The following is a 72,089-nucleotide window of genomic DNA, read 5'->3' as shown; positions in this document are numbered from 1 at the left end:
AAGTACTGAGTCTTTCAGGATCCATGGGTCGGGGTTTGGAACTGTTGACACTGATAACCCTTTACCAGGATGGCTTGGACCACCTCTTGACGCGCTCACTGGATTGAGACTCCAAGGCCACCTGGGAGCCCTGCAGAAGACGCTATCAAGCCAGGCGCTGTAGATCTGGACAGAGAATTCAATACTGTCAGCCTGACAGAAAAATCTATATATGAGTTCTATATGCTCATTACACATATCTCCGGTTAAGTTACCTTCTCACAGGATGTGCTTCAGTCCTAGTCAATCGCTGACATTTTATCATTCACAAATCCAGGAAGTCTTATCCAATCTGAACCATACGAATTGCCACTTCTGTTTTTTGGACAAGACTGAGCAGGGATTCACAAAGCAGGAGACACAATTCTTGGCTGTTTGATTTACTCTGCACAGCGATAAGATCTACACACCAAGGCTGCCTCCAACTTTAGCCATGTAAGTAAAAAACATCTCTGTTTTTTCATGTTTAATTTAAGGGATTACAAAAGAAGTTAGACACATAAACTGAACTATTAAGGCATATGTCCTTATGTATGTAAAGGTAGAAATATAACCTTTTCGTGGATGAATTTACCATTTCGCTAATGACAAGGTTCCACGATTGGCCATCGTTAATATAAACATCATTTTGATAGTGTGATAAAAATGGAGCTGACGGTTGATGTCATTTATCTGTTGTCTGTTTCCTAGAAAGCTTTGCAGATTAGAGAAGGTCTCAGTTTGTTTAGCTGTTATCTGGAGAGCAAAAAAAAAATCCGTAAATTTTCTCCGTTTACTCAAGGATTTTTCGTGACCCTTTCATCGATTTTACAATCCCCTTAAGCACAATCTTCTTCATGTCACAATAAAAATAAGAGAAGAAATTGGGAAGTGCCCTGTTGCACAGTGTAGCTGCTCTTTTTCTTTTATTCTTAGTATTTATGTGAGGATGTAAAATTTCGTCCACTGCAGTTAACACAGAGCTTGCCATGAAAACAGATCAGCTAAATCCCACCATTAAATATTCATGTGATTGGCATGAGCGTCGTTCCCTTGGAAACATGAGGATAAAAGCTGAACATGAATGAAATATGGGCATTAAATAGGACAAGACTGGAGGACTATCAGACGGTATTTATTTCATTATTTTCCGATCAATTTATCGATAAATCTGCCTGGAGTCTGTTACAAGATGGGCGTATTCTGCAGGTCTTCACGGACGGCTTTACAAACGTCCTCACAATCGGTGGTAATATAAACCTCTCAATCTCTGTATAATATCAGAATTCTTCACGGAAGATCTGTCTGTATGGTGACGCAAAGCTAAGAGCTACAATCTTTTGCATGTTTTGTTATTTAATATACCGGTAGAGTTGTGTTGACAAAACCTTTGCAGATTATGATGAAACACTTAAGATTCATTGACATGAGCTGGGAAATAAATTAAGACATTTTAATAAATTACTTGTCTCTTAAAAGAAAAAATATCAATGTTTTGACCCAGATTTCTGAGTAAGCAAAGTTTCTGTCCTTGCTACATAACATACTTCACAAATACACTGGCTCGCACAACAATTTTTTTTTTCATGAATTTGTTCGATTGATGATTAACATCTTACTCATAATTTTTTTCACTACTATTTGACGGCGGTGAGGTGTATGGGTGCGATAAGTAAACCACCACCCTTCTCTAGGAGCACGACAGACCTAATGCCTGAAAGAAAGAACCAGATTTGAGCCTGTAACCTGTTGGTCAGATGGAAACAAGTAAACATATCGCGTCCTAATATCAATAAATTTAAAAAGTGGTTTAGGACATGCGGTTATCCCGCCTGAATTTTTCTGTCTTAAATAAATCATTACCAACCAGCAAATGACCTTGTGTTGGGCCAGAAAAAAACTTTTATTCAACATTTTACTTTAAAAATCATGATGATACCGACAAAGTTGTGAAGAGCGATGTAAAGTGGCGTAAACCTGACAATTTATCAAATGTTTATCATTTGTTACTTGTACGATATTTGGTTGTTTAATTTTTGTCAACACTGGTATTTCCTTCTGTCCCCAAGAAACAACCCTAATTAACTTTGTCCTATAAATGGCTGTTTGGCTCAGGTTGGACGTAAAGGGTCAGTTTATTTTGTGAAAATGTAGTAATTTTATGCTGCATATGTTCACTTGGGATTTTTGAGACACACCTCCTTTGCATTTCGTATACACCACTTTCATTTGAAGGAATAAGGTAAGTACTTACAGAGAAGTACACTTTTAACCTACAACTCCTTCATGTTTTGAAAAGTGCAGCAGGGTTCGTTACTTAACTATCAACTACTTATCCGATATCAAATGTCTTGTGCAACAGCTGTAAACATTCAATAGGTATGATAGTGGCGTGGAGCTTGGATAGTCTCCTCACGATACGCCCAGCTCTACGCTTTATGGACTGGTTGTCGTCCGTCATTTAAAACGACGCGCACATACCAATGTGAATGGTTTAACTTGACCTGGGGTGAGATCTATTTGTATATTATTTAAAGCCAAATTCAAAAATTTTCCACTTGAACGATGGCGATCAGTTCCACATGTGATGCAAAACGTTTTCCCACTTGTGTCATACACACTTGCTTGCCATAGTTGTGGTCTTCAACGAACGTTAGATTGCGCAAGCGACCCAACGACCGCCATCTGCTTACTGTCACCTCGTCAACAGGAACAATAGTCCACGTGGACAATGCACTGCCGAATGCCAGGGGGAGCAGGCGTCCATATACCACCCACCTGTAATTAAATGTCACAGACATCTCGATCACAATATCATGTACAGCTTCACCAACACACTAAAACTTAGAAAAAAACTTTTTTATTGCTCTTATTGGCAAGTGCTCAGAAGCTTTAGTCATGTGATCAAAAACACCGTGATTATTTTACACGGTGCAACGAACTAGCAGACATAGTCAACTCTCATCTGTGTTTCTCACCAAGAGCGTAAAATTTTGAAAAAGTTAAGATGAAGGCGGACATAACAGCGTATGAGTGAAATAATCATGAATATGGCAATCATGAAAATAACAATAAAAAAAGATATAGGATGTGAACAGAATTTTACCCCTTAAAGATGATTCATTTCTTTCAAGGTGTTTAAAATAGATGGGTTGTCTTTGTAAGTATCGACATAAAAAACGAATGGTAACTTCTGCATGGATATAAAGGTGTGCCAAAAGTCTGCCAGAATCAATGTATAGAATGTTCTCTTTTGTATCCCTGCGCACTGATAAAACATGGTGTCACTGAATTTTATATAAATATATTTCGCAGGAAAACGGCATAAAACTGTAATGTTTTATTTATGGAAATAATTCTCATTATTATCCTGTTGTTTTGGGTTTTCTTTTTTCAAAAATATAATTAGGTTAAAAACATCAAACCTAGCTATTCCATAAGATTTCTGCATGAGACCATGATTATATTCAATAATTGTGCTTAGGGGAAAATAAAATTAACTAGAAAACGAATGCAGTAAATTACATGCTTGGATGCTTGTCGTGCGCGTATAAGTTTGCGATGGTGTGTTTGGTCGTACGTGTATCTGACAGGGCTCTAAGAGTACCTTGATGAAAGCTGAAGCGCCTTAGTTCTTGCAGTGGAAATTGCCGTAGGGTACAGTATCTAGCCCTGGCACATTCGGAGGAAATGGGTTTTTCTGACTAGTTAAGAGAAGCAAATATTTCGATTAACCACATAAGATAAATGTCTAATGGCGTACACTAGCAGCTCGGCACAACTCAATATAGCCGATGGTCATATTCAGAGGGAATTTGGCTAAAATCTGTGGATTCCACGAATTGCCCTAGAAACAAAGTAAAATTCTTTAAATGGGCAGGTCGATTTAGAGCTCCAAATTTAGGATTAACATCTGCGCGGTATATTTCTGATTATTTTCTTCTATAGAATCGTGTTTCTGGCCTGAGCTCTCTCGGTCGGTATTATAAGGGCAGTGATAATAGATGTGAATTACGACTACATGTGATCATGCGCATGCCTATGGATAAGAAGACGCGTGTAATACTGAGGCTTTGAGCATTCATGTCTGTGCAATGGCGGCCGAGTAGAATCAGCACCGAGTCGATAATCAATGCGGCTGTCTTGTACCGCCGACGATAATTGGTGCCGCATCCTACTACCCCGTCACGTTTCTTTAGTATGTTTATACAACTAGACAAACATTTCTTCCTTTTCCCCCACATTAGGAGAAAGTCCTTGAACGGTTTTGCAGGAGGTCTTTGGAGTACTCCAGAGCTAATCTCTTCCTGCTCGAATATCAGCTCTAGGAGAGCAAGCTCACAATAAAGTGTCAGTGATGGCAAACAATTTCCTCCACAGATCATCTCTTGGCAACTTGTCACAGTGAAAGTCCGGGAAGAACCTGCGTGGAGAATAGGTTCATCCACGGTCACAGACACGACTACCGCCTGCATGGTCTTCAGGACAACAGTACTGTAATAGTGTTATCGGCCATCTGAGCGCGATAGCTCCGGATCGAATAGTTCTCTACTGCTTTTCCGCTCCACTCCCCCTCCCCCCACGCAATCCCTTATCCCTTGTCCGCAGATTGAAATAAAGGACAAAAACCTAAACTATAAGCCACGTGCTAAAAAGAATAACCAAAAGGGTATCAATTAATGCAAGAAACAATTATCCCCTAAAGAAGACAAAAATGGGGGTGGGGTAGGGAGAGGAGAGAGAAGAAAAGAGGCCTGTGGCTTAATTTGTTCCGAAGAAATTTTCAACAAAGACGATGTAAAATCTGTATACGCCGGGTTTGAGGGTTGGGGGTAGAGTGGGGTGTCTGATAATGAGACGATTAGCTGAGTAGAGCTATGGTTATATTATAAATACTGAAAATGCTACAAGGAATACCCTGTAAAACGAATCACGTGTAATGAATGGTTGACTGGGGAGAATATCACTTTATACAACGCTGAAAATGATCAGAAAAACTGAAGACATCCGACAACAAAGAGATGAAATTTTTATAGTTATCACTACCTAAAAGAGGTGACAGGGGAGTGAGTTTAATCGAGTATGGTTTGAATTCTAGTGGGAAGATTTGAGTAGCGCAAAACCTTCCCATCTACAAAAAGACGGGAGAAATTACTTAAGTTAAAAACTTATCTATTTATTTATTTGATCGGTATTTAATAAAAAAAGACAATGTGTGGCACAGAGGAGAAATTCAGAGTAGCGACTACAGTTGATATTTGGCAAATGGTCACACGTTACCTCGATGGAAACAGGCCTCTTGTCAAATTTACCTTTGTTAGAGTTTTCTAACCGTTCATGTAAATGGATAGATAGTAGCAACTAACACGGTACCCATAAAGCGGCATGAGCACCTTAAGCAGGTTTAGCTGCAAAGAAATGCTTTGATATTAAAATACAGTTTACTGGACGTCACCGGTCTAGAATCACTCGCATGCTGTGTTGCCATTACATCTAATAAGCAGTAACATAAAAACAATATAAAGGGGAAAGGCAGTTGTCACAATTAAACCCACAGAACCAAAAAATACGTTTAATTATCACAGAGTAGAGGACTGGAAAATGGTGACGAATGAATTCTTAGAAATGACAGTATTAAAAAAAATGTATAGAATTGTCATATTTAACTGAGAGCGAAAGACATGCGAAATGTGAATAGCTTCTGCCAATTTTTTGTGGGTGTAGAGAAGTCGATATAAAAGACGTAATGACGTGAAAATAGACAGTATTATATTAGACAAAAAACACTTACATGGAGTGAATGTGGTTATATTTTGTGATTAATAGATGAGAAATGGCGAAATTCAGTGAAACTTAATTGTTCAGTTCTGAGAACCAGTTGATTGATAAGACCATTAGATATTGTCTTAGGAGAAAGCGGATAAAAACGTCTGCTATCGGACAGATCCACGAACGGCTGAAAGCAGAAATTACAGGAATTGATTGAATCTGAGCATGTGAACATTTTCCAGGTTTCCATGCTCCCTGTTTAGTGTGCTAAAACACCATTTGCGCTCAGCGAAACGATTGGCTGTAAAAGACGGATAGTTTTTATATTCCTATCAGTTTGAGTTTTCTTGGTTGGTATGGTTTGGGGAAATGTGTTACATATAACAGTGATGTTAAGTTGAGAGGCTATTTGTGAAGCTTGGTAGAGCCTAACGACCCCAGGCTCTCGTTAAACGCCGTGTAAATCAAGAAGACTCTTTTGATTGCCGATTGCCAGCTATTCCTGTGCTTTCTGTAAGGTCTCATTCCTGTAAGGACTCCCACTCCGCCAAAAGCCCGGTAACCATTCGCCAAAACACTCCGCACCCAACTTTAATACACTTGGCATTGTTCAAGCGCTGTTTGAAAGGCGGTTTGATATACAAAGGCAATGCGATGTATTGCGTAATTTGCAATCGGGAAAAAAACGGGGCAAGAGAACAGTGGAGGGTTTGAATTATTCTCTTGTCGGTAATGGACGTCTGATGAATTGTTGAAAGATCTTTTATTTTTCCTCACTGTCAGATTGTATAGTCTGTCCGTCGTTGCCGAAATCAGTTTTATGATCACTTGGGGAGACGATATCAACGGGCGCATTGTAAACCCGGATCTTTAAAAATTAGTTGACATATTCCAAAATTATCATAATTATCCTTGAGAAAAAAGCTATCATTTCATTTGATTCTTGTTTTGCTCTATTTTTATCTTGTGAAAATTAAACAGCGAAAAGCAAACATTCTCGTTTGAGTGAACTGCAAATACGGATGGGTTATAAAGTGTCAGATGAGTGACTGTGTCGCGTTAATACCGTAAAGCATTAATTGAGACACTACAATGTATGCTTATCCACAAACAGATCCAACTGTGTAAGGCTCATTAAAGCCTCAAGTACTTTAACTGCCATGACTGTTACAGAGACACGTAGTAGAGAAAAATGTAATGTGCTATGCACGGCATAATGTGATAATAACACAGCATTTTGTGTAATTCTTAGACTAGTCCCGTCTAATAAATTACAATTAGCATGAGTGCATTTGTAGGACAATTCTGTGTCAGCCATGGTGCTAGGGGACGTGTAAGTTCAATAAAATAATAATAATGCAATGAAACCCTAAATGAGGTAAGCTGACAAGAGGCTTTCGCCACTGTTCAGGTTTTACTTCCTATGCTGTAGTGTTTTGTTTATTGTTTTACATCAGTGTTTCCTGATATAATGGAGAGTGCGCATTTTCAGTCGTCTGGATATGTTGTATTGTTGCGGTACTCCCTTAAGACTAACATGTAAGGTATGCCTCGAATAATGTTAAATCTAGCATTTATAAAATTAGGGGAGAGAGGGGGGGATGCCTCCGTGGCTCAGTTGGTTAGCGCGCTAGCGCAGCGTAATGACCCAGGAGTCTCTCACCAATGCGGTAGCTGTGAGCTCAAGTCCAGCTCATGCTGGCTTCCTATTCAGCCGTACGTGGGAAGGTCTGCCAGCAACCTGCGGATGGTCGTGGGTTTCCCCCGGGCTGTGCCCGGTTTCCACCCACCATAATGCTGGCCGCCGTCGTATAAGCGAAATATTCTTGAGTACGGCGTAAAACACTAGTCATTATTTTATTTAAATAAATAAATATGATATTAGGTTAACACTTTCTACAGTGTTGGAAATCTGACACTTTAACAAAGTCCTTAAAGCAACTTTGCAGTTTGACACTGTCTCACGACAGAACGAACATACAGATGGGCTCATGTTAGAACGGTCATTGATAACAAGTTTAGATGATCTGGCGGAAATATAAGTGGAATACAAGATAATTACCAATTGTTTGGAGCCGCTGTAGATGGTTTGCAAACTACTTATTTTCAACTGTAGAATATAGTTAAAGTGAAGTTTTAATAAATAACCTAGCCTATTGTACAATGTAAAACTTGAAACACTTTAATATTTTCAAAAAATTGATGTATAGGAATATAAAATGAAACAAGATCACATTTTGAAATTATAAAGCGTAGCAGTACAACTTTTTGAAATGTAATATTTGTTACAGTAGAAGGCTGCATTATTGGTGCTTGATTGCCAGTCATGAAATAAATAATACGTTCCTGAATATAATACCATACAATATTGAAGTAACGTGACACGTTGAGAACACAACTGAAGTAAACTGACACGTTGAGAAGAATACTGAGTTAAGTGACACGTTGAGAACAATACTGAAGTAACTTGACAAGTTGAGAACAATAGTGACGTAACGTAGCACGTTGAGAACAATACTGAAGTAACGTGACAAGTTGAGAACAATAGTGACTTAACGTAGCACGTTGAGAACAATACTGAAGTAACGTGACACGTTGAGAGCAATATTGAAGTAATATTTCCGGTGAAGTGAAGTCCAGAAACTATAGCCTGTGTATTCTTATGTTCTGGTTTATTTCACTGTACATTTTTTTGCCTTACGTTCCCTGTTTCATATTATCATTCAAGTGCTCCATTATAAATATAAAATAAATCTTAACATGATACTTAGGTGTTGTGTCGTTTATTCAGGAGCTGAATAAGCTTGCTAACAATATTAGAGCTAGAAATATGTGAGTCACACCTAATTATAGGTCAAAATATGCTCTTTTCGTGCTGGAACCATTTTAAGCTACCAGTTTTCTCGTTACAAATGTTTAAATGACATCACCCTATTTCAGAAATTTAAGCCCATTCATTTAACTTAGAATTATACGGTAATTAGGGTAGTTATGTGCTGTTTAACTGTCTAGATAACTCCGTGATTTTCCAAAGCTTGGCTGTGTATGTTAAAATATGAGCATGGTCGTGTTGCTGAGCGACTGAAGTAAAGCTGAAAAATGCCGCTTGAAAGCCGTGAAAATGCTAGCAGATCTATTTTTTTTCTACGCGCTTTGACCCAAGATTTTGAGTAGGGGTAATAGCAATTGATCCCATCGTTAGCTGTGATGTCCACCTTTTATGGTTAAAATTTTTACCTCTTTTGTCAAATTTCGAATCGGATAAAACATGGGGGCTACTTCTAGCGCCATTCCCCATTCTAATTGTGAATGTTTATCTTCCTCATTACTTCAGTTTTGTCATTTTACCTCATTCCAGATCTTATGTTTTGTTGTACCATTAAACATAGTCTCCGGTCATGTCTGTAGTATCTTATATACACAAATATCAACATGTTGCTCTTGTGTATTCAGGAACGTAAGGGTCTTAACTCGATTGTTAGCTCCATCACTGGACCTGAAAATCATGACAACCAGACCAAATCATACAAAACGTATTCAGCTGCTTTCGAAAAAATTGAAATAATCACGTGTCTGACCGTGACGAATTCACCGTGACGCCAAATTAAAAGGTGGAGATGGAATGCAGATAAAAGATAATTAAACGATGTCCCTTTCAGGCAAAAAACCCAGAGAAACCGATGCTAAATTTCTGTTTTCAGCGTTATCTTGTCATCATCAATATATGTATACTTTTTGTCCTGCCTTTTTAACCTCCACTCAATGGCTCATCCGTGAAGTAGGATGAGATTTTATGTTATTCTTTAGGTACTGGTTTTTGATTGGCTCACTTTAACTTCCAAGATCACCACATTAATTGTAGCGCGTTTCTTGAGGCTGATCTAGCAGTTTTAAATGTTGCTATTCTTGCTACAAGCAGATGATATTTTTTGACCAAAACCAATTTACATTAGCCTTATATACCTATATGAAATCGTTTAAGGCTTAACTCGTACTTTTGAATGTCTTTAAGCTTAGACAATGAAGTGTTCCACCTGAGCGAGACACATGACCATAAACAAGGTTTATTTGTTTATGCACTTAGTGAAACACACATCTCTGATGCTTAACTGTTCTCATTTCACTGATCTTATTTAAGGTGAGTCCGTGACAGATTGAACCGACCGCGTTGCCAAAGTGATTGGTTCATATCATGATGCCGTGCTCCGATTGATCCTTCCTGATGCGTGGCAACACTTCCTTCAAGTCCTTGGCCCTGTTACTTACTCTATATCAAACTAGACATCCACTATTGCTCAACTTTCCTTTCAATTAATATTTGTCTTCAGCCTTCCAGAAGAAACCTTAATGGCGAAGATTTCTCTTCGCGTGACCATAGTCACGTGACAGCGAGACTCTCCGAAGTGATCCATTGACCGCGCCACTTTCTTTCACATCCGACGATGTTTGAGATAGAGCTGAGATCAAAACATCCATAGCCTAGGAGAGTCGATAGCGATTTCTAGATCCTGTATCAAGTTCTGTTTATGACCGTGAATCGTACAGCGGAGAAAAGAGCGCCCATTGATCAGGCCGCCATGCTCCCAAGCCACAGGGATACAATATCTACAATATATGATCATTAAATCAAAGTGCAAACCCATTCGCTTCTATCCTGGCGGAGTTGTGCTGAAAATCAATACTCTGGCTGCTTAATACTAATTCAAATTCAGTAACTCCTTCTACAGAAAAACGTCTTAGCATATATCTTCAGCAGAGTTGATTGGCTGCCAGACTCATGTCTAGGAATGAGAGATAGCTCGTGTAATTATATCTTACTGCGGATAGTTCACTGTAGTCTGACGAAGCATGTCTATATGGCTCAAAACGATATGGTATGGCAGGGTACTTCGTTTAATTGTATCACCGGTCGCACAGAGATAAGTTATACCGATAGGCAAAGGTTCCTTATCGGATGTTCCTTACAAAGGAACTCTGAAGCAAAGGTCATGATTTTCAGAATGAAAGAAGAAACAAAATGACTCTATATAAAAAAACTGTTTTGGCACCTATCAAAATGTTTTGTGTATCATTTAAAAGGAATACGAGTATTAAAATACATAATATTTTATTTTAGTTATAATTTCAGAAGTTTGCAAGATAACAATAATACAAGTGTGGGGGTGGCATTATGTGGTGAAAAACCCTAATAACAGGAATGCGACCATAATCAAGCTACGTGTAGTCGTCTACGTAACAGAAAAACGGATTCCAGGCTGGTGCTCGACGACATTGTAGCATATATGATAATACATAACAGATGACGACGTTAGACCTCTAGCCTACGTACATACGTAACTGGTGACGACTTTAGACCCCTAGCATACATACATACGTGAAAGATAACGACGCGCTGGGAGTTCAAGTTCAGCTCACGCTGGCATCCTCTCCGATCGTACGTGGGAAGGTCTTCCAGCAACCTGCGGATGGTCGTGGGTTTCCACCAAGCTATGTCCGGTTTCCTCCCACCATAATGCTGGCCGCCGTGAAATATTCTTGAGTACGGCGTAAAACACCAATCAAATAAATAAATAAGATGACGACGTTAAACCCCAAGCCTACGTTCATACACAACCGGTAACGACGTTAGACCCCTAGCATACATAAATACCTGATAGATGACGACGTTAAACCCCAAGTCTATGTACATACATACATACATACATACATACATACATACATACATACATACATACATACATACATACATACATACATACATACATACATACATACATACATACACCTACATAATACGTCACGTTTAACCGTCTGACGGATCACCGCGTGGCATATCAGTAACAGTTGCATACCCAGTAACAGTTGCATATATGGTAACATTTTTATAAGGTTAGACAGACTCTTGGGGGTTGGGGGAGGACTTCGTGGCCTAGTGGTTAAGGTGTTAGCGCAGCACAGTGATCCAGGAGCCTCTCTCTAATCATGCTGGTCTGCCAGGACCTTCTGCCGGGTTTCCTCACACCGTAATACTTACAACCGACATATAGGTGAAAAATTCTTGAGTATAGCATGTATATGTCGCATTGTATTTACCATGTATTCTATGTATTGGAGGAAAACCTGTATTCATAGTTTGTGGTCAAGCATGGTTATGTATATGTATGACTCCAGAACTACATCGTGTATGTCTGTGTACAGACACTATAAGGTGTCCAGCTACGATCGATCAATTATCATCAAGTGTCCTTGCACACTCTCAGCATGTGGAGAGAACTTACTGCGGTCTGTGGCCCTCACATTTTCGCTTGTTACAAGACCAAATGATCAGCTGCTGAGATGGTTCAAGCTATATATGTGTATATGCTTGAGAAATCTATTCCATCACAAACAAGCGGTCTCTGTTATAGCAACACCACACTGTGAAACAGATTTCATTGATACAAAGAATATAGGCGAATTTGAGACACACAGTTTCCGGATAGAGACAGATAAACTCAATGAGGGCAGGGTGGCTGATGGGTGTGTTTTTGGAGCATGCGAGCCAAAGAACCACGCGCCTGTCAAACGTGTAAAGTTGCTGTTGCTAGAGCTATACGGCTTTCAATTCACTTTTACTGATCATGTGTCTCCAAAGTGTCTTAAGCGTTTAATATTTTGGTCAGATTATGAGAACGGTAAATACTAGCAGTGAAACCAAAAAGGTTTCAAATGGAACTCGGTTGTAGGCTATCGGACCACGATAGATGGATCAAGAGGGTTCATATCGTTATGACTCTCTCACATCGTGAAAACATGACCGGCTCCCCGATAGCACAGATGGTAGAGCGTCCTTCGGGAGCGTTAGATTCTGGGTCAATCCTGGGTTGAATCACATCTGGGTAAGACCTTAAAAGAGGAAGTTGTGACTTCCTCGCTTGGCGTTCAGCATGAAGGGGATAGTGCAACGACTGGTTGACCCGTGTCAGTATAATGGCTCGGGCGGGGCCGCTTACTTGCCTTCTGTTAGGCGTCTCAGTAAAGCAGCACTAGATAATAAAGCGGTGGAAAGCCGTACTTTAAGTCGTAATATGACTGAAAAATTGTAAAGTACGACGTTAAACCCAAAGCGCTCACTCACTCAGGAGAATATGGCTGTATGTTGGTAACTCTCTGGTATCATGAGAACGTGATTGTATCGTGAGAACTCTCATGCATCGTTTAAATGGTGGTTGTCTCATGAGAACTCTAGAATCATGTGAACATTGTTCTGTTCAGGACGTGGTTGTATCGTGAGTTTTCTCTTTTTAGTTATTCACTGCATTGGCATGTGCTTATTAATTCAATGTTTCAATGTGCTGTCTTATTCATGTGACCGCTGTGTTTGTGTTGGGGGTAATTGGGCACATGTAGTGTTAAAAAATGCAACTTTAACCTGTTTACTCTGTTACCTAATTTGTAATGCAATTCGACACACAGTTGGTGTTTGTTGCAGTACAAAAATTATGGCTTCTGGGTAACAATCACCTGTGCCGGTAGATATGTTTATTTCTGGTTTATGAGCGATCAGTTCAGGTCAGATTGGTAAATTCCAGGTGTAATGTAGAGGAATACGTGATACATGAGATAGTGTACACTGTATTGGCAATATATCCTGAAGTGATACTTGCACGTTTTTAAGTATTGTTTGACTTCATTATTACTTCAGTTGTTCCTATTGTTCTTTACGTATTGTTCTTATGTGATGAAAGGCTGTTAACACCATTCCGAAGGTTCAAACTCTATCCTATGTGACGTGAGATGTGTATTTGTGTTACAAGGAGTGTAGTTACAAGGAGTGTAGTGGTACACCTTGTAACAGCGGCAATGCGTTGTGTAGTAGTCTAAAACTAAAGAAAAATATAATTTTCACAACTAAAAGCTTTTGCTTATTCCACTCTAGTGCTTCGTCTTAATCTAATGGCCTTATTCCTTTCTTACATTTTACCCGTTTTGAATACACATTATATATGTAAGCATACTGACGATGGGAGAAAAAAGAGTTTAGCCGAAAATATTTCAGCAATCGGCTCCATTCAAGTTCACCCAGGAAACTCCATTACACCATACAGCAAACAGAGCCTGACACATTAGAGTAGAGCACAAAATAAGGATACACGTAGACAATTTTACGATGATTGATTTTTATAACGGACAGTTGCATGTAAGCTGTGGGATGATATAAGATATATTGTCTTATTAAGAGCAATCAGATGGCTTGGAGAACTTTGAGACCAGGCGTAGGCTAATAAAGACAGTGGTTTGTTTTTCATTCAGGAGGGGCAGCTGCGTATTTGCTGAGCAGTCTTAAAAATCACTTTATGGAGGTAATATATCACACGTGACAGCCCGGTAATCTCGTCTACCCACGTGATCTTGGTCCGCCAGGAATAACTCGGCGAAAGTTGAGAAGCAAAGACAAATCGATTTGACTTTTGTTACTATGAATAAACTGAAGAAGTGATTCCCCCAGATTGGGTGATTCTTCTTGGCAGACCTCAGTCCCTCTCCCAAATTTGGGCAAAGGTTAAATCAATATGTCGCTCATCAAGAAGACCAGTGACGTCAGAGGCATATAACTGGCACTGCTGCACCCAGTAGTTTCGATGAGAAGGGAGCAAGTTTTTAGTCCAGCTGACCCAAGCCGGGACAGTCCTCATATATAACTTCGGACAGATATATATATATATATATATATATATATATATATATATACACCTCTAACTGCGACATTTCCGGCAAGCGTCACAATAAAACTTTGTCCCAAGGGGTTTATGGAATAAGATTGTTTGATAAACCCTAGTTTACTGGGGGTATGAATACTCCGGAAGCGCCCCCCCCCCCCCCACCCCCCGACACGTCCGATCGTCTATAGGCCCGGAACAGGGATGACTGGATCAACGCCTTTTGCTTTAGGGCTTTTTAGTTCATACGCCACACAGGCCCAAAAAATAACAGAGTATATTCAAGTCATTGTCTATATTTCAGAAAGCTATATGTACTACTGCTGTGCACGTTCTCAATCAAAACAGTGATGAATACAATTATGTGCGTTTTGTCGTATCGACATCTTAAATTCGGTAAGTCGAACGAAAACAGGACAAACCTTACTTCATGCAATTCGTAGAATTCGACAAATCACACCGTGTGAAGGAGACTTATATGAAATAGCATTTGTCCTAGTCGAATTCCACGAGTTAATACGACAAACTGAACTGTGGGATTCGACTCAATTCCATTATTGTACTAACCCTATACACATACATGTGCAGCTTATCAGAGACTCTCTAGGTACATGCATACCCAATGTTTATGTTTACCTCACTTGGCTAATGAGATCAGCGCATGTAACATTTATTGGTCATATTTAATCTTCTGTGTTTATCGCTTCACTACGCTGGATTGAGAAAACAGTGTCATCTTGGCTATCTCGTAAGATATTACATGTCTAGAAGTGTACAAATATACAACAGTACTCAGGTAGTCTGCGAAATCATCAGGTTCACCCTGCCGCACGTGGTCAGTAAGCAGTATAACGGTGTGGCAGCGTGGCAGATGGGGGCGGGACGTCCACCCATTGTCTCCTGTCCAGGCTAGAACACGTGTTCAGAACATACGGCAGTTCGCACTCTATAAGGGCCACTGTGTCCAATTCACACATCACTGTGAGCCTCCGTCAAAGCAGCGATAGATCGCTGATATGCTGGCTTAGATTAGAACTACATTTGCTGCTACTTCACCAGGTGTCACGCCACACTCACTGTAAGGAGAAGCACTTGGACATGGTATTTGTTAACTAAAGTCAAACACCAAATTTCTGTTTTCAGACGAACATTCTGACTCCGGACTAAATCTGACATGGCGGTCCACGTTGCTGGGGTGATTGCTATTATATTTTTCTACGTGTTAATTCTTATCGTTGGGATATGGGCAGCCCGTAAGAACAAGGCATCCGGAGTGAACCCCGAGAGTGAAGATGTGATGCTTGCAGGCAGGAACATTGGACTCTTGGTCGGCGTCTTTACCATGACAGGTTAGTGGGTACACTGCTTGTAATGCTTATGGTCTTCTAGTTGTCAGAGCTGTCTTTATTCTGTAGCTCAAGGCGATTTCCCCTTAGATTGCTTGGCACTCCGATTAGCGGATTGATGGTGCAATTCATGGTGGTATGGAGGACGGGTGCACCGTGGCAGGCGCCCGTGTGAGGTACCGACGTGCACCGTGGCTGGCGCCCGTGTGAGGTACCGACGTACACAGTGGCAGGCGCCCGTGTGAGGTACCGACGTGTTCTCCCCCCAAACCCCCACCCCATCCTCACCGAGTGCACCCTTTGAAAAAATTGATCTTCCTCACATTTTTGGTTCATTTGGAAAAGAAAATGGAATATTTGGTATTAAAAAAATAATTTAGCAGATATATTTATTGTCTATTTGCTATAAATCGTGGCCATGGATATATGACTCGTATCATAGGTGTAACACCGTTTTATGACAGCTCGTCATCATATGACTGAAAAATTGTAGAGCACGACGTTAAACCCCAAGAACTCACTCACTCTTATGACAGCGGACAGAGTAACAGATATGTAAATGTAACAGATATATAGAAAACTGCATGGGCGTGTCAACCCTCATACACAGTCCAATAGTGGTACTGCATCCTGACATACAAAATCACTGGTCAAGTTTTGGTAGTCTGAACAGAAGCTGGGGCGACCGCTGGGTCAGCTATGGTGTTACGGTATTGAAAACAGCAACAGAAAACAGACTCAGTGACTCAATATTACAATGTAAACAATGGCTTTATATATACTAAATGAGACGTATAGTTTTACAGACAGTTCAACAACAACAACATAAAAAACATACACATCAGTATTACCGGTCTTTAAAAGTTTCCAGTTCACCTTTGCATCCCAAGGAACGTGTTGTTCCAGGAGCTCCAACGTAAAGACCATGGGATAAACACACAATTCACACAAGTCACAAATTGTCCTAGTCAGGTACTTCGCTAGGATAGCGAACGCGAACACAGTACACAGGTTACACAGAACTGGAACAGTCAAGCCTTTGAATGACGTCGCACCCGCAGAGCACAACACAGGGTAAATACAGGCATGGAGGTATAATCCACTTTAGAACAGTTTCCCGCAGAAACTCACAAACGAGCCGTTCAGAGACGTAGAGTAATGTCACCTTGTGGCAGAACGAACGTCCTTTACAAAACTGAAAACTTCAGTTTAGAGTCCTTGACGACCTTGTCGGTCAGGTGAGGTCAGCGTGTTAAACAAATTACACAGTCAACACTGTATAATCATAATAAAGATCCGAACACCAATAAACGTGACTTCCGCAGAAATTCACATAAACCAGACATCAGTACTACTGTGGTACAAAAACCGTGCCGGCATAAAAATCTGACCTCCCAAACGAAACTGGCATCACCAGCTCATATAAATATAATGGACTCGATACGAGAGCGTCGCACACTCTCCAGGCTCCCAGTGGATGCAGCAAAAATACCCCCTCTCTGCACAGAAAACACGGCTTATATACGCTCCAGGTGGATTCAACTATTCTTAGACACAGAATTAACAGCCAATGAACAGTCAGTTAAATAAACAGAGCATTGAACAAGGTGCTTTCGGCCAGGTTCGCGCTGTACATATATAACAGGGCCTGTTATGCTTTCACAAAGGTCCGCAGACTAACAGTACATGAAAACGTTAAATAGTCATACATAACAATGGTGTATTGAAAATAATGTTTCAGTACTGATGAAATGATTATTTAGTGTAAGCAAAAAAGGCTTTTAAAGAAAAAAGTAGACAGAAAATGAATTGTACTGATAAGGCTTTAATTATACATATATATGTATACCGAAGCCAAACGTCAAACGCCCACACAAGCTTTGTTCGATATATTTAAAAGCAGTCTACATGGATTCACTACACCATTGAAAATGTTTTTCAAGGTAAGTTATTTTTTATGTATATAAGCGATTGGCATATCTATATTTATGACCCCTCAGAGTATATATGTATGGAAATTATTACCCGCATCCTTTTATTAGCATCAGTAGAATACATACGAAGACTCACGTTTCCATTAGTTCAGGAGAGTATTTATCTTCAGGAAATCGTTAACTGTGAAACTGTGCATACGCCAGAGGCAATGTACACACGGTATATAGGTGCGGGGGCATGTGTAAGCGCCCAGCTTTCAACTTCCGGTCCATGCCAGATCGAGGTTTCGCTAACCTTGTGATGTTTCAATTTGGCCATCTTGATCAGATTTTCCGCACATGCTGGTGGGAGCAACTTTCAAGCCCTTAAATCTACGCAGGTAGATTTCTTCTGATTTCCCTCACACAAAACTGTTACAATTGTTTTACCCCCGTAGAAGGAGTGAAGGACATGAAATAAAATGAAAAAATAAAGTGCCTTTGAATATGCCGTCTGTACGTTTACACTAACTGGTCAAACTGGAGAACGTCCACTTTGAATATGAAAATAGGAAGTTTCTCATGAAGCCCTTCATAAGCATTCCTTCCATGGGAAACCAGAGAGTCAGGTAAAATATTAGGATTTCCGCCTGAACGAAGACAGGACGGTCCGTCATTGGACGTTGGTGGTCTTATTGGTCCAAATTTAATGATCAAAGTCCAGGAGTCGTGTTGCTGCCACAATGTATTTATTCATTTGAGTGGTGTTTTACAACGTTCTCAAGAATATTATTGTTGCCCAACACTATAAACGTTGAAGTTCTCATTTATAAACATAAAACCAATAACAAAAGAAAAGAACTTACAGTTCCTGTATGACTGAAACAATTGATGCTGATGACCTTATATTCCACTAACCATGCTAAACAGTAGTTCTATGATCATTGATTTAACCTGCTGGTGACACTGGAAACAGTGTCGCGTGACAACACTGCTTAATTTAAGCCAAGTGTTTTGGCAGACAAGCTTAAGGCCCGCGGGAGTTGTAATGGTTGGTATGAAGATACCCTTTGTTCTAGTTTTATCTATAAATAACTTATTCTGCAAAGCGAGCCTAAAGACGCGTGCGATTAGGGAACAGCGAGAATAAGGTACTTGCGTGTCGGTAACATGGCGGCTGCGTGAGACGGAGGTGCGTGACTGTCTCATGCGCAGACCGCATTCTCTCCCTTCAGACTAATAGTGGCTAATCATAGCTATTCCATGATCCATACACTCAGGCTTCCTCCCTCATCGCCGATATATCAACCCCCACAACAACCTGCTCTCACCTTCATCCACGGGATTTGCATGACGAGGAGGACCTATTTGGGGTAACCTTTTATACTGAAGCTTGTTAATAAGCCAAACCAAGAGAGGACAAGTCTAGGATTATAACAATCTCGTCGTTGGCAACTGTGAAGTGGCGAGCATCGGATTGCCACCATTAAACTACCGTATCAAATGTCAAGGTTACCTGTGAAAACGAACACAAGACATTCGATACTGAATATATGGCATGTTTCCAGAGAGCAGAATATAGTCGAGGTGCCAAACATATAATGGCATGACAAACATATAAAAATAGCTTTATGAAGTGTTTGCAGTTTGCAGAGAATACTTCGATATTCAAAGCTCATATTTACCCGGCAACCGTTTCCCAAACCATAAATCACCACAGAAATTAGACAAATTAATTCAAAATTATATGAAATCTATTATATTTTGTTGTAGACTGTTTGCATTCCGTCATCATGAGGTAGACACTCTAAAACTCAAAACACTAGAGTTTCTGTGAATGGTGCGACATATCCAGTCTCTTTCAAATATGATATGTAACCAAGTTAAATATGGCTAAAATATAGCTAAAATCTGAACACTGTGAACTGTCTTTTCTTCCATTACTGTGTAAATGCACAGCTTCAGTTGACTTTTCATCTCCAGCGCTTTTAAACCTATCTGCTACTGCTACCATCTCTGTAAATGGATCTAATACAGAATGAAAAGAGGCATTTTACAAGATGGGGACACTTTTACTTCCAGAAAAATTGCGAAATTTCCGGTAAAAAATATAAGCCTGCAAAACTGTATCAGAGAAAACTAGGAAACCCGTGAAAGTATACAATCATATAAATGGCAGACGTTTTCGGTCACATGACATTCTCAATCAACAGCGAGTTTTTACTTGAGGGTAAATTTCAGCTCTGTCACACCTGCCTTTCTGTAGAAGATTTTTGCACAAAATGTAATACAACATGAAAATCACATAACATCTAGGTGTAATATTAAATAACCAGGGAACATGGAACGATCACATCGACCAGTTACTTACCACTTCACAAAAGAAGTTTTCTCTTAAGAATATATTGGAGAGAAACTGTCCTGATATTATGTGGAAAAGTTTCATATGTCCGACAGAATAAGTCAGTTCATAATTTCATAAGTCAGTATATAGTTTTCTTCTCATTAGTTAAGTTTATGTCATTGTAAACCAGTTGCCCCCACATATGTAAACGGAGCAATACTTGTCGTTTATATTATAATATTTGTCGCTTCGCTAAAAATGCAAGGCAAATTGCCGAGAATGATACTAATCTGGACAGATACTAATATATTAAAGTTTACAGAACGTCACAGAAGAGGTCGATGATGTCGGTGAAGAATAGGTTATGAGGGATATGTATATACTACGTCCTGACACCCAACACCCAGGAGACACGGCTTAGCCCATCAGACGGGATTTGCTTAATCGACCACGTGCCATCGCCGACCACTCGCTAATGCCAGGTCACGCAGTAGGAATTAACCCGGGAAACTTCTTCTCCCTCGCAGAACTGTTTCCTCCACGTCACGATGATCCAAAAAGATTGACCCCGATGTCTCAGTGTGGACATGTTATTGACATGTTCCTTCTGTTCTATTTACACTTGTTATATAGCGTATCACGTGATCTCTTCTTCCCCCGCCATTCTCTCTCGACTGGATCCGATCCGCTCTGAACGAGATCAATAACGGTACAAGTAACAGCCTAATCGAGTGGGACAAGCGGTCGTGCTGGCCGAATGTTTCATAATATGATGAGGTAGTATTACACAAAACCATTATTGTGGCACAAGCTGATCTGGTGTTTATCAGGTCGATGATTCTCTTCCACCATCGTAGTAAGGAAAAAATAGATCTTGAAACCAAACCGGTCTTATGTACGAGAAAAAAAATGATTTAATTTCAGATGTTTAGTATGGCGTAAGACGAAACGTATTTGTGCACAATTATATTGTTGCTCAAGTCTGACGAAAGGGCATCGTGTCACAGAACATCTTTTATCTGATTTTAAACTTAAAATTATGATCGATGAAAATATTTACTTTTCTAATACTCGATTTTGTGTTGGAAGAAATCCATAATAAAATCTGATAAGCCATCAGAGCAATTGGCGTGTTACAACTGGCATCGCACAACGTTTTATTTTCTTCGGGCTTCGTTCCGAGTACCCAGTAGAAGGTGCAATTTGTGCTAAAACGACTCAAACAAAAACATGTGTGTTACCCTGTGACTCTTAAATACAACCAGCGTTATTGCTGTTAATTTGCCGTTTGAAACACAAGTTAAACATGTGTTTGCCCGCTAGACCCGCACTCCTATTTCACTTGCACAACTGATGTTGATTGTTTATTCTGTACACAGCTACCTGGGTGGGTGGGGCGTACATCAACGGCACTGCAGAGGTTATCGCCGCCTCAGGACTCGTGTATTGCCAAGCACCATTTGGATATGCCTTGAGTCTAGTTATAGGTAAGTCTGAAATCCATCTGAATTTTCGCCAAAACTATGTTAAAAATGCTGAATTTTTCTTCAAACAAATCAAATTAAAAAAACTAATGTAAGGTTGCTTCATATATGTCAAACGTGTGTTACAGGAGGCAGTATTGAGCTTAAGCAATCATTTCTGTATTGTATCGACCATGCGTAAACCATGCATAAATTACTACAACAGAACAATGTTTATTCTATTCGCATTTTAGGCGGACTGTTCTTTGCGAACAGAATGCGGCAGCAAGGTTATGTTACAATGTTGGATCCATTCCAACGAAAGTACGGTGAGCGCATGGGCGGACTATTGTATATTCCTGCTCTTCTTGGAGAAACCTTTTGGACGGCCGCCATCTTGGCTGCTTTAGGTAAAATTGTTTTGTAAGATATACGTTTTGAAATTAAAAGAGCCATTTCTTTCTTTAGTACGTTCATTGTAAAGTTCTTGTCATCTGTTTTCTCATAAATTTAAATATGAAATGTGTCCAAATCTTATTTAACTTCAAACGATAATAAATCCTTTAGCCTTAGGGTCTAAAACATCCTATCTGCTGTGATGTAAAATGTGTGAAATTAAGCTTCCCTAACGAACCGCTTCAGCCTGGGAAATTCTATGTCTTGTGTGCCCTTGCGCCGCTTGATTACCCTGGTGTCGTTGTATCCCGTACTTGGTGCAGGGACAAAAAGTCATTGATTTATCTACATAACACTCGGCGCAGATATGCCTGCACAGAGACCCTGGCCAACGCTTGCAACAATGTGCTCATTATAAAAGCAGCCTGTTTGAGGAAGATAAATTTGTAACTAAACGAAGACTGTGGGTGAGAGCATGGTTTGGTTAAGGAGGTTTTAATGAGCAGATGTGTTGAACTTTTGTTGCCTAGGTTCTACTCTCTCTGTCATCATCGAGCTGAAGAATACCATCTCCATCATTGTGTCAGCCATCATTGCTGTCTTCTACACTCTGATTGGTGGACTTTACTCCGTCGCTTACACCGACGTCATTCAAGGCCTTTTTATATTCATCGGACTGGTAAGTGAATTGCATAAAGCACACGCTACAGACCTCTGTAACAAACGGAGATTCACGCCTGTGTTCAAATTCATTGATGAATTTTCGAACAGGGAGACGTTTAGCTGTATTTAAAATCGAACAGGGGGTCCCTATCTCCTCCAACTCTTCCCCACAAAAAGCCCTGCTGACCTTTAATTAGTGTAGAGAATTAACTATGAGTCTCACGCAAAACACATATGCATAATAAATACGGTGGCTGCACACAGCGGTAGCACCGTGCCTTATTGTTTGCTGGAATGCCTTCTAGAACTGATTATAAGGCTGTCTATTCGCTGTTTATCGTCCAATTCTTCCCGCTACACAAACAGCCTCGAGGTCCGTACACGTAACGAGAATCGTTAATTCGCTTGTTAATGACGGCGTTGTCACAGCTTTAAGTATCTCTTGAATGCATTTTGGATTTTTTTGTTATTTGTTTTAAAATTAATGAGAAGATTGCCATTAGCATTTCAGACAGGAGTAGGTGTTGGGCTGTTCCTAAGATTTGTTATACTGTTAGGAAAACTCATCCAAGCCTTGGCCTATTTTACACCGTACGACATCCACGTCTTGGAAGTTACACAGTATATACATACTTAGTAATTAGTGTTAGGTTATCATTTCACATTCTCTATGGTACCATGGCTTTAAGTTACAAAAGTCTTTATTTTTATTAAGATTTGGAAATATCTTAAGTCTTTTGTATTGTGGAATTGTGGTCAACTCATGCAAAGACTTGATTAATGATTATTAAGTCCAATTTCAAAATTTAGCGAAATTCTTTGTGTATCCTTTGTATATGTCTTGTAGCTGGTTCCATATGGCACCTGAAATGTGTAACTCTGACATGGCAGCGGGTTTCTACGTTCATGGGAATGTCGGACTGTCCATATGAATGCTGAGTTGATGTGATACACTCACTGACAGATTATTTCCTTGTGATTTTCATATTCATATCCATCATTCCACTAAAAATCAGGTGTTTCAGGTCTGTAAGTAGAAAGTCGGAGAGTGTGTTGGACCGGTCCATGGCTTTTGTTCAATTTGATGAACTCAAACGGTTAATTGTCTATCTATTTCGGTTGACTTAGGATTTAAATGTATTTACCCTGGCAAACTTGTGATATGTCGCTTGTAACAATATCTTGGGATCTATGAAGATTTAATACAATATCAGATAAACCTCACATTTGCTAAAATACAATTTTAGGTTAAAAATTAGCGTTGCTATAATTTTTTGTGAAACCTAATTTATCCGGATCAAACGTGGGTGTAGACTACAGGGGAACTCAACAGACACTGTATGTCGGGGATTTAGATAGTTAAAGACTACAGCCCGCATCTTGGAGCGTGTTTGACAGCCGGTGCGATCATTTCTTCTTCGGGTAGAAATCAATGAGAAAAGCCACCGAATGGCATTACCATTCGACAACTGGCATTCCCAATATTTGTTCAGCTTTATTGAGACGAGAGTCATGATAACGACAAACACCGCTCCAAAGGATGGGCGCCGTAAAAAGAGGTCCAAATTAAACTAATGAATATGACAGGAACGGCGTGTTATGTGCAAGTTTATTAGGGTAAGTTACAACCGGAAACTTAATATATGACACCGCAGGTCCGGGTGAGTTTTTGTTGTTTCTGTGTAGGTGAAATTGGCTTTACAGCGGCTCATTCATATATGTTACATGTGACTGAGTTAGGAACCCTGTTTGCTTCATAACACCTTTATACACTCACTGGCTTTAATACGGATTCATAAACCAAGTGTTGTTTTCAATACAGCTTCATAATCTGAATGCTAAAAGCTATCTTCCGAGAAGACAGTTAAAATGTAACGTAATAGTATATCATAAATCGTAATCAAGCCTGAATGATGTGCAGACAGCTTGCTGTAGTTTGTGGAGACCATGCAGTCCCAAAACCACATGAGCAATTTCATGGCGGATTCCAGTTTAATGTCAATGAATTTAAAGGAAAAGATTTCGGTTCAGCCGCCAAATTGTCTTATTAATAAACCATGGCAAATTGCATTGTAAACGTTCAAATGTGGTAGAGAGAGAGAGAAACAATCTTTTGTTTGTAATTCAACCTGTCATTTGCGGTTTACTCTTACTCACCAATCAAAAATATTCCTCTTTATGCCATATGTCACAGTTTATCCAACTCTAATCACGACCCTAAGTGTTAGAATAACTCTTTTTACCCATGACTAAAAGATTACTAAAATAATGTTCACAAAAATTCCATCCTTCTGGTCAACATCAGGAAAACAGGCGATACGACTTCAGAGTTCCTACATACCGTCAGTATGGCTCATAAAGCCCACCACGGAACTCCAATATTTGAATGCCTGTCAACACTCTTTAAAAAAATATAAAAAAAAAAAAATGAAAGTAGTTTTACGCATGGTTTTCAGTTGTCTGTATGATGAACCTTACTTCATATTTTAGCTTTCTTTTACTTCAAGACTAAACCAGTGGGATAAAACCACTTGTTCAAGGCATGCCTTCCAAAAGCAGACCATCTGGATCAATATAACTCCAACACTGTCAACCGTCTCCGTCTTTCATCATGTTGTCCTCTAGAACACGGCTCAGGCCTTTTCTCTAGCTGACAGACTGTTGGAATTAGCTCACTATACTCTGCCGTGTACAACAAGTTTAAACACGTCATGCACAAAATTCACTAGTACCACATCTTGCTAGCAGTCTTCCCAAAAATATGTCTTTCTGATAGACATATTGTATTGTGAGCTTCAATGTTTCTGGGAGAGGTTCGTCGATTGGTCAATACGTTTGTCTGTCTTCCCCAGTCTTAGTGTATGTGAGTGACAATAGACGATCGACAACAGTTTGACTCCTTTTGAAAACCGGTTATCCGGTTATCTCTGCTCATAAAACCGACCATCATCATATTGGTGAAAAATTCTTGGGAATGGCGTTAAACAGCAATCAGACAAATAAAATAAATATAATGTGAAATGTTTGCAATGTCATTGAACTCATCGGATAACTTTAAATGGGATTTCTTTAAGGGTAAAGTGCAGGATTCAATCGGCCGATTCAAACTCCTTGATTTTGCTTTTTTACAGTGGGTCTGTATACCGTTTGCGATGACCAATGAGGCTGTAGGAAGCCTGTCTCTCAACGCCACTGAGGTCTGGGTCACGCCTCTTGACCCTAACACCGCTGGCAGTTACGTCGACAGCTTTTTGCTGCTCACTTTCGGAGGAGTTCCATGGCAGGTTCGTAAAGAAAAAAAAAATTGTCCTTCAGAAAACCCTCCCAAATTGTCATCCAGGAAAACCTCCCAAATTATCATCAAAAAAAAAAAATCATTTCAAACTGTCATCCAGAAAACCTTCTCAAATGATCAACCAGAAAACCCTCCCAAATTGTCACCCAGAAAACCCTCACAAATCGTCACCTAGCAAACCCTCCCAAAATGTCACCCGGAAAACCCTCCCAAATTCTCACCCAGAAAACTTTCCCAAATTGTCAAGCAGAAAATCCTCCCAAATTGTCAACCAGAAAATCCTCCCAAATTCTCACCCAGAAAATCCTCCCAAATTCTCACCCAGAAAACTCTCCCAAATTGTCAAGCAGAAAACTCTCCCAAATTGTCACCCGGCAAACCCTCCCAAATTGTCACCCAGAAAATCCTCCCAAATCGTCACCTAGCAAACCCTCCCAAATTGTCACCCAGAAAAACCTCCCAAATTGTCACCCAGAAAACCCTCCCAAATTGTCACCCAGAAAATCCTCCCAAATTGTCACCCAGAAAACCCTCCCAAATTGTCACCCGGCAAACCCTCCCAAATTGTCACCCAGAAAATCCTCCCAAATTGTCACCCAAAAAACCCTCCCAAATTGTCACCCAGAAAACCCTCCCAAATTGTCACCCGGCAAACCCTCCCAAATTGTCACCCAGAAAATCCTCCCAAATTGTCACCCAGAAAACCCTCCCAAATTGTCACCCAGAAAATCCTCCTAAATTATCACTCCGCAAACCCTCCCAAATTGTCATCCGGAAAACTCTGAGCAGTTGCATTATTGGTTTTTATGAATAATTTTGTAGTACCACTGCCAAACGAAACAATCTCTTTGGAGTTACAGGTTTTACAATATATGTTACCACTGACTATAGGCTATAGTTTTAAGTGACACAAGGTTTGTCAATAATCCTGTATATTATTGCTGCACAACGAAACACTCTTTTTGAATGTTGGGTCTTGAGAGCAGCAATTACTAAGGACTTTAGCGCACATGCTATAATATGTTCATCTTTCCTTGTTCAGGTGTACTTTCAGCGAGTCCTGTCCTCCAAGACAGCATTCCGGGCTCAGTTCCTCTCATACATTGCAGCCTTTGGTTGCATCATCATGGCCGCCCCGGCTGTTCTTATTGGCGCCGTGGCAGCAGAAACAGGTAGAGAAATGGATCAGTTTACTATATTATAGAAATACGTAAAATGATGCTAAAACGAAATCAGTGAAGTGAATTGCACATTTCCAGTACTACAATGACAAATGCTATATAACTCAGTTTCAGTTTCTTTTCTTGTTTCCAGACGAACAAATTACTGACATAGGTGCAATTCTGCACAAGAACACATGTTTGCCATCTTGCTTTCTTGTTGTAAACAGACTGGAACCTGACATCGTACGCTGGTGAGAAACCCATACCTCCTAAAGACATGAAGCTAATTCTTCCCCTGGTACTGCAGTACTTATGTCCTGATGCCATTTCCTTCATTGGGCTGGGCGCCATTTCTGCTGCGGTGATGTCATCAGCCGATTCCTCTATCCTTTCAGCCAGCTCGATGTACGCTAGGAACATTCACAAAACCATCTTACGGCAAAATGTAAGAGCACAAATTACCATCGATTCTTGACCCGAATGAAATTTTACACATATCAGAATATAAGGTATACATTCATAACAACTGGTTGAGCATTATATGGCTTAAACAGCGGTGCAGACGTCCCACATGCTTGCAGTTTTAATGCTCTTTTCTAACTGGTTGTTCCTTCTTTCCTCCAGGCATCCGAAATTGAGATCTTGCGTGTGATGAGAGTGGCTATTTTCGGTGTCGGTCTCATGGCGACGTTAATGGCGATATTTGTAGACTCTATATATGGTCTGTGGTACCTGTGCTCTGACCTCGTCTATGTTATACTATTTCCCCAGCTGATATCAGTGGTTTACCTGAAGGACACTAACACATACGGGTCACTCGCCGGCTATCTGGTTGGTCTGTTCTTCCGCCTGGCGGGAGGGGAACCCATGCTGCGTTTACCTCCCCTTATCAAATATCCCCTCTACACGGACGAGTATGGCCAGCAGTTTCCCTTCAAGACGTTTTCCATGTTGCTGAATTTCGCTTCAATTTTAATATTTTCCTACGGGAGCAAGTTCCTGTTCGAGAACGGTTATCTACAGAAGCGTCATGACGTATTCAAATGTGTGGTGAACATCGAAGAGGAGCACATAGCCCTGGCGGAGAAGGTCGGGTCGGTCGGAGAACTCACTGTCCTGTCCACGGAAACGCCAAAGGTGAACGGCTCTGTAACGCCTCACCTACAGTACTCTAAAGAAGCCCTTGGTAATGGACAAACAATCCTCAAAGATCCCGCGAACATTATAAATGGACCCTCTTTAAACTCTGTGAGCACAGGCGTTACAAACGACATGTCTGAGTTGGACTAAATCAAAGTTGTTTATTTTTGAAACAATAATAATTCCAAAACTTCAAATAATGACAGATTATGATTTTGGCCAATTTTGTGCTACTTGTCCACAGAGGAATCCTCAAAATGTGGTGAAATCACCACAATGGATATATGTTTTCTGTGAGACAGAATTGAAGTAATGATGAAAGATATAAACAATATTTAACCAGGGTGCTCTTGGCGTCTACCGGTCATCCATTTAGTTATACAACTATGAGTGAATTATAAATATTTGCATGCATGTGCGAGTGAACGCGTTATACGCAAACTTTATTGCAATGTCATGATGGCATTGACTGACCTATAAACTAGGTATACACGTTTTGTTGGCGGGACAAAAGTGTGTGTGCTGTTTACATAATGGACAAATCAACGTACATATACATAAGTTTATAGAATATAACCTTTCAATCTTGGATCTGGGAAGAAACATTTGAGGCACCGTAATTTTAAAAATGCGGAATGTTGTACACTACATTAAGATAGACTTCATGACAACGACAAAAGTATGGACTGTTGTATGATTCATCGCTAAAACAGAAAATATGGTTTAAATGCAGATCTGTGTATTCGCGGGAAAGAGCTTCAGAGACTTGATCTTCATTCTGCGGGTTGTGCCACAAACAAATTGCTAAAATGAACCGTAGCAAAATGGGCAGTGTCATCAATCTCTCTGGAAAATCTCAGTAATGGCGTTCTTAGGAGAGTGATATAAGGCCTACGTTCTAACGAACGCGTTGTGTAGAGCCGGTGCCTCAGCTCTTACGTCTACCATGACGTGATTTAATGTGAACGATTTGTTATCTGTTTCAGTAGTGATATCAAGTGAATGAAAAATGAGTTTGCCTGGGTGATGTTCAATACACGATAACCTACACAGTATACAAAGGGCACTAAAAAGATAAGATATGAATGCATGATGTATTAAGATGAAAGACCGAGGTAGGTGTTCATATTTTACTCAGCGACAGTACACTGAGTTAGTTGATCTATTGTTGTTACTTAGACATGGTTTTACACATACCTTTTAATGGTTATATAGAACTGCGTTGTGATATCTTGTATGTTTGTCTCATTGAGGCAATAAAAACAAGATTTTGTAAGTTGCAGAATGAAATTTGTTGGAAAATTCGTTTTGACTTGAGGGCAAGGGAAGTCAATCTCAAAGGGCAAGGGAAGTCAACCTCAAAACTCAACCCGAACTACTTTCATTCGTTGGTTGGTATAAGGGAGGTAACTCAGTTAGCAATAATGGAATTCAAAATACTTTCTCTGTAACAATTTTTATTTGTCGTGGAATACCTTCACAGTTTTAAACAGCCAAGAACAATATAAAACAGTCAAAAACAATCCCCCCCCCCCCCCAATATTTATCGATATGTCCCTTTATTGGACATTTATTTGATACGTGGCGCTCTGGAAATGGCGTGTTAATCATTCATTGTCGTGCTTTGTGTTTTTGAAACAGTTTCGTTAGTTGTGAATGATTTGTCCTCTATCCGGTTTCAATAACAACACGCAAATTATCGCTTTGTATAAGTGGACAATACTATCCAGTGTTTGTCCGACCCTCTGCTATCTCCCGCTATGCGCTATTCCTTCTTCCAGTCAAAATATCCTAGTGCCTTAAGCTCTCGCCTCAGCTCTTCCCGTGTTTCCTTAGTCAGGGGTACAGCAGGGGGTCGAGCTGGGCCCAGCTCAATCCCAAACGCGACAGAGCCCAGCGCCTTAGCCACTCCAATATCAGGACCTGTGGAGAGAGGAAAATTGTGCAAGCATTTATAAATAACAACACAAGCGAATCAATAGTAAAAATCGTTTACGGTCTACTTGGTTCACTGTGCAAAGTTCACTATGCCGTGGATGAACGGAGTAATCGGTCAGTCATTTAGGCAATAAATAAATAAATCAATCAATCAATCAATCAAAAACCCACTTAGTGAATAAATCAACCAAAGCATCAAGAAACAATCAATAAATCAGTAGGTTAAAAGGCTGCGCATATTCCTTCATATATCCATGATCTTTTGGTAACTCGTGATAACAGCTGTATTTCAAATTTACCGGTGCTTTGCTGTTCGACTGAAATGTCTTCCGTAGTTTAGCGATGATATGTCGGAAATGATGTTACCATTTAAAATACAGGATATTGACTAGCAGGATATCTGTCACTTACCTCTAGAAAACAACAGGTTACGTAATTTCTGGAGCCTTACCTGGAATTCGAAAAAAAATTAACTGATCGTTGCAATTGATATGAATGTCAAATAAGCACAGTTTAGCGATAGCTATATAATTGTTATCTGTTGAAAATATGCAAAACTATTTCCAAATTAAGCTAAGTCACGGATGGCTTATGACTATTTACTTACCTGTTGCTTCTGAGCTTCCTTTAAGTTCCCCTCCTGGACGGCTTTTAAGAGCTTTACGGAGAAGTAACCCACATGTGCATTCACGATGTTCACGGTGAGGCCCAAGGAGGCAGTTGCAAGCATTTGCTGGGAATAGCAACACCAAACATTGTTCTATGGGATTCTATATGTAGTGTTTGTGTTTTGGTGTTAAACCTATTTCGCATTAATAAGCATGAATATACATAATATATGTAAAATTACATTATTTAATATTATTTATAAATGGTGGATTTTCTTTTCCGTTCTTTTGTGTGTATCATTTCTGATGATGGTGGGAGTCGCTCTCAAAAGAGAATTACACCATACATAGATTGGAACAACTCGCCCTGCGTTTCATGGTATGAACAAACCACAGTTTAGGGACCTATTACAGGAGCTTTCCAGATTAGTGGACATTTTTATACACCATTGATGATTGTCATGGGCAAGATAGCCTTAGACACGATGGCGCTATATACATGACATGGCAATGTTAGTATCATTGTTGGTGTAAGAATCACTTTGCGTGACGCCGTCCGGACCTACCTCGTCAGTACCAGTCATGACCTGGAATCTGCCGTTCTCCATCTGAGCTACATTATAACCAGCCGGCACATACAGGTTGGAATATTTCATGCCGCGGAGAGTTGGAATTTGCGATTTGACCTGGGCGAAGAACTTTTCGATGTCCACTGGCAACATACACCAAACAAGAATTTAATACTGGCGAGGCACTTTCAACATGGAATACTATGTCCAAGACTTTAGAACTGATCAGTTTGGTGTCAGTATATACTGTGACTGGGTATACAGTGCGTTCAATCTGGTGTCTTCGATAGATTTAAAGATTCATAGATTTTCTTGTACCACCATCATTAATAGAACAGTTCCAGAGATACAGCAGTATAAATTTTTCGTCATTGTGCATCGGCTTGCCCAAAGAGGACATTCTAGTGATATAACCCAATTAATGGATAAAGCGATTAAAAAATCCGATGCAAGAAAACAAACAAACTTGATTAACAACTGTCGCCATTTGCAATTTATTTGATTAGTGTTTAACGCCTGCATACTTAAGAATTTTCACTTCTATGACGGCAGTCACGTTTACGGATGGAAGAATCCAAAGCGGCAAGAGTAAGCCAATTGCAATTATAAGCATGTAAGTCTCTTATCCTTGTGCATAAATGCACACAGCCACAGTCCAAACCGCTGCTCTAGCTTCATTAGATTGGAAATACGATGAGATACAATCAATACTTTGTGAGTATCGATTCCCCCAACCTTGTTTTTTTTCTTTTTCAAGAAAAGTTTTCAAAACATTGGCAAATTACAAAAACACCTGGGCTCGTATTTATCAAACAAGTCAAGATTTAAGCCATGAATTTCAAGTGCTTATAAAGCCATATTCAGAACAAGAAGGAACTCAAATTGTGGTTGGTACATTATTCTGCAGTAAAGAATCTGTAAAAATTTCCAGCTTTCAAGAGTAAAATATTTTTATCGTAGCTCTGTTTGAATTTTTAACTTCAGTGGTTTGATAAATTTAGTCCCTGACTTGCTACCTAATATCTAATGATGACCCTACCGCTGCATGGCGAGAGTATTGAGAGGGCATACAAAGCTAATTTCAGGGCTTTTATATTCACTCTAAATATAGAAAAAACATGTAAGGATTAAGCTGGTTTTAAACTTGAGCTGAGGGCTTACAAACTGAACCTCCACGCACAATAAATCGCACAATATTATCAAGCAGCTATTGCGCGTTAACCAACGACCAATCAAAATCACTGAAATCGATAAATATGCAAAACTTATGCACGGAACTGACTGGTTACCGCGCTTCATGTTATGTTTCATTTATCTTGAATTTGCGACCAAAATCTTATCTAGCTCGGAGAGTATTTGGAGCAGTTATAGCAGGGAAAGCTTCGGTCAAGAAGAACGAAGGAAACACACTAAATTCTGACATGAAGAGCCACAAACGAACCTGAACACAAAATTTCATTAAAATCAAGCAATACTTGAAGCAGTTATTGCGCATGAACCAACGATCATTTAGAATATCCTTACATATGCAAAACTTATGCGAGGATCCGAAAGGTCACGAAATTCATAAAATATGAAAAACTTAAGCATGAATGGAGATGATTTTCAGATGTGAATTGAGAGCTCATATAAGCAATGTAATTGACGTGATTGGTGGGATTGACGATTCTGATTGGATTTCAAGATTCGACAAAATTACAGAACCTGACTCACATCCAACCAGGTTCGAGGACATAATGATATGTGCAAATCTTATGTAAGGATCAAACAGTAATTGGACCAGTTACTGCATAAAATTCAGGGTACAATGAAAACCATGAAATTCATTACATATCTAAAACTCCAAGGACCCCCTCCCCCCTCCCCTTTTCAAGAGGGGACAGCATAACTGATTGTATAGAACAAAATTTGGGTGTTACACTTATCCACTTTTGGGTGTTGAACTTACCCACGCTTGGGTTTTACACTTACCCACGTTTGGGTGTTACATTTACCCACGTTTGGGTGCCACACTTACCCACGTTTTGGCGTTACACTTACCCACGTTTGGGTGTTACACTTACTCACGTTTGGGTGTTACACTTACCCCCGTTTAGGCGTTATACTTACCCACGTTTGGGTGTTACGCTTACGTTTGGGCGTTACACTTGCCCACTTTTGGGCGTTATACTTAACCACGTTTGGGCGTTGTACTTACCCGCGTTTGGGCGTTACACATACCCACGTTTGAGCATTACACTTACCCACGTTTGGACGTTACGTTTACTCACGTTTTAGCGTTACACTAATCCACGTTTGGGCGTTTCACTTACCCATGTTTGGATGTTACATTTACCTACGTTTGGGTCTTACACTTACCCACATTTGGGCGTTATACCTACCCACGTTTGGGTGTTATACTTACCCACGTTAGGGTGTTACACTTACCCACGTTTCCAGTAACTTGGTTAATCTCATACAGGTAAAATGGTAAAGTGGGCACGGCCGCCGCCACGTGTTTCATGTAAAGTATCAGCCCCTCTGCCGAAAAAAAAAAATGTGAAAAGCAGTAGATTCCAAAATACACTTGTAATTATCTGGAAATTCCGTAAATGTTCACGAAGATGTTTTTCAAAGCATGATAACTATGTGAATGATAAATGAAGTTTTCTCACTACTTCTTGATTTACAATTTTCGCTGGCCATCCTGTTACTGTAACTTCTGGTTTAACCCAGAATTATTTGTCTATCCAAGATATAATTTGTTCTGTACAAGATATAGACGAGATACATGTTCCACCTACACTCACCAACTGAAGTAGCCTTGAAGTATGTAGGACACACACATGATATAGCACAGACACCGGCCTTCTCCGCGTGTTTCGCCTAAAACAATAACTCCAATTTTCACTTGATCGGCTTTATACACTGTTTACTTTCCAAACAACGGATATATCTTTAACATTATACATCTCTTACAGCATGCATTCATTTTACATTACGTTTTTCAGAGACGTATCATATATACGAAACAACTACTTTTACATTACATTTCTCACATTCGGTCGTGTGTAACTTTTACATTACATTTCCCACATTCGGTCGTGTGTAACTTTTACATTACATTTCCCACATTCGGTCGTGTGTAACTTTTACATTACATTTCTCACATTCGGTCGTGTGTAACTTTTACATTACGTTTCTCACATTCGGTCGTGTGTAACTTTTACATTACATTTCCCACATTCGGTCGTGTGTAACTTTTACATTACATTTCCCACATTCGGTCGTGTGTAACTTTTACATTACATTTCCCACATTCGGTCGTGTGTAACTTTTACATTACATTTCCCACATTCGGTCGTGTGTAACTTTTACATTACGTTTCTCACATTCGGTCGTGTGTAACTTTTACATTACATTTCCCACATTCGGTCGTGTGTAACTTTTACATTACATTTCCCACATTCGGTCGTGTGTAACTTTTACATTACATTTCCCACATTCGGTCGTGTGTAACTTTTACATTACATTTCCCACATTCGGTCGTGTGTAACTTTTACATTACGTTTCTCACATTCTGTCGTGTGTAACTTTTACATTACGTTTCTCACATTCTGTCGTGTGTAACTTTTACATTACATTTCTCACATATGGTCGTATACAACTTTTACATTACAATTTTGACGGACTTTTTACGACCTATAATTCCGATTATGCCTTTACCTCAACAACACAGCTTCCATTTTAAAGAGATTCAAGGTCACTATACTAATATTAACTAAACTGACTTTGTCAGCTGACAAGCCATGTGATTGTTTTATTCATTAATTCAAACGATCATATTAGCATGGGGATCGACATCGTCATGAAAGCTCCGCTGTAACAATTTACTCACCAACTCAATACTGTCGTGCATGTTCCCAGCTCCGATGTGAGCCACCACGTACTGAAGTCTGCAGGATATGTTAAAACTTTAACTTAGCGCTTTTGTCGCGTTGTCAAAATCTATAGGTAGAGAAGTCTATCCTCAAGAGTATACTGAAGAGTTACGCTCATGTCACAGTGCATATGGACATCAAGAAAAGTACCTTGAAGAGTAATAACTGAAGAGGTAGGGACAAGTCACGGACAAACGACAAGAACTGTAATATCTCAAACATTAGCATTACATCACAGTCAGGAAATCAAACGAAACCAACCCTAATGGGTTACCACTCACACGTTATGGCCACATCACAAAAGTAATTCTTGACAAAATAGTCGTTTGGAGACGACTGGGTCAAAAGTTATACGGTCGTCTCATTGGCAAAATTATAAGAATGAAGTTTCGAACGCTGAATTTCGTCTTTGGCAACAAATGAAAATGAAAGAATCAACCAATTACACCTAGAATACGCTGTAGTTGGATCACAGTTATAATGATCGTGTCGAAAAGCACAAACCGACGCCGGATTAAGCAAGACTAAGCCCCACAGCTTTTGAGTGATTGAGGAAATGAAACTATAGTTACCTCCCTTTAGCTGCAGCAACCCAAGCTTCAGTAACACGCTTTCTTTCTTCTAACGTCATAGCGATACCTTCACCCAGCGTACCGCTAACTGTTTAAACAGATTATAAGAATGTTTAAAAAAAATATGCTCACATAAACATTAGAGCAAGTGGCGACAGTGTGATACTTGAAAAATGGTTCCACGTAACCTAGAAAACCCGGTTTTAATCAAGCTGGTAACCTAAATGCTTAATTAATCAGTACATGTAGAAACTTATACGTCCCCTATCATAATGACTTAAGCAGAATTAGGTGCAAAACATGCGGTGATGGTAATGGCAATCTATTAGCTGTTAATGGTTTAGAATTATTCAAAGGTTGTGTGGTCATCACATTTAACATACAATCACATTAAAACAATGAAAGAGGACCAGGCCTCGGGGATTCTTAGTCCACCCGCAGAATCCTCGTTTGTGTGGACATACAATATAAACACTTGCATGGAGAGTAAAACCAGAGCATCCACGGCATTGTCATGCAATTGCTTAAATAATAGGAACTTAAACACCCCTATAGCAGCATGGCTGAGGCAGAATTATGTTAACAAAATGCAATGATGTTAATTACAATTTAGTAGACGCACTAGCCTAGAATTACTCGCATCTTGTGTGCAATGACATTTAATAAAAAAGAACAGAAAAACAATTCAAACGGACCAAGCCTCGTGGACTCTTAGTCGACAAGCAGAATCCTCGTTAAAGCGCACATTCAGTATGACAAGCTATAACATTGAGAGTTAAAGTGTCCTACACTCTATTACTTTTAGAGAGTCGCCTATATTCAACTGTCTGTAAAATCAATCATACTCACTACCAAAATTACTTTTAGTCAGAGTTACGTAACAACACAAGCTGTACACATGGATATGTTGGAAAACCATATTATAGCAAAGAAAATCAAACCAGAACAGGTTTTCTAATTCATAATGTTAAACTGCATAAGCTCAGTTTCGACGCCAAGAACTCATTGCCTCGGATGACGTCATAATTATTGGCATGCTGGGGAATGGGCGTTGAGAGCAATTCGTTTTACAAAAGCTGCACCAGCATGCGTTTAGAACAAAATCCACGCCGACAGCCTATACACTACACTCTCCGCGAATAGACTACATTGTTTTTTTTTAATAACAAAATTTCCTAACATCCAGGTTTAAAACCATACTGCCATGAGATGACATACTACTACAGATAATATTAAATTTCTTTATTAATGTTACATTGTACTAAACGTGTAAACAATTTCAAACATTATGAATTAGAAAAAGAGTCCTGACTTCATTTTCCTTGCAATAATAAGAACTTCGCACTACAATGTGTAGAGCCTATGTTGTTACGTGTCACTGACCAAAGGCTATTTTGGTAGCGAGTCTGATTTTACAGACAGCTGAATATAGGCGACTCTCTATAAGAAATAGACTATAGTTGGCAATCTGGTCACAAAAAGACTGGAAAAATTCATGCTCCGTAGCAAAATACGCAAAACAACAATCGTATAAAATCATTTACGACATCACTGAAAACTGCGGGCTACTTCTACTTTCATGTATGTAACCATCACGTATGATCGTCTCTATAATGACGATTTTAAAATCCTGGACTACAGGGAATGTATACGTATCGTGTTGAAACAAAATCACCACGTTGGATATATGAATAACCAGTCACAATTAAAGCGCAGCGAAGAAGCATGTTTAGAGAAAGCTTGTGCACTTGCGCGTGATGGACGATTTTGAAGGTTGACATTTGGCTATTAGAGCCTGCAGTCTTTGAGGCTGTATACTGTTTCTCTACACATGAACACATTTTAATTTCAGACTTTATATATTTTCTTAGTTCTTTGGTGGTTTTGATTGAACATTGTTTTCAAAATTTGTCTTGTTGCTATCCTAGATAGTTCATTATAGTACACAATTGGCACATGAGTGTTCGTTCAGGTCTGGATTAATCGTGATGTTTCACGTTAAGATTAAGCTTCCTATTTCACGTTCATGTCTGATCATGTATAACGGTTACAAATCCTAAACCTCAAGCCTCCGACACACGTTTGGACTCTCGTCGGGGACGGTCATGTCGTGAGCCCACTCTCCCAATGGCACCTGTGATTCTGTAACGGGTCATGGTTGCCATGACCGAGATTTTGAAAACCGCACACTGATGACTAATCATAACATACAGTTTTTTCCACATGTCTTCATTTCTGTTGTTTCATTGTATAAATGTATACTGTTATTCGTGCTTTATGTGGACGGGTTTTTTTGTGAAAATGAATCTATAATATAGTCATGTAGACCAAAAAAACCAAGCATATTCTGGGTGATTTATGGTCTGAACAGTCATGATGTGCCCAGAATATATACCAATACGGCCGCAACAGGTGTTGCCTATAAATGCATTTCTGATAAGATCAATATCATACGAGGTAGATGACACTACTATCAAATGTCGTTATCCAACAATCTGCGCCAGCTGGGAAAGGTCAACAGTCGCCGTGTCAATTTACGAACAACCCGATCGCCGTCTAATATGGTGTAGTTTGCCCGGTTTTAAGCTGCCGGTTTGTTAACAAATTAACTTCAGTTCACTTAATGTGAACAGGTGGGAAATAATGTCTGGTGTCTTTGGCATGCCACAAGAAGACACAGTATATGTACACACATAAAAATGACAATTCGAAAAATTGTTAAGTGCCACGCAAACCTCAAAGCATACATACATGCATATTGACTCTCCTAATAATATACTCACTGAACACTCCCGTCATACCATCATCAGCAATCTTCTCTGCTAATACCTTTACAGCATCCAAATTGATTTCCCTGTAAATAACATTTAGACATATATTTGATTTATTTATTTGATTGGTGTCTTGTGCCATACTCAAGAATATGTCACTTTTACGACAGCGGCCAGCATTATGGTAGGAGGAAACCAACCATTGTACAACGGATAGTACAAGGTAGTTATTCTTAACTCACTGCCACATGGCAGTGCGACGTGACATTACGATGTGGTTGTACAATGGCAAATATGCTATTTATATATTATTGCATGTTCCCTTGTATACTATCGATGCATCGTAGCATCGTGCAGTACGTGAGTACATGTATGTTTATTTTCTAATTTATTTGATTGGTGTTTTACGCCGTACACAAGAATATTTCAATTATACGAGGGTGGCCAACGTTATGGTTGAAGGAAAACTGGCCGAGCCTGGAAGAAACCCACGGTCATGCGCAACTTGCTGGCAGACCTTCCCACGTACGACCAAAGAGGAAGCCAGATTAAGATTGACATGGTGCTGCGCTAGCAGACTAACCACTATAGGCCTCAAGTACGTGTATATATGTACATCCAAATACCTATATGCATATGTGTGCAAGTATGCATACTTCCACCAGAACAACAGGCTTTCAGTTTACGATGCTCTTTGTACATGATGCTGATTCATTTGTATTAGTCTGGTGACTTACATACTGATAATGCAAGTGTAATTTGAGTTCAAAGAGTGTGGCTATAAAGTAGCGAAATCATATCAATGATGATTGACCGCCAAAGGAAATATATTTTACCAGTTCTCCGTCATAGGCGTTACGGGAGCCGCCAACACTCCCTTCACCTCGAACTCTAACACACTCTGAAATATAGGAAGAGAAAGAAAGATAATAATGAGATGTTAACATGTCCTGTTGAATAACGGGTTAGTTCTGCATGGATACGAAAAAGACTTATAATAATATTGGTTAGCATACAGTATATGTTGAAAATGTTACAGGTCAGGCTGACCGCGGTTGTAACCTTCGGACACCATCGGTCTGCCAGTGTACACATATGTAGGAGATATGATCACGTGAGGTCGTGTTCAATCCCCAACCAAGAATCAGCCTCATATTTTTATATCCTTACTCAGACATAAAGGAGAAATCCAGAGAGCAAAACTGAAACGCGTTATTGATATTCGGATGTAAGAAGCACAAAGAACTTTTTCTTGTTTTTTGAAACAAGGCAGAACTGATCAAAATTATTGACTGGACGCTGGCAATATGACCTTATGCGGGCTACTGATAGATCTGAGTGCTTGGCAAAACGTGGCGTGCTATACATACTTGGGGTGTTCATATGCTCGAGGAAAGTTAAAGAGAAGAGCTATTTAGTTTTCTGGGCCCAGTTGTTCAAAAGTGTATTAGCAGTTTAAGCCCAGTACTGACTTTAGTCTGGACCAAACCGCCATTAGTTTTGTATTTATTTATTTATTTGATTGGTGTTTTACGCCCTACTCAAGAATATTTCACTGATACGACGGCTGCCAGCATTATGGTGGAGGGAAACCGGGCAGAGCATGGCGGAAACCCACAAGCATTAGTTTTGTAGTATATGACGTAGCAAGACTGGTGTTAAGATTTAAGCCCGACTTAACTTTTAATACATTTTTGAATAACCAGTCCCTTTACCCGGACCGAAAATAAACTTATCGGTAAGCTAAAAAACATTCGGATATGCGTAAACTTTTAACACAGTGACTGCTTAACATCATTTTGCCATCAGAGAGTAAACTCGTCATGAATCAATATTTTCTTATGACATACAGGGGCTTCGCAGTTAGAGTAATGGCCTCATTAAACCATATAAAATAGATAATATATATAGATGATAGATAAATCATTTTTGTAGTAATTTTCAGCAAGATACAGAAGGATTCTGTTTTCCGATTTCTTCTTTGACATTATTTATAAATGGGGATCATGGAGATTCTCTTTCAATACTGAGAAACAAACTTTGTTGTTGATGATTCAAAACTTATTTGATCGTATCGAAATTGATGGGAGAAAAATTAAAAACTGATTAAAGCAATGTTTAATTGAAACAACGAGGATTGCATTCGAACACACGACCTCGATCATTGGTATAGGGCGAGACAATAGTAGCGAAGCGGGAATTTCATCATCAGAGCCGGCGAGGTCCCCATCAGGTATGTGGTTGCATGGTGAATACTGGAGTGTCCACATCTTAACAAAGGCCAAATACTCTATAAACCAGCACTGGTCTATGTACGGGCGTCATAAACGAAATCAATTTAGATATGTTTGTATCCGTTATGTTAAGTACTAGGCAAATTATATTTAATTTACCTTATCCAATGGAATAATTAGCTTCTAACGAAAAGAAAAAGTCGAGTCTAGTGATCTTGACTCCTGCAAATATAGCTTTGGACAACAATCACACGACAACTATATCTGAATGAACGAGGAAAAGAAGTCTATGAGGATTTCAGAACTGCACAGCACCATTATTCAAGGCTGTCAAGGCCAAAAATACTGTGTACCGACACCAAAATTTAAACAATGTGGTGACGATCTCAAACTACAACCCATGCTCGGTTATTGTGTAACACTTTGCATTATTTATATTCAAAGAAAGTATAGACACTTAAAATACGCAGTTGGTAGAGCGTCCGCTTCGGGACCGGTAGATCCAGGATCAATCCTTGATCGAGTCACACCTAAGACTTTAAAAGAGGAAGTTGTAACTTCCTCGCTTGGCGTTCAGCATGAAGGGGATAAAGCAACGACTGGTTGACCCGTATCAGTATAATGGCTCGGGCGGGGCGGCTTACTTGCCTTCGGTAAGTCGTCTCAGTGAAGCAGCACTAAATAAAAGAGCGGTGGAAATCCGTCCTGCAACAAGGGGGCACATTACACGTACATGCACCCTAATGATTCCTTCGTCGTCATATGACTGAAAAATTGTTGAGTACGACGTTAAACCCCAAGCACTCACTCACTTACTTAAAATACGCTTGCTGACCTTGATCTCTTCGTCCATAATGTAGTTCTTTTTTGTGTGTTTTTGTTTTTCACATTTTGAAGCCTAAAAAACGAGTCAGTATGCAAGCTAGGACCTACATCGACATGCGACAACAATCTTAGCGTCTATTTATTATTTATGAAGACCTTTCAAGGTGTAAATGACAATCGCGTGATAAAGCATATGACCTTAGGGAAAAATGTCTGATACCATAAGCTGATTAGGGCGTACGTCCACCAATACCTGTACTTAATCGGTTTTTACACAGATCTGAATTCTCGTCATTTACAATCTACGACATGACCAGAGGGAGGCTACTAAAGCGGCAGATGAGAAACTGTCCAGTAATGGATAGCCTCAATTAATCACTACTTGCGGCAAAACAATCCACGTTAGAGAACCAATTTCCAGCCAGGAAACATCACACAATACAGATGACCACTTCATGTTTAGTGGAACGCATTGCAAACTCAAATTAGACGGAGCGATGACCACGATGTCTGGATTTTCACACGATGACCAGCCACATTGGGGAATCCAGTGTCTGACAAACAATGGGCCTATACGTTTTTTTTTTTTTTCATGAGAACTGTAAGCGTCTTATATTCACGAAACGCAGATTTTTCCGTACATTGCCATGCAAGTCAAATAACGAAGCAGACAAAATAACATATGAGTCTGTGGTAGAGCCAAGTCTTTAATTCACATCGGCATGAGGACAGAGGGATGGGGAATTCAGTTCTAAGCGGTAAAACCAACAACAGCTTGATGTAAATTATATCCAGAATTATATGTAGTTGGCAGGCCTAATCCAAACGTATTCTCCAAATTATTAAACGTGCATGGGATTTGCAAAAATTAAACAAATCTAGTGGACAAGCAATGAGGTACGACAAATGGAAAACCATGGGAATCCTGTTTATACAAGAGGAGAACAAGCTATGGACAGAGACAGACTATATTGGCCCAGTATACACGGTGAACTAACGCTATAAAGATTTACCTCCCCTTACTAACGGGGACATTTTGTGACTGAACTAAATTAATCAGGCCAAGTCATTTATCATACAAGTGATATGTATGCGCTTGTCAACCCGTTAAGGCAGTTTAATGTAGATCTGAATGTCAACTAGAAATTAATATTACCAGCTGACTGGTTTAACAGACACGGCACCAAGCAGCGCCATACACAAACGTTAAAACCATATACATCTAGCCTATATCGAGATCTCAGGGACCGTGCATGATCTCTCAGCTCTGCTGCAGAGTTGAACATATAGGTCATGCTACAGGTTTACTGTGGTATCCTACCTTTAAAGTTTCCTCCATGTTTCCGTGCTCTGTACTTTATATGATATACTGCTGCGTTGAGAATTACGAAAAAGAAAGGAATGGTAGAATGGGCGGACCCCAGAGCCGGACGATGCCCTTGTAAGAGTGATGTCCCTTTACTAGCCTCGCTGATGCGCAAACACGTCCGCCTCTATCCAGGGCTGATTGTCAGCTTGGTTATTAAATGGTTATCAGCTGGACTTGTATATGTACGTAACGGGACAATTGAATGTTATCGTTAACTCGGATTTGCAGATATGAATATTAAAGTCACGAGATACACTAAGTATATAGCATTTACACCTCAACATGACCTCCGAGAGAGGAACTTAGGCCTATATATCTGCATACTGTGTCGGAGAGTTTGTTGAGTATCGCTATAGTCTGTCGATGTTAGTTTGGAGATGTTTTTTCTACAAAAGAGGGTTATTAATGAAATATTCCAAGATATGGTCAATAAAGAAATCAGATAAATAAAAAGCGAATTAACATTGCCTAGATGTACTACCGTAACTGAATGCGAGAATTCAAACTATTCAAACGGATTAATCTGTTTATGTAGGCCTATGTCGGGTACATCGGAAATAGCTGTTTGTATATCGTACTGTAAGTCTAACTGTCATATATGATGATGTACAGATGCCGATTCAAATGAACGTCTGAAGAACTTTAATGTATAAATATAGGCACCCGGTAATATGACCACGATAGGCATATCCAGTAATACAAGCCCAAGTATTAATGTTTGTTAGGATATTAACCCTTGCTGAACAGCCACTTGTCAGCAATTTTAGCTTATTTATACCCCCAGTATATGTACAGCCTTGTTTTCTTTGTGTCAAGCACTCGTCACATGACAGTTTATAGTGCTCTCGACTGTATAGCTATTATAAACGTGTCAAACGCTGGTCAAGGTAAAGCCCATTTTACTCAAGTTTTAAGAAGCGGTATTCACATAATGTATGGTCACCGTGACCTGAAACAACCTGCACGTAACCTAATTTTACTTTTTATGCATAAGTTTTAGATGACTGAAACGTATACCTCATGTTTCTATATACAAGAATTCACGTTGTATGATCGCACACTTAAGAATGCTAGTCGGATTGTTCACATGAAGCGGCCCATTCGCTATAGCACTCTTCTAGTCGAATCGTGCTGCATCTATTTGAGATGAACTCGATTTATCCTCTACAGATGCCATGAGGTTACCCGTGATACAGCGAGAATGGGTTTGGTCATAAAACTCACTGCCACCGTATGAGTGCATCATCTTTGTGTGCGAGACACGCTTCCTCTTGTCAATCGGGTTACCCCAACAACTTGCACTTGACGATTTCCCCGGTTTCCCCAACGTAAAAACGCAATCACTATTTGAGAGGTGAAATATTACTGAATACAATGTAAAAGAGCAATAAAAAAATGTCAATAGATACATTTTATGTTTCTTTTGTTTATTCGATTGTAAAATGTAAATTGTATACTTGAGAATTTTCATTGACGTGATGGCGAGCAGTGTATGAGAAAACTGGAATGTACGGAGTAAACCCTGACATTTGGCAAGTTACTGGCGAACATCAAGGCCCCGATATAACTTGACATGGAAGCTGGTACCTTAGAAATGAACCTGCCCGAGAATGGTGTTCCGCTCACGTCCGTGGCTACATTTAGTAATTAAGGCAATCGTCTTCACCATGCGGTTACGACGCGACCCCGACATTCGTTTTTTTAGAGAAACCATTTCATAGCTGAGGCACAAAACAGCCAACTGATCTGACAGCACTGTCTTTGCCGTATTATCAACTGTGCGGCTTTGAGATTGACACTTTATCTTTCTTATTTAAACGGGCTTTTTCGCATATAAAATATTTCTGAACTTTATATGTATGTGCGCAACATCGACCTGTGTAATCAATCGACTACACCCTATGAACATTTGACATCAGAAATTTGAAGTTCATCTTCCGAAACAAGCATGGAGCCCCATAAACTAGCCCATATTACGGATCAGTATTACCCAATGATTTCTTTTCTCTAAAAAATCCCCGATAAATGTAAAAAATATTCCTTTTTTGGTTCTGTACGGCACAATTGTCTAGAGAGAGAAAAATCTCGACAGTTCGAGTGAGTGAGTGCTTGGGGCTTAACGTCGTACTCAACAATTTTGAGTAATATGACGACGAAGGAATCCTTAGGGTGTATGCAATGTACCTCTTTGTTGTAGGACAGATTTCCACCGCCCTTTTATCTAGTGCCGCTTCACTGAGGCGCCTTACCGAAGGCAAGTAAGCCGTCCCGCCCGAGCCATTATACTGATACGCGTCAACCAGTCGTTGCACTATCCCCTTTATGCTGAACGCTAAGCGTGGACGCCAGTTCGATGTTAGTAATAACGAATATATAGTGTCGGTATGTACGCTAAAATGTCATTCATGATTTTAATGAAGTTTTGTAAATCTGACGACGTGTGGGCCCTGACGTCGATATGTGTAGGGACTTAGACAGACAAGAATAAAAAAATGTGCTCGGGAGAAGCACTGAATTCTCCGTTTATGTTTTCAGCAAGATTGCATGGTGCAAACATAGTGTTTCGTTGTCCAGTTTTTGGCAGAAGGCGTAGTTCATATATATATATATATACAGTTATATATATATATATGGCAGTTACGTGTCGCTGGTTTATCCCTGGCAGTCCTGTTTCCTCTCCCCATAAATGTGAAGTAATTATTCCTTGGCGCTAAACAGCAATGGGGTAAATAACTGAATAAATACACGTGTTCCATTACTGATAAAAACTGATCGTCGTTGAATGGTTTTGACTGACAACGCCCTGTCTATGGCGTTACAAGGAAAATCTGGTTATCTTATTAGCTTTTCATCCATCCTTGTGCAAAAAAGAGAGTGAACCTTTCAACACTTTTATAGTCATAATTTTATCATATAGAGATATGTTCATTGTCCATTTAACAACCTTCTTGAGTACGGCATACAACAACAATCAAATAAATAAATAAATCATTTAACACCACCCTATCCATTTCCTTATGCTGCTTTGTATACCACAGTGTGTTGCTGAAAACATTTTTGATTGCTTTTCGGAAATATTTAGTTATTGTGACGTCGAGAACCGATGTGTGTGGTTTATTTGTTGATGTCTCGGTCTGTCTGGACATAAACTCACTCTGATTCTAGGTCAGTGACGTACGTAGACCTTAGCGACGTTATCAGGGGGGAATAACTGCCATACGCATTATCAGGACCTAAAACCCAGATTGAAGTCTCAGCCATCAGCAGCTAGAAGCTCTTCTATTTCGCGCCCTGCGTAGGAAACGAAAAAGTCGTCCACACTACTGATTAAGAAATGCGCATTAAACCATACACAGTTCATACACTTTCTCTTTTCCAGCTTTACAAAAATTATAGCAAGTATGGGACTGGTTTATTCTACTGAATGTAAGATTAATGAGGGACAGCAGATTAGGTTTAGATGGTATTAAGGTACGTATAATACGTATAATCCCTCCATGCCAATGCTAGCAGGTGTCACTCATCTCACCCCAGGTATCGTCTGATGACACTAACTATTTAAACACGATCGCTATTTTTGGTTGCAGAAACCCATGGCCAGCCTTTCTTCGCTATCAGATAGGTCAAGCATACGTAATTAGACCGCCGCCTTAAACCTTAACGCATATTTAATCCGCTTTATGCTCACTTTATAATCTTCTTAGCGCTCCAAAGTTACCGACCACATCAATGGGCGAATGTGATGCCGTGTTGAACGTCATATCTCAACAGCTGGTTATTTCTCGTATAGCGCCAACATGTTGTGGGTCGTATCCCGACAGCTGGTTATTTATAGTATAGCTCCACCATGTTGAGGGTTGTATCCCGACAGCTGGTCGTTTATCGTATTGCGCCGCCATGTTGTGGGTTGTATCCCGACAGCTGGTTATTTATAGTATAGCGCCACCATGTTGTGGGTCGTATCCTGACAGTTGGTTATTTATCATATTGCGCCACCATGTTATATCCCGACAGCTGGTTATTTATAGTATAGCGCCACCATGTTGTGGGTTTTATCCCGACAGCCGGTTATTTATAGTATAGAACCGCCATGTTGAGGGTTGTATCCCGACAGCTGGTTATTTATAGTATAGCGCCACCATGTTGAGGGTTGTATCTCGACAGCTGGTTATTTATAGTATAGCGCCACCATGTGGAGGGTTGTATCCCGACAACGGGTTATTTATAGTATAGCACCGCCATGTTGAGGGTTGTATCCCGACAGCTGGTTATTTATAATATAGCGCCACCATGTTGAGGGTTGTATCCCGCCAGCTGGTTATTTATCATATTGCGCCACCATGTTATATCCCGACAGCTGGTTATTTATCGTATTGCGCCACCATGTTGTGAGATGTATCTCGACAGCTGGTTATTTATAGTATAGCACCGGCATGTTGAGGGTTGTATCCCGCCAGCTGGTTATTTATAGTATTGCGCCACCATGTTGTGAGATGTATCTCGACAGCTGGTTATTTATAGTATAGCGCCACCATGTTGAGGGTTGTATCCCGACAGCTAGTTATTTATCGTATAGCGCCACCATGTTGAGGGTTGTATCCCGACAACGGGTTATTTATAGTATTGCGCCACCATGTTGAGGGTTGTATCCCGACAACGGGTTATTTATAGTATTGCGCCACCATGTTGAGGGTTGTATCCCGACAGTTAGTTATTTATCGTATAGCGCCACCATGTTGAGGGTTGTATCCCGCCAGCTGGTTATTTATCGTATAGCGCCACCATGTTGAGGGTTGTATCCCGCCAGCTGGTTATTTATAGTATAGCGCCACCATGTTGAGGGTTGTATCCCGCCAGCTGGTTATTTATCGTATAGCGCCACCATGTTGAGGGTTGTATCCCGCCAGCTGGTTATTTATCGTATTGCGCCACCATGTTGAGGGTTGTATCCCGACAGCTAGTTATTTATCGTATAGCGCCACCATGTTGAGGGTTGTATCCCGCCAGCTGGTTATTTATCGTATTGCGCCACCATGTTGAGGGTTGTAACCCGCCAGCTGGTTATTTATCGTATAGCGCCACCATGTTGAGGGTTGTATCCCGCCAGCTGGTTATTTATAGTATAGCGCCACCATGTGGAGGGTTGTATCCCGACAGCTAGTTATTTATCGTATAGCGCCACCATGTTGAGGGTTGTATCCCGCCAGCTGGTTATTTATCGTATAGCACCGCCATGTTGAGGGTTGTATCCCGACAGCTGGTTATTTATAGTATAGCGCCACCATGTTGAGGGTTGTATCTCGAGAGCTGGTTATTTATAGTATAGCGCCACCATGTGGAGGGTTGTATCCCGACAACGGGTTATTTATAGTATAGCACCGCCATGTTGAGGGTTGTATCCCGACAGCTGGTTATTTATCGTATAGCGCCATCATGTTGAGGGTTGTATCCCGACAGCTGTTTATTTATCGTATAGCGCCACCATGTTGAGGGTTGTATCCCGCCAGCTGGTTATTTATCATATTGCGCCACCATGTTATATCCCGACAGCTGGTTATTTATCGTATTGCGCCACCATGTTGTGGGATGTATCTCGACAGCTGGTTATTTATAGTATAGCACCGCCATGTTGAGGGTTGTATCCCGACAGCTAGTTATTTATCGTATAGCGCCACCATGTTGAGGGTTGTATCCCGCCAGCTGGTTATTTATCGTATAGCGCCACCATGTTGAGGGTTGTATCCCTAGAGCTGGTTATTTATAGTATAGCGCCGCCATGTTGTGGGTCGTATCCTGACAGTTGGTTATTTATCATATTGCGCTACCATGTTGTATCCCGACAGCTGGTTATTTGTCGTATCGCAACACGGTGTGGGTCATGTCTCAAAAGTTGGTTATTTCTCGTATTGTGGTACTATGTTGTGGATCGTGTCTCAACAGCTGCTTATTTCTCCTATTGCGGCACCACCCGGTTTCCTCCCGCCGTAATGCTGTTCACCGTCTCATATATCAACAGCTGGTTATTTCTCGTACTACAGCACCATGATGGAGGTCATGTCCGAGCAGCTGGATATTTTTGTATTGCAAAACATATCTTGCATTCCATACTTAGAATAAGTAAAACGCAGTTGGTAATAATTTCACAAAAAGTATTGAGTACTATCACACAGTCTTCGGTGTTCTGACTTTATTCTCAATGTTGTAGCCTTGCGTGAGGGTTTATGATAAGGACTCTGAATGTTCGTCATTTACATGGCAACTGACAGATATGATAAATAATAAAATTGACGAAAACTGCATTCAAGAACATATTTATTACACATTGCGTTCCAGACGCTAACTTAATAATAAAACGTAGTTTGTAATAATTATTACAATATGCTACTCAAAATGTGGCTTTTATAATAAATAATCACAATTCGTAACCTTAAGGAATGACATTATGTAATAATTGTTATATTTTGCCATTCTAAGGGTGGTTTCTTGTAAATAAATGCGAAAACTGCATTTAAGAACAACTGTCCGACCTTCAATAAAGTCCTTTAAAACATATTTGTTACTTAATGCGTTAACCCAGTTTGTGATATAAACGCCATTTGGGATAAACGCAATCTGTAACAAATATGTTTTGAAAGTAAGTTATTGAGTCCTCCAAGCAGGAACACTATTCCATCGCGTAATGTCACTGGCCAAGAGCCGATCGGCCACTGGAAAAATGCTCATACACATTATGACTGACATGCAACACAAATGCTTTTCTCTCCGAATACGTGAAGTAGACGATCACTTCACATTTCTTTTGCAGAGATTCAGAAAAAAATGCATGATCTACCCGCTCCGTTCGTGAAGCATTGCATGGTGGCGATAAACGGTTGACAACGCTCGTATAACAATTTACGCAGTGTAAGAATCACTGAAGACCACTTGTATTCCACAATTATGATGTAAATATCTGTGCATCACACGTGGGAAAGTTCGTCTGTAACTTGCCAAAGGTGGGTGGTTTACGCCGTGCATGTAGGTTTCCTCCACTTATAAAATTAAATTCTTGAATAAAAACAGAAATCAAATCAAATAAAAATAAATGTATAGAGGTATCCGTATAACTGCATTACATTCTAGTTAACCACCAAGATTATGATGGTGATAAGGTATTCACACATTTGTTCTCTGCGTGGTCAGGATGGACTGAGGCTGTGAAATACGTCATGGTGTCCAGAGAAAGGTGTGACATGTCAACGTGCCCCGAGAGCACAGTTGGTCGAGCGTGGGTCAATCCTGGGTCGGGTCACACCTAAGATGCTGTAACATCCTGGCTTGGTGTTCAGCAAGAAGGGGATAGTGCAACGACTGGTTGACGCGTATCAGTATAATGGCTCGGGCGGTGCGGCTTACTTGCCTTTGGTAAGGGGTCTCAATGAAGCAGCACTAGATAAAAGAGCGGTGGAAATCCGTCCTGCATCAAAGAGGCAAATTACATGCTCTGTAAGGATTCCTTCGTCGTCACATGATTGAAAAATTGTGAAGTACGACGTACTCACCCACGCACTCATATATATCAATATATTGAATGCACTGATATGAAGTATGTTTCATATAAAGACCATTAATAACTCTCCAGGAAAATAGTTGGATTTCTTTTTTTTTTTAATTTTTTAACTAGTAAAATGCATTTGAATATTTTATTCTATGGTGGATTTTTCTGACCACAATGGGGCCAGTTACGTCACATAAGATTTTTGCATGTTAGAATGCTACATTTCATCATTCAAAATGCATTCATTCGCATCTTTGGCCTTGAAACGAATTATTTCAGGCAAAAAGTATGGATGTGATGTAAGTGACACCTTTTGGGTCACAACACACCACGACAGCATCTGATTTTTTAACACAATTTTACTCTGTTAGAAAAAGTTAAAAAAAAAATAAATGAAACTATTTTCTTGGACAGTTTTGACGGTCTTTCATCTGGTATGTATTTCATTTTGGAGTGGCCTTTACCTTTTATTGATTGATGTCAGGTTTTAGCGTAGGGCGGTGGTTTTCTCCATACCCATAGACCTGACCGTCGTCATCATTTCGCCTTTCCTTTGGAGAGATTCCGTATATGAACAATTCCGTAGAGGTATCCGTATAAGATACGTTCTGTTTAACTATGCGTTGGGTTGTAAATCCTGTAGTTTGTTGAGACGCTATGCCTCAAGAAAAGCTAGAGGATTATTGCATCAGTCTGATTCATAGTTGATATAGTGTGGCTTCATTGACTAGGACCAATGATCTTTGAAGATATATGACGTAAGACATTGTCTCATTTTTCTGTCAACCCCCAAGCTCAGATGATCAGTACATTACTAGGAATAAACCACGCGCTCACACGCTTGTAAGTATCCAATAAATCAAGGACGTGACTCCCCAATACTGTGCTCTTTTGTCGTTGTAATGTCCTATGTAACTAACTGTATAATTTATTGCTCTTACTGTCTCGTTAAAATTCCACTTTTGATAATGAATAGATGTTTCTTAAGTGTTTGAAGTTTACATAACTCTCTTGTTATTAAATATGGATAGATCCTCCAGAATCTCTGGCACTCTCCTTCATGACTGTGTCTGATCCCGCTCTACACGGGGCTAAGGTTATTTCCATCGTGTTGTATTAGATCACCACAATGGATATGTAGACAGTTGCAATCAAGACGCAACAGATATACATATTTTGATTATCGATAACTTATATACTATATATGTGGACACTGATTTAATTCATTCGCCTATAACAATACTTGCGTCTTTCTAACATCATTGAAATTTGTTGATTACTTCTTTTTGCATGATTCCGTCCTAAGTTTGTACTTGATATACTTTGTTAGTTCTTTGGTAGTTTGTGTTAAACGTCATTTTGAGAATTAGCATTATGATTATTGTCCGGGAACGTCCGGTTTTGTTGACGGCTGGTGTACGAATGTCTGTTTCAAAGGGGTTAGTCTGTGGTTAATACGCAGATCAATAATTGCCTTCAACGCATCGACCGATGTTAACGACGTTCATTTTGAGTGCCTCTCGCTTGGTATTGTCTTGTCACACCGTGGACAAGCTGATCTTATCTATGTACATTTCCAGAACCGGCTCCCCTGTGGGACTATCTCGTTGTTATGCAGTCTTATGTATCTAAGATGTTATATCGTCCTAACTAAAACCAGTCAGTTTCCCCCAAAAGCCACCAGTTGGAATGTGCAGTATGTACACGGTTAAGAGATGTGCATTTCTCTGTGAGCACAATACACAAACTCATATTCCCCAGAGGCCAGTGACTCTTTTCCTTGAGGCATGTAAGACAATAATCTGTTGTTGAAGTCTTTGAGTGCTGCCAAGTTAAACCTTGCCGGAGGTTAAATGGATTTTCTGTGAGTGCTCTCTTATCAACGAGGCTCGTTTAAACAATAGATTCAGACCAGAATTCAGCTTAGAGGTAATCATACTATTCATCACTGGTTGATAAGAAAAGGGATTAGGCGTGGGTATGCGGACGACAGAATCCCTAGCTAGTGTCCTGGCGAGTCAACAATCTATTTCACTCATCTGGTGGTGCTGACACATTTTAATATGGATCAATGACATGATCTGGAGAGCTAGCCTCGTTCAGTCCAATGTAGCTGTCTGAAAAGGCAAGACGTAAGCTGTGAGGTTCGAATCTAAAGACAAGGTGTAATACACTGTCGACTGGTGAAAACCAGCATTCTGGTAAATCACTATGGTGTCGATTAAAATCAAATGAAAATGTATCATACTAACATTGAGTACATGTAAATGATTGTTGTTTAACGTCAGTCAAGAATTTTTCGCTTATACGGTGTTATCGATGGGGCAAACTGGAGAAAACCAACTACCTTTGGCGAGTAACTGACAAACTCTTCCTGGTTTGAGGTATTAAATTGGTAGAAGGCAAGTGATCTCCACGGAACGTCATGTACCCCCCCCCCCCCCACACCCCCCCCCAAAAAAGAGAAACCAGTGTCGCGGCATTGTACTATGGAAATCCAGAAATCCGAGAATGGAGTTGGTTGGAAGTTATGCACGTTAACCACTAAGCCGTGTCCTGTTCGCTAAGAAAATGATTTATTTATTTGACTTTATTTATTTGATTGGTGTTTTACGCCGTACTCAGGAATATTTCACTTATACAATAACGACAAAGCCCGGGGGAAACCCACGACCACACGCAGGTTCCCACTTACGGCCGAAGGAGGAGCAAGCATGAGCTGGACTTGAACTCACAGTGACCGCATTGGTGAGAGGCTCCTGGGTCATTAAGCCGCGCTAGCGCGCTAACCAACTGAGCCACGGAGGCCATGGTATGTGTTTATTTATTGATTTGATTGATGTGTAACCCCACGATAGTTGACTATAATACGCCTCGCACATTACTCACCAAAGTGTGTAGCTTGGCGGCTTTTGGAATTTGATTTTTTTTTTTTTTTTTTTTGATTGGTGTTTTACGCCGTACTCAAGAATATTTCACTTATACGACGGCGGCCAGCATTATGGTGGGTGGAAACCGGGCAGAGCCCGGGGGAAACCCACGACCATCCGCAGGTTGCTGGCAGACCTTCTCACGTACGGCCGCCAGCATGAGCTGGACTTGAACTCACAGCGACCGCATTGGTGAGAGACTCCTGGGTCATTACGCTGCGCTAGCGCTTTAACCGACTGAGCCACGGAGGCCCCTGGAATTTGAGGTGCAACTGCTTTTCGCTGCTCTTAACCTAAAAGTTCCCCGAGGATCGTGTTGTCTTTAGTCTGACAGAGTTTCAAACCAAAACATAAAAGCCATACTGAATTGTGAAAATCTTGGTGCATATACCTCGACAACCATTAAATGTTCCATAGGCAAATTTTTAGCCGGTGAATTGAGTACTTGTTTTGCTAGAGTAATCAGAGAATATCTACGCTGTTGAAGGGTTTCGGGCTAAAGGCGGTCAGTTATTTCTGCTGTGCGTTCTAAACCCACCCACCCCCTTGTTTACAGAATACATTGGAAGACGAAGGTGATGAGGACTGGCTGAGCGCGTATAGGTTTTATCTGATGTGTCTTTCAACACATACGTCAGCTTTTTTGTTTTTACTTCACGTATACGCTATAGAACTTTTTTTCTGAGACAAGGCTCCTTTCAAAGACTCGATGTATAAAACGTCTTCTTCCCAGACAGTCTAATGACGATCTTCACTATCAGATGTTACATTCTCTTATATTTCTATGCACACGATTTCTGCTTTTCTTCCAAAAATATCGCTTTTTTACCTTGTTGATGTCAGAAGTCCTTCTTTAAGCTACTAGACAAACATGTTTTGATTGAGATGGGCCATATCAGACGTCATTGTCTTGGTTTAGCCGGCTGAAGGATGGAAGGTAACTCCGTGATTGTCATCGTGTAGGCAGCATCACGTTCTGATCGTCTCCCTCTCACTGATCTCCAGCTCTCCTACTTCCAGGACAGCTATCTAATCTTCTATCAACCATGAATACGGCTTCTGCAATTTTGCCATCGGGTCTTTGTTAACAACACAGATACTCCATAACTGTCCGCTTATACATTCTAAACTTAGTGCTTTCTTTGCCGACTTGAAAGGTAAAGGCTATTGTGACACGTCTTCAAGCACCTTGAATGGGAAGCTGAACAAATACAATATTACCAGACTGTGTCGTCTTCTAATTGTAATAATGACGGAAGCTGACGTACACCGTTCGCCAATACGGCAAATGTTGACATCACAACAGGCTCCACTGTTTTCACAGTGGTTAACTGCACAAGCTGTACTAGCTGACTTCTGAACTATCATATGTGGCGTAATCTCCATACATCAAGTTAAACCAATTCTCTAACTTCTGCCAAAGATACGCATCTGGCTGACCCTGACGATAAAATCAAAATCACAAGTTATCGCTTCACTAACTAACGTGTGAGAGATAATTACATCATACACCTTCCATCTTAGATTCTGTTAAATTTTCGTTGGAAAATTTGAAAAAAAAAAATCATTCAGGATCAATAGGTATATATACACGAATAACTGCAAAATTTAGTGGTGTCAGACCATCCATTATCTGGCGATATCTGGGTCAATGCTATTCTGTACACCGTTGAGAGCTATAAGTTGTTAATGTTTAGAAATCGCAAACCAGAACCAATAATGGCATGGAAACAAGTATGTGAAGTTCTCAAAAATTCATCTGGGTGCGACTGCCCGGTGTTAGTACTATTAAACATCGAAGACGATATACAAACATTGCACGTGTCCACAGTTAATTATAAGGCACTGTACTTGTCGATTAGCAGACATGAATACAGATTCGCAGCTTTTCACAGTTAAAATTATTTAATTAGGGATTCAGGCCTTTCAGACTTGAATCCTTATTTTATCTGTTCGTATTATTATTATTCTCGGCAATTTCGTGATACATTTTATGAGAAAAGAACAAATGGTACATAACTGAAACTTCAGTATGTTTTAGGAACGGATATGAAATTATAATTTTTATATTTTGGAAACATTTGGTCGCGTGACTTGGCCGCCATATTGAATTTTGTGCCAAATCTAAAAATATCTTCTTCTACAGAACGGCTGATGCGATTGAGCTGAAATTTTAACTGCAGCTGCACAAAGCCCAGGCACATTCAGGGTGAGATTGTGTACTTTCTCCGTTGGGAATTTTACAAGCTCAGTACTGGGCGAAAACGTCATGTGACCAAAAAATTCGTTTGTTGCTAGTAATTTCTAAAATTCTACAGATAATATCCTGCAAATAGTCACATGTGATGCAGTTTTGGACGCTGATTCCGAAAATGCAATTTTAGCAAAACCGAAAGTAACAACCTCAAAACCAGAAGTATATCTCCTTAACCAATGAAGTTAGATACACAGTCTTAAAGTGTAAAATCATTCCAAGGCAAGGTGATAAATTTTACAGAACCGGAAATGATATCAGCAACTTTGAAGTAGTACATACCAAAAGAAAAAACGCCATTTTTACATTCTTCAAAACTGAAAAACTTCTACAGCTAAACAAGCTCAACAAAAATGCGCGGAACCTAGGTATTTGCTAGACTCCGAGATGTGCTCTTGCAAGTAAAAATTTGCAATGTGACCTAGCGATCATATAAGGTTGATATGAAAATGTTTGAGAGTCATTTTCTCATGTCCGATTGACTTAAAATTTAGGGCACGTAAAAAGCGTTCTCTGAAGGCTATTTGCAAGAAGAAAGAACGCAAATTTTATGCAAATTGAATTTTGAATTTTTCTTTAGTTTAGTTGTAGACGTAGTTTGACGTCCTGATCACGAATCTGGTATTATTTTTATCTTGCGAAGTATATCTTTGTCGCAGATAGCGATCAAATTGCGAAAAAACGCCTTTTCCCCATATTTTCAGGTTTCGTGACAGAGAACTTTTACACCTATAAAGCTGAAAATCGCTGTGTGAACAAGGGCTATAGATGTAGTGTATGTATGCTGAAAATCGTTGAGCTATGTTAAAAAAACAGAGGACATGCACGCCTTTAAACATTGTCACCGGAAGTAACACCAAATAGGCCGAATATACCGGCTTGAACCCCGATTTGCCAGTTATATTTTCAATTTAAGTTCTATCCAGACAGCAAAGCCTCTCACCAATTCAGATATTTTTCAGTGTCGGAGTGACTTCCCTTGACACGCGTGGCGAGGTATACGATATGCAATTTTAAACAATTTGTAAATTATAAAAGATTACATTTGTAGGTTTTCATCACGTATTTCTCAACTTGTATTATATGACGACATCATATACACTTGTGGAGGCTTTCATCACGTATTTCACAACATATTATATGACGACATCATATACACTTGTAGAGGAATTCATCACGTACTTCCCAACTGGTATTAGACACAAATCAATGACATTTTGATACTCTCTACCTATTTCGATCCACTTTGAATTGTGTATTTCCACTCATGTGTTTTTAGCTGTAACAATGCTCGTGTAGAAATTACCCTACACAGCCGTCGGATGAATTTAGTCTCAACTTGGCCAGAAATCTAGATCAGAACTATCAGTGACACATATATTTTGTGATGCTGATTGTAACTGAGTACAGAAATCCCCTGATGACGTTCATGAAAAGAAAATCAGAAAGAGGAACCAGTTAAAAGATTCGAACGTTGGGATCATGAATTGCCTTAATGTGGGATATATTAAACGCGACTCCCTTACTTGTACAAATGTCAAACCATAGACGTCAAAGATCATCTGCCCTTAAGATTATTGTACGTGTGTCTCCCTGTCTGGATTCCCGAGTAATTACCTGTGCAAAATCGCTGTGACACTGATGAGGTCACAAGCCTTTTTTCCACAGGCAGCGCCTAGAGATTTGTATACAAACTCAATACATCTATCAGATCTGATAGATTTTTATCAGATTTCAAAAGATTTTTGTGGCATTAAACAGTTTCTGATCAACGACTTTACTCGGGCACAGCACGATCTTTGAAAATGTCAACGCATAAATACGAGGTTTTTGATTACGTTATCAGCAGTGTGAATGTGTAAACTTTCATACTTTGTGAAAGGGATTACAGAACTACCCAACTATATATGTAAATAAATTGACATGGTCGCCCAAAATTTGGACTTTTAAAAAATTCTGAGCGCGAAGTTCTAAGTTCGTTCATAAACCAAATCACTCACGTTGAATTAAAAAATATTCATTAAGTATGTAGCTTGTACGATCCCGGAGAAGTCCTTTGTGTTGAATTACTCGAATTCAACATAAAGGGGACGCACATTTCGCCTCATTAATATTCAACCGGAAGGGCTCAAAGCATATGCGCAGCGTTCCGGAACTTCCCTATATGATATTGACTTTCGATCAGGCGACGAAGTCGGAAAATTTCGAATATTGATACACATAAATACATGCAGAGCACAGCAGCTTAAACAGCATTGAGAAAAGGTTACGAATAACCTTACTAAGAATCACTAGCGGGCCGTAAGTCCTTCGTTTACGCGTGTAATCAGCTATGTTTGTTTACACATGAAGTTGACCGAACGCTGTGGGCATGCTCCATTTCCACTGATTTGACAGCGTCTCATTCAAATATTCTGGCAGAATTTTCAGGTTTAAGTTTTTTTGTTATTTTTAAATATTCACGTATCGTAGAATGCTGGAGTTGGGATTAACGAAAAGCTTGAAACTTTTACTTCTTGAGAAAAATACCCTATACTCGTGTCATTCTGTAATAACGCGAAAATGTCTAATGTTTGGGCGACCGTGTCACTTTAATAATACTGTCATCTTGTAGTACCGTAGGACGAGTCCATTCCGCAGAAGTGCTCCTGCCTCGGTGCTAATGGTAAGAGGCTTCTGTTCTGACTGTTTTAATTACTGTTACAGCTCCGTCACAGGCAGGCCATAGTAGTCATTTGCAGGTGTACAGTACTATGTGTCACGTTAGGTGAATAGCCAGCATGCAAAATCAATACCGTTGAAAACTGCAGGGCAAAGCCAGGTGGAGAAACTAGAGGAAGATCGCCACAGAATATCTTTAATTAATGTCAGATTTCATCGGTAATGTGAGAGTTATTGGCCATTTCCCTCGTAAAATTAAAAGATTGTGTGTGTATGATTGTTAGATGATGGTGCTAGTTATGTGCTGTGATTGTGCTGAACAACTTCATGATACGGTCTGTAGCGGTGGCCAGAGCTGCCTTGTTATATACAACACGTCTGCAGACCTTCAAAGCACTTTGCCGGGGTTCAGTCGTCCACTGTGACTGGTTAGTGACACGCTGTGAACGGTCAATTAGTCTGAGAATGAAAGCGAATCGCGCGCGATCGTCGCGGCGTCTGAGATGTAGACCAGGCTCTCAGAATTTGCGTTGATCTCATTCATTGGACACTGCTCGCCGTGCTGATAGAAACGGTCGATGGTATTGGTCTGGCGTGTCTTCATTGCCCATCGAAGCGAGAGACTTTTCAGATCAACGACAAACCAGGACAGCAGTCATTCTTCTGTATTCCGCCATAATGCCTACTGACAGTTACAGAAACTTAATCATGAGTCGGACATAAGTCTGGGTGATCAGAGATTTACGACAAGTAGAGCTAGATCGAAAGTAGTCTAGGTTTTGACGCCGCGATCTGGAGCCGACAGCTTTGCCTATAGGCAGAAATTAGAACCTTTCTCTGCTAAGGTATGCATACTCCTTAACTATAGCAAGACGGTAAACTTTCAACGCGTTATAGTAAAGAGTGAATTATCATCAAAAACTCTTACATGTCGGTGGTATACCAAGTGTCTTGATAGCGCTAGGCTCTGAGGAGAGCTGCACCCGTGTACTACTCGTTCAACCTCATGCCCCCCCATCGCTTGAAATCTGCACGGAGCAAGATGATAAATGCCTGAGAAAAAAAAGTTTCAAGTTTTCGATTTGGACAAGAAAAGAGGAAATATCGTGATAATGCATAGAGCACAGCCTTATAGTGTTTTGACCCTTCATATTTGAGAAACCGGAACGCCTTTCTGAACACACTGGATAAATGGAGACGAAGAGATATTCGTTCATCTTAGGACTTGTCATCGTGGTCATACAGTTATTGTCAGGTAAGTCATTCTGGTTGGAAAAAACACTGTTCCCCAACGATAAAATCAGCTCTGGGAGCTGTTTGTAGATAATGTTTGTTATGTTGCTTCCAACATCATATGTTAGAGCCCATTGCCTGGCCAGTATTTGCAAGATTCTTATGAACGCGATGGGGATATGTGAACCTTGCTTAGACTTACCATAGGGATGTGCAGGTATACAATTAGCTCAAGTGCGTTCAGCCTGACGAGTTAGCATAGCCTTTATCTTGTACCACAGTTAGTTTATCTGTTATTAATCCCCAGATCAACTCATAATCTGACAGCTGTCTGTCTGCCCTTCACTTAGAAAGGATATGTGAATGTTTGTCTGCGTTTCGGAGGTGGGAACGGAGCATTAACCGTGTCTGTTTCATAACGGTCTCCCAGGCGGGTAGATAATGGGGTTGGATATCAGGTCCGTGCAACTCTCGGGAAAGATACCTACACCAATCCAGCAGTACTTTGAGAGCTTCAGGAAATCGATTTGATCACACTTAACTTAATTTGTTCGATTGGTGGATTAGTTGACTGATTGGTTAGTTTGATTAACGGGCTGAATTATTTTCTCAGTCATTCATATAGACGCCGGCAACGCGATGATGTATAGTAGAAATGGTGGCTTTTTTCTGACACACAGCTACTTTTGTGTCAAAATTATTCATATTTTCGAAAGGAATTGTGTAAGCATAATTTATTCATTTATAAGATCGAGTTCTCACGAAGGTGACAAACTAGCGGGTACAGCTTTATTGTTAGCTACACGACGTTTCAGTACAGCACGACCCATATGTACTTTGTTATAACGATATTATTAGAAAGAAATAATTTGATGGACAGCGGTGAATCATGCTGGCTGTTACTTCTGCACAAGAGACGCGGCGAGAATTATACGTATTAATGTCCATCTATTATGGTCAGACCAATGTGTAGAGTTAGGCAGCAGCAAAGATGGCATTAAAAACATTTGTTGTGGATATCATTTTAAAAATGTAATCGAAGAAATACGCTTTTCTGGTGATTTTTTTTTCATCGTGGGTGAGTTTTAATGTGCATGTGTTCAGCGATGACGAATGAAATGTCAGGCCTGATCTAGATGTTCAACTTTCGCTTTACCTGTGGTTTTGTTAATCCGTTTCCTCTTAATAAATCGAGTAAGCCGCACTGCATTTTGACATCCTTCACATCCAAACCTATCTCACGGAGCTGGTCTCATTAAAACCAAATTCACTCGGCATGTTATTCGCATCTGCCACATGTTTGTCGAGAGAGGAATTAATCACCTGGTCAGCGTGGATTCGGGCACCATCTGCACTGCGGTTCCGCCGTATGAATTTCGCTCAAGTCACAGGTTAGACTTTTCTATTCCCTGGTGCACATAATTGCCCGTAATAACAATATTTTTGACATTTACTTCTCGTATGTAGAATCTCCAGCTTTGTTAGCATTTGTGAATCGTAAATCCCATGATGTTTTCCATATGGACTACATCATTATACAATTATATCACTGTATTTATACCCAGGAGAGTTGATACAACCAGGCTACAATAGATGGCGTTGTTCACCTTGTGGAATGACATCGGCTGGCATTATCTGTCCCTAGACTTTGGAATACACCAGCATTATTAATCATTATCATAGAACATTTTTTTTATATTTCGATATAAAGACATATTTGGCCTAAACCGCAAGAATTTCACATAACTTCTACAACGTTTAATTATTGCACTACATCATATATTACCTCTGTATGTCAGATATATATTCGATGCAGACAAACGCTCAAACCCGCTTTATAAATTTAGAGAGCCATCCATTGTGTTACTCATATATAGGTTAAATCAGCATTAATGGAAATTAATGGAATACGTGTGCTATAGTGATCAGAATAATCTACTGCAATAACAGAATATTTTGCTGCAATAACAGAATAATCTACTGCAATAACAGAATATTTTGCTGCAATAACAGAATACATTCTGGCATCACTAAGACAATTGACTTTTGTTAAGTTTAGTAGATTATTTTGTTTTAGGTTTCATATTTCATGATATATAAAAAAATTGTGTCAATATAAAAAAAATACGAATCTCTGGCTACCCTTTCTGTCTTCGACGAGAACGCTGTTCATCATATTCAAGCTGTAACAATTTTCTGCATTCTGGATTTTTATACAGTTACTATTCCTGAATGACCAATTTATTCAGCATAAAGGCTTTATCTCACATTGGCATTCAATCTGAATAATGTACACTCCCTTGTCCAGAAATACTTCATTTTTATTACCGCATGATCTGAATTAATGTTTTTTTGTTTTTGCTCATATGAAATGTCTGACCTTGACACTCAAAGGTAGAAGATTTTAGCTGCCGGTAATGCCTTACAGGAATTCAAGCTAGAAATGGCCGCTTGCTCTATTTATAGCCATTCATTTCCCCAGCGAGGCTTTGGCTAGGACGATCAGGCTGTCGTTATAATGCGCTTGCGCCTGGGTGAATCTTGACGTTACCGCATTTCGTGAATGTGCATGCGTAATACACACTGGCGATGTGCCATTTTGGAATGTCGATTTCCTGTTGGAAACTCCGCAGGCTAGAGACGGGGTTCCATTTCTGCCTGTCTTTCAACTAATGAGTATTATTTTGCGTCTGTGTAAACCCCGACCCGCTATTCAGAGCTGTTAATTCCACATTCTGCATTATTAGTGCCCGTAACTTCGAGCTTGACGCAGTCAGCGGATAACAACGGTTCCTCTCATATGACTTGTGGTCAGTTTAGCGACATTCAAGACCCTTGTTCAGTTTTCAATGTCCTATGATCATACAGTTAGCGGAACCTTAATCACCAAGGTTAGTCAAATTCCTTTAGAAGATGACCAGCTCCAGCCACCCGTGCTCTTGCCTCCATATTGACTTTGTGGATGGTCATGCGATCATTGACAACGCCTGTCTCTTTCCTCGTGTCACAATTAAGCTGTAGTGTGGTTTATATAGCTGTAGTGTGTTTTATATACATGAATAACAAAGCTGTGCAGTTGTTTATTGGGATATACACTGAGTCGGTAGTTCAGCTGTAGTGTGGCTTATATGGAGATGGACCCCGTCAGTAGTTAAGCTGTACTGTGGTTTATATGCAGGTGGACTCCGTCAGTAGTTAAGCTGTAGTGTGGTTTTATACGCAGATGGGTCCCGTCAGTAGTTAAGCTGTAATGTGGTTTATATGCAGATGGACCCCGTCAGTAGTTAAGCTGTAGTGTGGTTTATATGCAGATGGACACCGTCATATAATTACCCCTATAATTCCTCGTTTCTCGTCATTCGTCAACTTTTAAATCCGTGCAAAGCAATTTTAACGCACCGTTTTCTTTTTACATATTATAATACTGGGACAGACAAGTTACACATAGTTGAGCTGTAGTGTGGGTTTATATGCAGATGGATCTCGTCAGTAGTTAAGCTGTCTTGTAGGTTTATGTGGAGATGGGGCTCCGTCAGTAGTTAAGCTGTAGTGTGGGTTTATATGCAGATGGGACTCCGTCAGTAATTAAGTTGTAGTGTGGTTTATTTGGAGATGGGACTCCGTCAGTAGTTAAGCTGTATTTTGGGTTTATATGCAGATCGGACTCCGTCAGTAGTTAAGCTGTAATGTGGTTTGTTTGGAGATGGGACTTCGTCAGTAGTTAAGCTGTATTGTGGGTTTATATGCAGATGGGATTCCGTCAGTAGTTAAGCTGTAATGTGGTTTATATGCAGATGGGACTCCGTCAAGAGCTAAGCTGTAGTGTGGATTTATATGAGGATGGACTCCGTCAGTAGTTAAGCTGTGGTGTGGGTTTATATGCAGATGGACTCCGTCAGTATTTAATCTGTAGTGTGGTTTATATGCAGATGAGACTCCGTCAGTAGATAAGCTGTAGTGTGGTTTATATGCAGATGGGCCCCGTCAGTAGTTAAGCTGTAATGTGGTTTGTTTGGAGATGGGACTCCGTCAGTAGTTAAGCTGTAATGAGGTTTATATGCAGATGGGACTCCTTCAGTATTTAATCTGTAGTGTGGTTTATATGCAGATGAGACTCCGTCAGTATTTAAGCTGTAGTGTGATTTATATGCAGATGGGCCCCGTCAGTAGTTAAGCTGTAATGTGGTTTGTTTGGAGATAGGACTCCGTCAGTAGTTAAGCTGTATTGTGGGTTTGTATGCAGATGGGGCTCCCGTCAGTAGTTAAGCTGTAATGTGGTTTATATGCAGATGGGACTCCGTTAGTAGCTAAGCTGTAGTGTGAATTTATATGAAGATGGGACTCCGTCAGTAGTTAAACTGTATTGTGGATTTATATGCAGATGGACTCCGTCAGTAGTTAAACTGTAGTGTGGTTTATGTGCAGATGGACTCCGTCCAGTAGCTAGGCTGTAGTGTGGTTTATATGAAGATGGACACCGCCATATAATTACCCCTATAATTCCTCTTTTCTCGTCATTCGTCAACTTTAAATCCGTAAAAAGCAATTTTAACGCACGTTTTCTTTTTGCATATTATAATACTGGGACAGGCAGGTTACACATACATTTAAGTAATTTTGCCGTTCGCAGCATCCTTAAGGTTCATATTATGATCTAATGAACACCCTGATCAACCCACCCTCTCCCACCTCACCCCCACATGTTGTGCCTCTGAATTAGGCATGTTCTATGTTGATCTGGGTCATTGAGTTCTAGTTTTACGCCTCACATACAATGTCATTTACTGTTCCTTCAAACTTCGCATACGAATGTTGCTCGCTACTCTGTCCTGCTGAACACACAATGTCACTTATTACACCTTCCTATTTGCACCAGGAGTCACGCATACTCCTTCAGTCTTAACACACAATGTCAGTTGTTACTCCTTCCTACTTTGCACGCGACGTTAAACCCCAAGCACTCACTCATTCACTCACTCCTACTTTGCACCAGATGTCACGCATACACAGTGTGACTTGTTATTCCTTTCTTCTTAGCACACAGTCACTTGTTATTCCTTCCTACATTTCACTGAGTATCACGCATACACAGTGTTACTTGTTATTCCTTCCAGGTTAACACTCGATGTAACCTGTTAATGTTTTCCTCCTTGCGCCCAGTGTAACACATACACACTGTCACTTGTATTCCATCCGCTTTGTACCCAATGTTACGCACAAAATGTCACTTGTTATTCTTCCTACTTTATATCCAGAGCGACACACAAAATGTTACTTGTTATGCCTTCCAACTTTTTATCCATGTCACACACAAATGTTACTTGTAAGTCCTTTCTAGTTTGCACTCAGTGTCACACATACACAATGTCACTTGCCGTTCCTCTGTTGCTGATTTACAATCAGCCTATGATACACACACAGTCACTCTATGGACGCCTTCCTATATAACATGTATGGCATCCTATAAATTTCAGGATAAGAATGTTTCTTTCATTTGTGTTGCTTTACAGATGACACAAGGGCATTTGTTCTTTGAGGTTCCAACAATATGTTCATTCCCAATAGCTGTAACAATATAACAATGTAACAATAACTTTTCCATTTTACTGTATCAAGGCTGGGCGCTTAAGTTTAATCTCCTATTTAGCTTAGTCATCAGTAGTGCAACTAAACTGTGCTGACGTAAAAAGTGCCTTTACTTTGGTGGCTACGTGTGCTTTACTACCAAGTGTCATTCTTTTGTCTCGTTCTACGTTCCTTTGAATCACTGGTGTATGGCTCCAAACCATTCCTGCATGACCTCCACCTCTATCAGCGTGTATTGGACATTGTTTGATTACTGTTTTGTATCACCTTGTCACCTAGTAATACCTTAATCGGTAGGCTCAGTCTGGAACAAACATCGATATCTCCTTCCCCGCTTATAGTGACACGTTGGTATTGGTTATGGCTTCTACGAGCAACATAATCGTGACGCGTGGTGAAAACTCGCTTGCCTAAACTGGTACACTGATCGTTCTTATATGTGATAGCTATTGATAAAAGCTCGCTTATGCAAACTCACACTGGTACACATATTGTTCTTACTATATGTGGTAGCTATTGAAATAAGTCGATTTATCCAAACTCACATTGCTACACGTATTGTTCTTTTTATATGTGGAAGCTATTGATATAAACGGGTATATTTCAACTCACATTGGTATACATACTGTTCATATTATATGAAAGGTGGCGATGACCGTTTCTTTCCTGTGAAAATTGCTTCCTTTCTTTCCTTCGTTTTCCTTTTGTGTTCCGCCTTGGAATTTCACAATGAAAATGTTGTTTTAAAAACAACACGAAAAAGATTTGTTTTTTTATCTCCTTCAGAAGATTGATTGAATGAATGCTTGGGGTTTAACGTCACACTTAACAAGTTTTCAATCGTATGACGACTAGGGGTCATTAGGTTGTGGTCATATACTGTGTCTTCTTGTGGCAAGGCGAGTACATGCCGCCAAAGTGCTGCCTCCACTGAAGTATCATGACAATGACACCCCACTCAGTCACATTATACTGACACCGGGTCAACCAGACATGTTTCCTTGCAACAAGTACCATTTTTAGTCTTTCTCCGGAAAAGAAGCTCGACCATAAATAAAAGCCATAAAGGGCTTGATATCTTATGTGATAAATTGCCCACCTTATATAACAGTTTGTTTTGTTTTTGCCACACAGTAAGAAATAATACAATACAGCGTGGGCCGGTTTCATGAAGCTCACTTCGCTAAGTTTGCCCTTAAATACCATAACGACGTACGTTGTACAGATATAAAGTGAACTTAGCTAAGGGCTACTTAGCACTAAGTATGCTTCATGAAACCCGCCCCTGTACACCATGATTATCTTATGAATAAGCTTTTACTAATCTGCTTACTACTGAGTCATTGTATACAAACATACTACGTATATGTACAGGACATCAAATCTTTCCCATGCCAATCTGTTGTCGATCACCATGGTATGGTATTCTGATTCAAAGTATAATTTACACAAGGTTTACAGACGCCAGAAAATTACAGACGCTTGCTAACAACTTGCTACAAAAACACATCCTGATCTAGGCGCCAAAACAGATATGATTCGTGTACCATCCATCAACCAAAATGGATATTCGGGATTAATAATAGCAAGGCCAATTTCCAAATCATTGTTCAACACAAAGGACCAAAGAAGTAAGAATACATAAAAAGTAAAAAATTAAGAGGGATTTGTGTAAATATGACGGAAAGGCGCAAGCAAAGTTCTGGGCAATGACATATCAGTAACCAAATCGCGTACCAAGTTTGCCGATAATGAAAATATGTATCTCAGTCAGACTTTTGATTGCAGTTGTTCTTATATCCAACGTTGCGATCCCGTTCAACACGATGAATATACAGTCCTTAGCCCTGGGTTAAGAGGAATTAGACACAATCATGAAGCAGAGCGCCAGAGATTCTGGGCGCTCTGTCCATATTTACTTACATGTTAGAAGAGAGCGGAACTCATTGTAATATTTAAGAACCTTTAAAGAGTGAAGGCGTTTGATTGAATATCCTCCGAATACTAGTTTTTTCAGTAATAACTTGTGGCGATAATTAATTGAAATCGTCACACAACTCATATAATGTAATAAATGCTACAAATGCGAAATATGTATTCGCCATATTCAGGACGCTTCCATATACTACTACCCAACTGAGGGAAATTTACATTATCATAATTAAAACTATCCCTCTTGTCGTGAAGTCGGTGTGACAGGAAACCGTTGTGGTCTTAAACAATGTATAAACTAAGTAAAGATATAACATTTGTTCAACGAACAAGGGCCATTTTCAGTTTTCTGGTCCGCAGCAAGAACGTTTTAGTTTTTCACCATGTTTCCGAAGACAGATGTTTTTCTTCAGATCATCGTTTCCGTGCATCTTGTCCTGGCTGACATTTACGGGACAAACTACTTTGAACAATCCTGTTATCACTGAATGAGGCTAAAATTATCGTGTTGCCCCCCCCGCCCCCCTTCCCAATCTGAGCTCTTCGCCACTGCTTTCCACCCTCTGAGAATTACGTGTGGCCGCGACATGTCACACCGACGAATCCGATATAAACAGTATCAAGCGGTACCGTGTTCGAGGATTATACACATTATCTGGAATCACCTGAAGAGAATTATACTATACAGAGTACAAGATATATTCTATGATAAAATGTATATAATGTTTATGTGTACATTTGTTTTTTGTATAAAAAAAAAATAGTATTTGTTTGTCGACAAGGGGTATGCTCAGACCTGACCTACCTCGATCAAAAACAAAAATACAAACGATATGAATATACCGATTTTAAGCTGTATTTCATATCCATAAACTTGTCCACAGATTTAGTCAGAAAGAGTAAATAATCAACTAACGGCAAAATATGTCATTAACCTTGTTTTTACAAGGCAACACATGCAATCTTATGGACATTTAAAAACACTATATAGTCTCTCGGTCTAAACAAAAATCAACTGATTGGAGTATGCATCGTTGTAAGGCTTGAGATGAAATCGTGCAGCTCACAACGACTTCTGCAATCTCCTTGCATTCCGCAAAAACACTCATCGCCTTGGTTTTCAGGAATCAATCGACTTCTATCAAACGGCAAGTCGTTCTAATTTACAAAATTAAATGAAGTCCAGATTCAAGCGGTCGTCCACCTACAGTGCATGTACACTCTACGTCGCTGTGCCAAGTTTCATGTGCAGGCAATAGCATTTCAAGCACTCTTGTAGAAGGCAATATAGACAAGCTTAGTTACGACTTTTTTGATATAAAATGGAAATCTGTCTTGAGTCTCACGAAATGAAGTAAACTAGATGGTTCTTAGATTTTGGCTCACATTTAGGATACCACGAGAGCACAAAGACAAGGGCGGCATGAATAACTGTTAAACATATAAAATAGTGTAAAAAGGCCTGTAAAATATTATACAATACTGTGATTCCACAACTGATAACTCCATACATGAATACCTCTTCTGTAAAATGTTATTTCTTTAATAGCTTGTAGTTTGTTATTTCCGAATCTTCAGAATTGCTGTAGTTCTTTTCACAAACGTCATGTATATGCTCACAGCGACTTAACCAAATAAAAGAGGCAGGTAAACATCCGCCACCAAAGGCGACAAACACATTTATACTGACGTATGCGAGAGAAAGCAGTCTGAAACACTGAAGTTAAGCTTTGATGTACATTTTAATGCTCAGAATGTGGACTGCACGTTTCAATATAATACAGTGTATAACATTTTAACTTTTTAATAAGTATAGTTTTGGAAATCGGTTGATGGCTGCTAATTAGAATACTTAAAGCCTATCACTGAGCACACCTCTCATTGCTGTAGCAATTTTAACAGACGACGTTTTAATGTGAATAATGAATATGTATATAATACGGAGAAGCCTAAGGAAAGAACTTTTGCATTGCTTCCATCAGAGTAGGTACACACTGTGGTTCAAGGTCTTTATTGCCGATCAGACGGTCCTCTTTTATTTTCTTTGGTAGATTCATAAAATTGTTATTCCTTTATTCGGGGAATCATCGTTTCATTCTTCCTCGAGGGTAATTGGGCATAGCCTTGGATCGATGTATGAAATTAAACTTGACTTTTGACGATCCACTTACATTTCAAACTAAGAAACTTGGCCTAGCATAGGCTTCGAGGGAATGAAGAAGTAAGCCGTATGAATGGTCTTTGATTAGGCGGTACGCCCACATGAACCGGAGGCACTGTGCTAATTAGGAAGGAAATAAACGCGACATTTATGATTACATTTTTCACTAAAATCATATCGCTCTAAACACGACCCTGACAGCCAAGCAACCTGATCGCCAACACTATTAATATTGTGGAAATATATTGAAGGGACATATAAGAAATCTCCACGACTGTGTTGCAGTTTAGCATTCACGAATACTTATCCAAAAATATCTTCTTTGTTTGCATCACTGTTGTTGCGAACATCTTACCGGTGGGTCCATTCTATTTTGCCATAAAATGTATTCATTATGTGTACTAAACAACGAGCATTTGATTTGCAATTGCTAAGTCCTTTCTGCCTGATGCTAAATACATCTCATGTATATACAAGCGGAAATCAGTTGGTATATTCGATTTATGCTAATCTTGCACAGCTCTAATCAGACTGGTATTGCTGGCAATGACCATGATATTAAGTAACTGCTGAATATGCAACATATACCATGTAACATTTGCTGTATAATAGCAATTATGATCACCATTACGATCTGCATAGATGAGAAAGGTTTGTCAGCATCGCTAGATTAACAATACGTTCATAATGTCTAAACCCTTAATCAACTGTAGTTTGTGGATTTTCAAGACGATATAGACAACGAAAAATGAACATGATTTGGGCGAAACAAGGATAAGGTTAGATTTACATGAGCACATCAAAGGACTTTTAGTTGTGAATAAATGTCGATAACTATACTCGACGTGTGTGAATCAAAATAAATAAGAGATGTGACATGTGTATAATCCTAATATACAAATCATCCTTAGTTTCCACAAGGGGGCTGGGGCAGGGGTTTTGTGGGGAGGGCTTGAATAGCATAGTAACGCTCTTATAGGCTAAGTCAAGAAGATGGTTTCCCCAGAGACAATACATAGGGTGGCTAGAGGTAATTAACCCCCTGCCATTCGACCAGGTCGTAAATGCGACTTTTCACAGAGCCTTTTGCCCAGTTAAAGCAAATGCACGCGAGAGGTAGTACTGCGTTTCACTCAAACTGACGTGGACATGTTTTGTTGATTTGATGAGAGGCCGTCAGAAAAGCGGCTAAATAGGATTCGGCTGTGCTAAAGAACAGCTGCTGGCGAATGTGCAGAACAAAAAACGTCAAGCTATTGAACGTATTGATTGTTTTCATCGAATGTGAAAGATCAAATGTATATGCTGATTTCCCTCACACTATAGCAGCAGCGATTCTGTCCAGGAAATACTTCACAGAAGCTTTGTCTGTCTCAGAAAACAGGAGAGCAGCGTGCTATATCTATTGACCACACAAGCAGAGGCAACTCTACCCCAGAAGTCTTCGGTTCAGCCGTTAATGTGGACCACCAGCCCTCGCCATGCCCACAGACGCATATATCCTGGTCAGCCCTCAACTTCTCACAAAGCTGCGCAAATTAATGGCGCTGTCCATTCCCAGAGTGCGCGAATTCTCTGTCCATCATTTTTAATGTGTATTGAGGGTATTCGGATGTCCATTTACCCTAATGTGAGAACCTTATCGCTTAACACGTTACACATTTCCCTTGTCAGGCTGAGGGCCAAAGGTTTCTAGCGAATTTCACGCCGTCAGCGTTTTGCTGACAGCACTGTTGTTCTACACCTCACCCTGTCTTGAATAGCTAGTCTTAGAAACATTCTTAAACTATATAGTCTTTCGAGTGTATACAACATTGTTTTAGTCGTCCAATGAATCTGACTGGGATTTGGTGATGGAACAGTAAATTCTAGGAAATGATACTAAAGAATCTAAAAATGTTGCAGTTTTAAATAGCTTGCCAGATGGGGCTATGTAACGGACTTGCGCATGTAATAACATTTGGAAGGGGCACTTGGTTCATTGGAATGATGTAGTGTTTTCCGTAAGCTGTATGGATTCAGATGTATAGTGAGCTTTAATGGCCACTGTATACACGTTTTGATTGTCATGCTGTATGGCTACCAGATAAAGAGGAATTTTAGGATGATCACACACAGACACGACAGTCATCATGTTGCACAGTATAACAGTGTGAGACCTTGTCAAACAGATCGGGAAGATACCATACAGTGCAGTATCAAAACCAGGCTCGTCTTTCCATTAAACTCTTTGCTTATAGTTGAGTTTTAACACGCGCGCATCTGTTATCCCCAGCTTATCATCATTTTCATACCACAGGAAATCTAAATCCTACAGAGCCAATTGTTTTATAAGCCCTTATATAAATGTTTCCACTAATCTAATACTACAGCAGTGATGTCCTAGAGACGACCAATCGCTGAGCTTAGAGAAACAGATATTAAGTATGATTTTAATGACATTCACTTGAATTTTTTAAAAGGCTTGTATTTAAGGTGTTAAAACATAAAAGGAAGTTAAGTAACAATGGCTTTTGAATCTGATTACGTTGCAACTGAATTTGGTTAACACAGAAAAATATTGATTTTATCGAATGATACAACGGCTGCCTAGACTACATTTCAATAATTGCTAGGAAGCATTGGAGAATCGGTTGATAAAGAAAACCCAAAATTCCACAGCTACCATATATAAGCCTCGCCGCAAACACGACAATTAGTGGGCGCGTGTCACTCATGCATACAATTTGCGTTTTTGAATATGTTTGAAGTGTTGCATAACCTATTAACATTTGTAAGCT

General features: G+C 39.9%; 2 protein-coding genes across 2 annotated transcripts; one reads left to right on the top strand and one right to left on the bottom strand.

Annotated features, from left to right (window-relative positions):
* Positions 1-15,660: 15,660 nt before the first annotated feature.
* LOC135482259 (high-affinity choline transporter 1-like) lies at positions 15,661-28,538 on the top strand. The gene is made up of 8 exons (XM_064762147.1): positions 15,661-15,835; positions 21,469-21,576; positions 21,807-21,962; positions 22,479-22,627; positions 25,743-25,895; positions 26,949-27,078; positions 27,297-27,514; positions 27,694-28,538. The coding sequence occupies exons 1-8, from the start codon at positions 15,661-15,663 to the stop codon at positions 28,357-28,359; spliced, it is 1,755 nt and encodes a 584-aa protein (XP_064618217.1). The 3' UTR covers positions 28,360-28,538.
* Positions 28,539-29,658: 1,120 nt separating this feature from the next.
* Positions 29,659-43,095, bottom strand: LOC135461665 (N-acetylneuraminate lyase B-like). Its single transcript, XM_064738858.1, has 11 exons — positions 42,968-43,095; positions 39,424-39,488; positions 38,600-38,670; positions 35,817-35,904; positions 35,202-35,259; positions 34,114-34,189; positions 33,752-33,844; positions 31,322-31,467; positions 30,755-30,880; positions 30,559-30,598; positions 29,659-30,132 (listed from the first exon to the last, which is right to left on the bottom strand). The coding sequence occupies exons 1-11, from the start codon at positions 42,983-42,985 to the stop codon at positions 29,975-29,977; spliced, it is 939 nt and encodes a 312-aa protein (XP_064594928.1). The 5' UTR covers positions 42,986-43,095; the 3' UTR covers positions 29,659-29,974.
* Between the last annotated feature and the right edge of the window lie 28,994 nt (positions 43,096-72,089).

The sequence above is a fragment of the Liolophura sinensis genome, chromosome 1, assembly GCF_032854445.1.
Source record: "Liolophura sinensis isolate JHLJ2023 chromosome 1, CUHK_Ljap_v2, whole genome shotgun sequence".
NCBI classification, from domain to species: Eukaryota; Metazoa; Mollusca; class Polyplacophora; order Chitonida; family Chitonidae; genus Liolophura; species Liolophura sinensis.
The sequence above is the reverse complement of the archived record's forward strand: the minus strand, read 5'-3'. Positions and strand labels throughout refer to the sequence as shown.

Bases quoted from the DNA above. Each gene is read 5' to 3' on its own strand.
- LOC135482259 (XM_064762147.1), top strand. From the start codon at position 15,661: ATGGCGGTCCACGTTGCTGGGGTGATTGCTATTATATTTTTCTACGTG. The intron at 15,836-21,468 runs GTTAGTGGGTAC...TTCTGTACACAG, and splicing joins CGGCGTCTTTACCATGACAG to CTACCTGGGTGGGTGGGGCG. The intron at 22,628-25,742 runs GTAAGTGAATTG...GCTTTTTTACAG, and splicing joins TTTTTATATTCATCGGACTG to TGGGTCTGTATACCGTTTGC.
- LOC135461665 (XM_064738858.1), bottom strand. The intron at 30,599-30,754 runs GTAAGTAAATAG...TTCGAATTCCAG, and splicing joins AGGAAGCTCAGAAGCAACAG to GTAAGGCTCCAGAAATTACG. The intron at 30,133-30,558 runs GTAAGTGACAGA...CTCTCTCCACAG, and splicing joins TAACCTGTTGTTTTCTAGAG to GTCCTGATATTGGAGTGGCT.